Source organism: Phocoena phocoena, chromosome 12 (assembly GCF_963924675.1).
Source record: "Phocoena phocoena chromosome 12, mPhoPho1.1, whole genome shotgun sequence".
Classification (NCBI taxonomy): Eukaryota; Metazoa; Chordata; class Mammalia; order Artiodactyla; family Phocoenidae; genus Phocoena; species Phocoena phocoena.
This window is the reverse complement of record NC_089230.1, coordinates 13,450,844-13,522,932: the sequence shown is the minus strand read 5'-3', so window position 1 is coordinate 13,522,932 and position 72,089 is coordinate 13,450,844.

Below are 72,089 nucleotides of genomic sequence, written 5' to 3'. Positions count from 1 at the left end.
TCTGGGCACTTGACATGGATAAACATTTAACCCTCATAACACATCAAGAAGTCTATCCTTTTCATGATACCATGAGCAAACAGAGGTAGAGAGAAGTTAAATAACTGCTCCAAGGTTGCACAACTAAGTAGCAGAGGAGACAGTCACATTCCAGCAGGATGACCACAGAGCCTGCATTCTTAACCATGATCCTGTGTTGTCCCCCTAATATTAGGGAGATAGGGAAGGCTGGAGGAAAAGTACAGAAGCATGGCTTGTATATCTTGAGGGAACACAGAACTTCTGGGACAAAATAACAATGGTATATTGGTATACTATAAGGACGGATTCTACTTACTTCATCTTCCTGTTAAGCTTCTCCCACCCACAATAAGAACTTGATCTTCAAAGATTGATACAAAGTATCCATCTAAGTAAGTTGCCTATTTTCTCTCGATTTAGTTACTTTGTATTTCGTTAAAACCTTTCCCCAGGAACTTGAGGGGGATATCTATTCCTACATTTTTGTCAACCACTGGGATACTGTTTATAATTCTTTCCCTTCTAGTTCCTCCTGGGGTATAAACCAAAATGTAATAGAGCTAGATAAGAATTCATGAAGGCTTTTGTAAAACATAAACACATGTTAGTATGGATGTATGGCTCCATCTATATTATCTCCATGACCGAAACCACAACTTTGTTTTCACCCTATGATGCAAAATGATTTTCATCTTAAACATGGAGATTGTATTATTGATGGTGTGGGGCCAAGGCTAAGGCTTATAGACTTGATCACAACAGTCACACTTTAAGTAACTGCCATGGAGTAAGCCTAGGTTTGGAATAGAAAGTTACTGGAGGTAGATAAAAAGAAGTAGTTTTACTTATTCCACAACAAGCAAAGACTCAGCTTCTACCTTTGTACCAATCTAGGGGGTCAAAAATTCATATGAAAATAACTGCATTCTAGTCCCACTGGAATAAAAAAATGAAATTCACAAGCTAAATAATTCCCACAGTGCTTCCCGTTAGTTTAAAAGTTTGGAAAGACATCTGTACAGGAGCTACATGAACAAGAACCCAGAGCAGCTAGTAAGCACGGCCCAGAGAAAGTCAGGGGCTCATCTGTAAAACAGCCCAGGAAACGGGGAAGTGTCATCTCAAAATGATAGAATTTAGCCACCTCAAACGACATACTACACATCGTCACTGAAAATCGCAACACAAAGACAACCGTATGCCTATAAATGTAGTTTGGACACTAATGAACCAAGGTAGTCAGCAGTCAAGCTGGGAAAAGCCATGTGAACATGAAACCAAGACAAGATGTCAGCATTTCACTGAGTCTCGAAATTAAAATCAGTGTTTTTAGAAAAATTAGGAATAGAGAGGAGTGAGAAAAATAATGAATAATAAGAGGAAAACTAAATTAAGAAAACTGTACTCGGCACAGACTGCTAAAACGTTCAGTTAGAATAAAAAGCTGCCTTTTGTGCAGATTTTCCACAAGAAAACAGAGACTGATCAAAGGTACACGGGAACGCCAACGTAAGAAAGTGTTGACCTAGTTATTTTCTTAGCGGAAAGTATAAATCTAAAACCCCACAGATAATGTAAAAATGGTAGTTAGTACAGCAAAATCATATAATGGCCACAGAATGTGTAACTGACATACAGAAGTATGATTTAAACAAAAACACCCTATTAAAAATGGCATGCAGGGCTTCCCTGGTGGCGCAGTGGTTGAGAGTCCGCCTGCCGATGCAGGGGACGCGGGTTCGTGCCCTGGGCCAGGAAGATCCCACATGCCGCGGAGCAGCTGGGCCCATGAGCCATGGCCGCTGGGCCTGCGCCTCCAGAGCCTGTGCTCCGCAACGGGAGAGGCCACAACACTGAGAGGCCCGTGTACCGCCAAAAATAAAAAAAAAAATGTCATGCAAAAAATGCACATGCATTGTAGAACAATATATAGAGAAAAATTATAAGGAAAAACAATTACTTATATGATCTTACCCAGTGACTATAAAGTTATATTCTTCCAAACACTTTTTCTGTGTGAATTTGTGCGATGGAGTTCTAGGCACATAGGTACAGGAGAGCATGATTGCCTAAGGGTTCTGAACATAAGCTCTAAAGCCAGACTGCCTGGTTTCAAATCCTGGCTAAACTGGGAACACGTTAATAAAAGCCTTCTTTGGGGTTGCTTTAGGGTTGTCGTGAGGTTTAAATAAGATAAACCCATATGAAGCACTTACAACAGTCTCGCATAAGTTTCAATAAATATAGTGTGAGAGACAGAAGGAAAATGAGACCACAGATAAAATCGTATTATACTCTAACTTTTTCTACTTAATTTATCTTGATGTCAATAAATATTAACAGATTCTTGGTTATCCTTACATTTTTAATATAATGTTTATTGATATAATAATGTAATATTTATATATGCTCACACCCTCTTACATATGCAGAGCACTTCTGGGATGAAAAGTGTTACATATACTTCTGCCTCTTCACATTACAGCAATACAAATCTTCCTCATTTTTAAAACAGATGCATAATATTTCATCATATGGATACATTTTAGTATTTATAAGGAACTCCCAATAGCAAAATTAGAATTTTTATATTTTTATAAATATATATATAAATACACATATATATGGATGTTTATATATGTGTATTTATATATAAATTAGGATATAGATACATATATATACATATAGCCAAAAATGCTGCAATCAACAATTTTGTAATATAGCTTTGCATACAAGGGCAGGTACAATACAGCCAAGGGATAAAATCCTAGAAACAAAATTGCTGACTGGATGTTTATATGCGTCTTTACTTAGATGCCTAAATGCAGATGTTTTCTTATGGCCTTTGTCCATTTTCTACTGGCTGATTTTCTTGTACTGATTTATAAAGACCTTTGTGATTACAAAATCACACAGCTTTTGTTATATATCTGACCTATTCTTCTCCCATCTTTTCATTTGCTTTTTGTACAGTTACACACTTTGTTATGCAGATATTATTACATACTCAAATGTACAAATGAATCCCCTTTTGGTTCTGAGTTTTTGACAAGAAAGGATTTCCCCAGGACTAGATTATAAAAGAAAAAATTAAACCTCTATAATATCTTTTAATTATGTGGTTTCATGCTTTAAAATGTGAGTTAAACCATGTGAAGTTGCCAGGAATCAAGTGATGTTAGCCTACAAAATGTCAGTTTCAAACAAATGTATTTAAACCTTTGGTCTACTTGAAATTGTGTGTGTCTGTGTGTGTGTGTGCGCGCGCACACCCGCGCTTGTGCATGCGTGAGGTGTGAAGACATGAGGAGATAAGTCAGCTGGTTCCCTCCCTGTTCCCCATGGTTACATCCAATTGTCTCCAAATGATTTAATGAGTATCGATCTCTTACATATATGAGCCTATTTTGGACTATATATTCTGCTCCAGGATATATCTGTCTAAATTACTGTGGTTGTTAAATATATTTCAATATCTGGTAGAACTAGTCTTCCCTCATGACTCGATTCTTTCTCAAATTTTTTTCTGGATATTAACATAATGTGTATTTTTTAACGAACATCATTTTGATTAATTCAAATTTTAAAAAAATTATTGCTAATATCTTTCTGGAGAGTGCAATTTGGGGTTAATTTAAGAAGATCTGACACCTTTACAGTTGAGTTTTCCTGTCCAAGAAAGGGTGTATATTTAATTTAGTCAAATTCTCTTTTACATATTCCTCAAAAGGGTGTTCAAATTTTTGCTTATACAATTCTTCCACATTTAAAACCTACTGCCTATTGAATTTTGTTACTGTTCTTAACAGTTTCCAATTGCCTTTGTGTTTTCCAGTCATCCATTCATATTAATGCAACTTATGATGTCTGCCGTAACAATTCAAATATTTATCTTTGTTAATTCTTGTTTGATTAAATTGGCTGGTATGTGACTGCTGACTAAAACTTACTAGGCCTGATGCTGGCTATACACACACTATGAAGATATTTTAAAAATCAGAATTAAGTGCCAATTTTGTATAACTTATTTTGCATTTGGATGAGTATTTGGTTTTTCTTCGAGTTATTACTAAAATAAATTATATTAATAACATTCATAATACTGAATCATCCCTAAATTCCTACAGAAACCCCATTTGATGGCATATTATTATTTCAATGAACAGCTAAGCTCTAGTTATTATAGGTCAAAGAGAATTAAAGTATCTTTATGGTTTTTTCTTTAACCTGATTCTCTGATGTGCTTCAGTGAAGAAACAGGTCTGAATAAGAATGTTCTCCACATCTACAATGGCTTGCCACGCTCAGGGAATCTTTGTAAAGAATTATTTCAGGACCATGATGCTTCCTTTCTGAGAAGCCCATGCCTTGCTTGAGCTCTGATTAAGTGTGTGCTGGTTCTCAATGTCCTTCTCAATGATCCAAATGTCACTATTATTTGGCAGACAATTTTTTGGCGGGGGTGGGGGGAGTTGGGGGTTGGATTTTGACTAGCATTTTCAAGTTTACTAAAGTTAAATTTTTTTCCATTATTTTTACGTTCTTTTTTATTGTTTTTGTTAAGTCCCAGGGAGAGATATAAAATAAAACATATCCTTCCTCACGGTCTTTTACCAGAACACCTAACTAGGTGTATTTAATGGAACAGCTGTATTTAATTAGATATTTAGGTAGTTCCAGATTTTCACTGGGATAGATATCATTGAAAAGAAGGAGCATTTCAACAAACCAGGATTAGAGAAAATCCAGTTCAGTTACACCAGATAATTACTTGCGGAAAAGTAGAGGATGCCTGTAGAATAATGAAAAGGGTGCCAACTAGTGCTACTTTTAAGGGGTACGCTACTTCAGGCAGAAAGGAGCATAAAAGAAACAATCTCTTGGGCAAGTTCCTCTTACTTAATATCATCTCTTTTTTTTCCTTCCCACATCCTCTCTCATACAGGCAATATTGCTGTGAGAGATTAGAATGCCTCTCTCACTCGATGTGTAAGATGCTAAGATACCAGGGTTCCATTAGTAATCACAGAAATGTTTTTTAGGTCAGACTTATTGTCTGGCAGAAACTCCTTTTATGCCACATGGAGCTCAACTACCTTAAATTATGATTATGAGGATATTACATCAACTTAAGAGTTAGGTGGATGGTCACCCTGAATGAAAGAGGCAAGTAGGTACAAACCCCTACCTTGGGTTTGTATGTGCTGTTTTGTTTAGGAATACTGGTATCAACATTTTATTGTTCACCTATCTTAAAGACAAATGCCATAGAATTTTTTAAATGTTCCACTTTTATCCTTTATGTTGAACCTATAGACAATGAATCTATTTGGCTTTCAAGACTCTGTAACTCGAACCACCCATCTACTGCATTAGATACAGATGCCTCAAACCAAACTGAGTGCTAAAGGTAGACAGTAGAGAATCAAACATCAGTGTCAACAACAAAAATCACAGAAACTTTTAAATAACTGCTATGCTGAGGCTCTGTGCTAGGAAATAAAAACAATGAAATGTATGATATGATCTATGCCTCGAAGAGTCTTACACCGTACTGGATTAAGATCCCTTCCATACAGATGACAATTTACAATGTGTAAAATATTCTAAAATTGAAATGATCTGTGATATAGTATCACACAGAAAGGCAGGAAGTATTCTACAGGTTCTTTTGTCCAAATTGTTTTATGGCTTCACTCCCTGAGTAGATATAAATTGGACAGCCAATAAGAGGCTTGACCAGTGGTTGACTGGGTTCTGGTACAAGGAAGGTCAAGAAGCTTCTAGTACAAGGAAGGAAGATACATCCTCTCCGAGGGCCATTATGGATGCCGGTGATGACGGAGGAGGGAGGGGTGGGTTACAGCAGAGAGACCAGATTACCAGCGGAGCTCTTTGAAAACACACATGCCTAGGCTTCCTCCTCTTGCAGTTCTGGCAAACTTTAGGGGCATCAGGGGGAGGCGTGCAGGCGTGCTGTAAAGAAGCTCCCTCCCTGCTCTGCATCCATATAGGCCTGGGGCAGGGGTGGGTAGGGGGTACTGTCCGGAAAAGATTCATCCAGTTGGCCCCCCGGGAGGGCGCACAGCACTAAGAGCATCTTCCAAGACAGCCGTCTTATCCCTCTACAGCCACGTAGTAAGCAGAGTTACTCAGCTAGTACACGGCAAAAGCAAAACTGGGAAAGCCCAGAGTTTTAAATGTTTCCATTTCAATCCTTCCTTTTAAAAGAGATTGGGAGTATCTGATACCCGTTGCACGAGATTATTGAAGAAATATGTAATAAGGCTACGGTCTAGTAATAGTTTTGGTTATCTGAAAAAAGTCTACTAGTAATCTCAGAAAATCATTTCCTATCAGGAAATTTAATATGAATCTACTTGATTTTAAGTTCTTATCTTCTGTGAGCTTTAAATAAAATCCAATTAATGTGAAAATTTTTCATCCTCTTACCAGAAAATTAATCACAAAAATGAGTTTGGGTAATAGAATGGATCTAAACAGACAGAAGTGTGCATTATAATTTGAAAGGTACAAAAACAGAACTGAATGGGAACCTTCTGTCCGAGAAGCCTGCAGTCAATTCACACTGCCATTAATATCTGACAACTTTTGAGTCAAGCAAGAATCATATTACCAATCCCGAGGGATGTCAGGGGACAGCAAAGGGCCATGTGATAATCTAGTGTGGTTTTCTTAACTAAACATGAAATAGTTAGTTATTCACCTAGAATATTAATTCAAAATGAAATAAAGGATTTAGCAAATCTTAGTTGAATCAATTACTTTTTCTCATACACAGTCTTTCATATTTCACCAGTTTGTTTGTTTTTGCTAGTTTGAACCTATAGTCTTAATATATAAAAGTATATTTCACTTAACAGGGGAATCAGAACTAATAAAATAAATTTTATTTATTTTTTATCACCAATAACTTTGTAAATTGTGTTCATCTTATAAAATAATCACCTGAAGATACAACAAACAAGATCTCAGATTACAAGAACACTTTTAAGAAATTGATGGGGCAAAAATCCATCAATTCCAAATAGGTCATAGCATATTACCTATTCCTACCTGTTAAATAGTTTCATACAGTGTCAAAAAAGACAAAAATAATTAATTATTCTTATAATAATTACAAGTGTAGTTTCTCTTGACCACAAAAAATTACAAAACCCGAAAAACCATAAGCCTCCTATATGTACTGAAATCATTACTTTTTTAAAAAAATAAATCCTGTATGGTTTCCTGTCACCAGCTGCAAAATAACAGTCATACCTTTGTCAATATGGTCCTGGCTTTCCTAAGTTGCTTGTCATTGACCTGCAGGATGCATCCTTCTCTCTAGCTAAACTAAATTATTACATATCCCCTGACTTATCTTAAGGTTTCCCACCTCTACCTGTTTTTGAGATGTGGATATGCCACCCCTCCATGAACAATCTCACTCACTCATCCTTTGAAACTCATCTCACATTGTTCATGAAGAATGTCAAGGTCTTCCACCTGATCATGCCCTCCCCACCTCCATACAGATCTAGAGGCAAGAGAACTTATCAGTGCCCCTCTTCAGGATCATCCATCATATTTTGCCTTATACAATTATTTTTACGTGATTTAAAAAAATTTTATTGATGTATAGTTGACTTACAATGTTGTGTTACTTTCTGCTGTAGAGCAAAGTGACTCTGTTATACACATACATACATTCTTTTTCATATTCTTTTCTATTATGCTTTATCCCAGGATGTTGAATATAGTTCCCTGGGCTATACGTTAGGACCTCGTTGTTTATCGATTCTATATGTAATAGTTTGTATAATTCTTTGGGTTATCTTTTCCACAGAGCCATCAACCTCTTTGAGTCAGGGATTGAGTTTTTCCCATCTTAGCACCTTCCACAGAGGCTTGAATAGTGTCAGACCCAGAGAAGGTGCTCAACAAAAGAATATAATGAAATATTTTAGAAAATAAAACATCTGACTAGTATAGTACCATGAAGCACATACCATAATAAAAAATATAATATAATGAAATGTATTAAGAAATGACACATCTTAAAGAACCACAGAAAGAGGAAAACATCCAAGGTGCTCCAAGCCTGTGATCCAAGTTCATTGCCAAGTACCCAGGTCAAGTCTAAGAGAGACTCTGAAGTCAGACAAACTTTGACTTTAATGTCAAAGCTGCCACTTTCAAACCAGGTGACTTTGGACAATACCCAGAGTTTCTGGGCCTTTATTTCCTCATTTACTAAGCAGAGATTAGAGACGTCTGCTTACAGGGTTGGGAAAAATTATACACGACCACTGTGTGAGCATCTGGATGTGTTCTCAGCACATACATAACATGGGGTCCCACAAACAAGGGATCAGGAGGTCAGGAGAGGACAACAGTGCTGGCTCCTCTAAACCAAACTCTCCACCGAGAAGCACCCACTCACCTTCTCATTAACTTCTTTTTAGCAATACTTTAGATCAGAAATACACTCATTTCCTCCCCACCGCCACGCCCCACCTCGCCCAGGCTGTTCAATTCCTGTACATTTGGATTCTGGACAGACTTAAGTGACTGAATAGGAGAGTCATTTTTAGGAAGAGCTGAAGTTCCACAGAGGAAAGCCGGTTATGCCATTGTATGTGGGACCTGGGCCACTGGAAAGGAATGGTTGTCAGACTGGCGAAGGGATCTGAAGGCATATTATACGAAAAGTGGATGGGGGATGGGAGTGTTGGCCTGTAAAAGAGAAGTGCCAAGGATACCAGGGTCACCTTATGTCCAGCAGAAGCCAGACAACCTTTGCGTGGCCCAATGGGTAAAACTAGGACATCCGAATGAAGTTACAAGAAGATAGATTTCTGTTTGGTACACATGAAGAATTTGTGTTTGACTCTGGTCTGTCCAAAGATGCAATGTACTGCCTTACAGGCAGGGATGTTGGTCTGAGAAGAGGTCAGATTCTTCTTTTTTAAAAAAAATTTTTATAAATTTATTTATTTATCTATTTTTGGCTGTGTTTGGGTCTTCGTCGTGGTACGCAGCCTTCTCATTGCCCTGGCTTCTCTTGTCGCAGAGCACGGGTTCTAGGCGTGCAGGCTTCAGTAGTTGTGGCACGCAGCATCAATAGTTGTGGCTCGCGGGTTCTAGAGTGCAGGCTCAGTAGTTGTGGTGCACGGGCTTAGTTGTTCCGTGGCATGTGGGATCTCCCCGGACCAGGGCTCGAACCCATGTCCCCTGCATTGCACCAGGGACGTCCAAGGTCAGATTATTCTATCTTTAGGATGTATTTTAAACTTGATATCCAATAAATTTATGAAAACTTTAGGAAACTTCTCTGTGTCTGATGGTGCACAAGATTTAATTTATAGCAAGCAATGCAAACGATTATATATGGAATAGACAGACAGTAAGGTCCTACTGTATGGCACAGAGAACTATATTCAGTATCCTGTGATAAACCATAATGGAAGAGAATATGAAAAAGAGTGTGTGTGCGTGTGTGTAAAACTGAATCACTCTGCTATACGCAACACTGTAAATCAACTATACTTCAACAAAATTAATTTTTAAAATTCTAGCAACAAATGACTATAAAAATGTATAGTCATTTATTTTAAATTATTAAATTTTACAGTAAATTTGTTGAAAAATCTCTAAAAACATTCACTAAATAAATACCCCCCTTTAATGTCATGTCTCCCTCCAGCTACCATCAATGTCCCTACTCTCTTGTACTGAAAAACTCTTCCAAGGAATTTCTAATACGTCAACCTCCACTTGCTTATTTCCCAGTCTCCCTCAAGCCTAATCCAATCAGACTTTTATTCAATAAAAACGCTCCTGTCAGTGCCACACCTCCACCTTACCAAATCCCACCCTGAATTCCCAGGTCTCAGAGTACATGACCTCTCAGCCCACAGGCATTGCTAGGTACCCCATTATCCTTGAAACTCTGTCAGACTTGGATTCCAGGTCACTCTTCTCTTGCTTGTTTTTTTCCTTACTTTCCTTTCCAGTCTCCACTGTTGTCTCCTCTCTTTTTGCTGAACTTCAACTATTGAAGACAACCAAGTGAGCAGTAATCACTTCCTTCTCCATTGACATTCCACCTTCAGGAGATCTCATCCAGTAAAATGTCACCTACGTGCTCCTGGATCGTAAACGTCTATCCCCAGCCTTGAATTCTCCCCTGAGCGTCAGCCTGTTTGGTAAAACTGCTTTACAGACATCTCCACTGGATCTCATAACATCTCACTGTGAACAGTTCTAAAGCACTGCACTTGATTCCATGCTTCATCTTCTTTTTTTTTTCTAATTATTATTTATTACTATTGAACAAGGCTATCTGCTGTGCACCAATCCAGTTCGCTGCTATGTATAAAACTGACATGCTCCTGGCCCTGACAGATCAATACCTTCTACTGCAGACTATATATAGAAATGACTTTTGTCCTTTATCTGTCCCCACTCCCCATTTTCACAATGGGAGATGTTTAGAGTAGGATAGAATTTTCAGTTTTTTGGGGTTTTTTTTTAGATATAACAATTCTTTTCTTTTCTTCTTCTTTCTTTTCTTTTTTTTTTTTTTCCAGGACCAGGGATTGAACCCCGGCCCTCGGCAGTGAAAGCACCAAGTTCTAACCACTGGACCACCAGGGAATTCCCCATTCCTCATCTTCTAAACCCCAGGTATAGTGGACACATTTGTTCCACGGTGCTTTATGTTTGTTGTTTACATGGCCTAGAACCTCCTCCCCATTTCAAGGCTCCATCCTTCTTGTTCAGGTCTCTGATCAAATGTTATCTCTTACACATGCCTTTGCTGACAACCCTATTTCAAGCAGTGCTGTAGTAGTTTATTAAATGGTTAGTGAGTGAATAAATGAACAATCACTGATCTCTTTTTTATCATAATACTGAAAAATGCTGCCACTAGCTATATCAAATTGCCTTGCCAGAAATTCTATATTCTTTTCTGAATTTGGAAATACTGGAACAGATATCTGTTAACAGAGCTGTTGTGGGAAAATGTACTTGGCTCTACATCTGCCCCTAGAGGGAACTCTGGAAACTTTATAAAGGGGGTGTGATAGCAGCAGCTAACACAGAGTCCAGCCTTCAACAAAGCCTGAGACTTCAAGGCCACAGTTGCCTCACCTAAAAGATGCCACTGTAGGGTCTATGCTGTTTACAGTCCCACCAGTTGTTTCAAACACACTATGTCCTAAGTAACTAATTGGGGATGTTGGCCTTATACCTGTACATAGGAATAAGATGAAGGCTGAGCTGGCGGCTTGAATCAAGACCATTGAAGGAGGTGGAGGGCTGAGGTTGACCTTCTTTACTACTCCTTGCACCTCTCTCTCAAAAGGGTGTATCCGGAGCAAACGATGATCTTAAAACAAAAAAAGACAGAAAGGATGGCCCCCTCTGATCCGTGGGGGAAGTTCGCTAGAACTTCCCTAGAGAAGAATGAATTGTCTGTATATACCTAAAGGTCAACTTGGCATGATGAGATGTTTTTCAATGATTTTCTTATTTAAAAAATCTTACAGTATTGTTTTAACTCGATCCTCCTTCTATAATACTTATTTCTTTAAGACTTCCACTATATATGGTGACTGGAAGTATTAACTGTTTAGCTCAACTCAAGGCAAATGTTATATGGAAGCAGAGTGGAAGAAAAGGGTACTGGAAGCGTTATTTTTATAGGACTGTTTCACTTACATCATCTGAACTATGGGCTGCATAAAACAAAGCTTTTAAAAGTTAATTGGAAAAGAGATCTTCATTCCTATTATCTTCCCTTCCTGTTGAATTTAACAACCTTAAGTTGGCATTACAGACTAACTTACTGGAGTACTGGTTTATTTCATAAAGGACTGGTTCTCTATAAACGCACAGAGAAAAGCACAGCAAAAACTGTTCGACCTCTGTGCCAGGAACGTGAGTGCTTTCATATGTCCGGGGGAAATGTGGATGTCAAATTGGTAGATAAAATAAAGTCCAATAAAACCATTCTTACCAACTTCTTAAATCACAGATATTTATTTAACGACATGAATGGTTTTTCTTAAATTGAATGTGAAATGGCGGATCTTTGTTTTCATGCATTGTTCTGGGTGATATTTTAGTAAACCAACAGACATCTGAGTTTTCTGCCACATGATCTTCTCCCATTAAGCATATGTAGGCAAAGGTGTCCTTATATATTAAACAGACGAGCATCTTACAGTCACTAAAACACCCTAAAGCGTTTTCCTCTTGGCCTCAAACTTACCACCTTATGAAATGTATGTGGCTTAGCAAGTGCAAGATAAATACCTGCTGAACTGGATTTGGTTCACCAGCCCAGATACCTGTGACTCTAAAGACCATATTATTGACTATCATCCAATTGCAGAGTGCACGTCTAATGAGAAAATAGCCACAGGTGACGAATTCTTTCTTTGGTTGTAAATATTATGAATATATTCATAAGAAAAAAAATCAAAATACATGCTTGAATATGTAGTACACATTACATTACAGTCAAATGAAAAGTTTTTCTCCTTTCGAAAAACTCCCTTTTTCTTTCATAGTCCCCATGGCAACTATGGTATTGTTATCATTTACTTTTTATATGATGATGATTATTTTATACGTATATTTATTTCTTCTTTTTTTTCTGAGACTAGGAATTGATCCGTGAACTCCCTCTAATTTAGTAGCAGAATCAATGAGTTGATGAAGCGGAGCAAACACACTTCCCTTTTATTACACTAAACAAGGTAAGAAAGAGAAAATATTTCCCGGTGTTTAGGGAGAAAAGAGCTTGGGCTTAGAAGCTCAAATTCAGGAACTGAATATACACATTAGAATATTAAAATCATTCTTTTTTAAAGAATTAAATTAACTCACATTTGCCAATTTTTTTTTCACAAGTCCCCATGGTCTCTTAGCAATATCTCCCAAAATAAATATGGTTTCAGCTTCAGGATTTTCAAAATAACATCACGTGGACATAGTATACTCTTAATTTTCAACATTAAAAGAAAGCTTACCATTTGCAGAACACAAGAGGAAGGGGCAATGTGGCAATTACTCATGACTGTTGAGTAATTGAGTAATCCAGTAATTAAGTAATCCAGCCTCTAAGAGTCTGGATAAATCTGCTCTTTTTATGCAGAAAAAGAATTAGGTAGATGGAGCATCAGTAATATATACACATACACTCAGTATTTGATCTGTATCTGACAGATAAAGATCACTGACCAAAGAGAGTATTTTATGACAAAAGTGTTATTTTTCATCAAGCTGCTCTTCCTTGCTAATAACCCAGATGTTTTGTTGCTGTTCATGAGTGTGACAGAGAGAAGCAGAAGTAAATTCAAGTGATGTCATTCTCTTTTGCAAGAGATCAGAGGTCTTTTCTATGTCTTCCACAATATTCAAAAAACAAAATGAGAACAAACATAGGAATTTGATTTTCAACCTTCATAGGAGATAAATAAGCAACGCGGTCCAGGGAAGTTTACTGTCCCTTTAATAATTTCAATAATGAAAATTCACAGGAGAGAAAAACTATCATTTTGAATTTATTTAAAGCACTAAGTATAGGCTCCTGTGAGTGTCTCAAATCATCGTAAATTTTAGACTGGAGACCCCACTGGCTGATAAATGCTCTACAAGCCTGCCAAGGAAAACATCACTGTGGCTCACTCTAATAAGTGCTGGGAATACAGAGGAAGGATTTTTTTTTTTTTTTTTTTTGCAATCCTATCGGTATCTTCTTATCTGATAGCAATAGGTTATCACACACCCACATCTTTGCAGAACTCCTGCCACTTCCCTCTCTTGACATGCTGTGCAATCCCACATAAGTGACACTTTCAGATCAATGAACTAAAAAAACTGTGGTTCCTAAAGAAATGTCATGCAGGACTTTTATTACGTTGAATATGAAATGGTGGCTCTCGTTTAAATGCACCCCTCTGGGAGGCTCCACATATGTTAGTAAACCAACAGACATTTGAGTTTTGAACATGTTTGCCCATTAAGCATATGGAGGTAAACCTATTTTTAAGCATCAAATAGACATGCATCTTGGAATTAGTGCTCTAGACATTATCCACCACGACCAGATTCATCAGTGTTTTTCAATTACTTTACAGATAAAGATGAATGAACTACAGAAAAGTTGCTGGGCACGGTCAATTCCTTTGGTAAGAATCTACTCATCAAAGAATTGATCATTTACATCACTACATTTCTACTGCTGGTCTGTAGTAAGAATTAAAATTCATTGGTTGGGTTCACTTGAGTCAAGTGTATCCAGGGACATCATTTTATTTATACCACTAGGTCTTCTATGACTTACTTATCCTAAGAAAGCAATGGCAAGCATTAAATTGTATATTTGCCCTCTAGCCTTGAAGGTTAGACACAAGCACTCAAGTCAGCAGGTGAGTATTAATAGCTGGAATGATACCTGGTAGGTTAAAAGTGAAAGATAAGGTAAGTGGAGACACAAGAACTACCTGAATGATGAAGAGCACTACTTGAGTTGAACCTCAAAATAACGTGGGACTTGAAAAGATTTAGTCAATTATGAGAAATGTCTCTCTCTTAGTAGCAACAAGGGCCAGTAAAGCCCAGCAATATTAGTTGGGACTGACCAATATATTAAGTGTAGTAGCAGTTGACAAGCCCTGAAACTTGACGGATAGTAACAAAGACGAACAGGTGAACAATAAGAGGACAGCTCTGATGTGGCAAAACCTGAGAAGAGGTGACAAAGCAAGACAACAGATGGCGAGAGGCTACAAGGAGCAGATGCTACCACGCAGGTGACAAGGGACTGACAGTCCAAAGGAATCTCGCCTTTGCATAGCTTTCTTTTAGGCACAGGACAATAAAATGTATCATCCAAACAAGATTTTTATTTAAGTGGCGAGTAAATCGTAATAATTGTGTTTTTTTAAGAAGTTTCCTAATTTAAAAAACCAACAAAAAACACCCAAAACAGAAACCTCTTTTAGGTGTCCTCTTCTCTATGTTCTATGGAAAGTAAGAGGCAGAATTTTAGGATTGGTTATGAGCAGGTAGAAGCTATGGTAACTTTTCTCCCTTGTGGTAGAAGTGTTTGTGACCTGGCAGATAGTTAAAAAAAAAAAAGAAGCAAATGGATCTGTGAAAATCTGCCTCCGTATTTTCCTTCCAACTACTGACAAACTTTTAGCTCCATCTTCTGCGATCAGTCTCCTCTTTCTTCTTGGCTTTGACCTCAGGCAGTCTCAATTCTCCTTGATGTTCAGAGAAATGGGGAGATGGGACGGACTTGGAATCACTGGAGCAAAGTTTTCCTCTAGATGGCTCTTTATTTCATGAGGGAAAAACGTAATCTATGAAGTTCTTGGACATTCTGGATATGAATCCATGTACCGTGAAATTAAAAAGCTCTCACGTAAATGTAGCTATGCTAACAACAATATTTCAATAAGGAACTAAATGTCCAGTGAGGGTAGGAACAAATAATTTTCCTCTTTTCTTGACGGAAACCATGCTTTCGTTTTCCGATGTATTTATACTGTCCTAAAGTTGAAAACCTAAAATTAGATAATTTGGGAAGATCACCTTCCAAATTTAAGAAGGCACCAAAGAGAACTTGGGAATGAGAAAAACATTGTTGGTGTGAGGTGAGGAAGCCTCCTTCTCCACTAAGCTAGGGAGCACTTATTTATACCAAAAGCAGGAACGTTCGTAGATGTTCAACAGGGAGTTAAAGGCTTAAAAATAGGAAGAAGAGAAGCATTTGCTGACAGTCAAGAGATGGAATTTATGGATGATGGTGCTAGTTGTCAAGACCATGAACAACAGAGATCTCTGAACACTCTGATTGGTTCAGTATGGCAGAGTAGAAGGACTCACTCCGTCTTGCGAGAGCACCAGAATCACAACTAACTGCTGAACGTTCATCGACAGGAAGACACTGGAACTCACCAAGAAGATACTCACATCCAAAGACAAAGGAGAAGCCACAATGAGACGGTAAGATGGGCTCAATCACAATAAAATCAAATCCCATAACTGCTGAGTGGGTGACACACAAACTGGAGAAGTCTACCCACTGGAGTGAAGGCTCTGAGCCCCATGTCAGGCCTCCCAACCTGGGGTTCTGGCAACGGGAGGAGGAATTCCCAGAGAATCAGACTTTGAAGGCTAGCAGGATTTGACTGCAGGACTTCTACAAGACTACGGGAAACAGAGACTCCACTCTTGGAGGGCACACACAAAGTAGTGTGCATATCGGGACCGCAGGGGAAGGAGCAGTGACCCCAAAGGAGACTGAACCAGACCTACCTGCTACTGTGGGAGGGTTTCCAGCAGATGCGGGGGGAGCCAGGGGGGCTGTGGCTCATTGCAGGGACAAGGACACTGCCAGCAGAAGTTCTGGGAAGTACTCCTTGGAGTAAGCCGTCCTGGAGTCCGCCATTATAACCATCAAAGAGCCTGAAGGGTCCAGTGCCGGGTCACCTCAAGCCAAACAACCAACAGGGAGGGAACTCACACCCACCCGTCAGCAGACAAGCAGATTATAGTTTTACTGAGCTCTGCCCACCAGAGTAAAACCCAGGTCTACCCACCACCAGTCCCTCCCATCAGGAAGCTTGCACAAGCCTCTTAGATAGCCTCATCCACCAGAGGGCAGACAGCAGAAGCAAGAAGAACTACAATCCTGCATCCAGTAGAATGAAAACCACACTCACAGAAAGATAAACAAGATGAAAAGGCAGAGGGCTATGTACCAAATGAAGGAACAAGATAAAACCCCAGAAAAACAACTAAATGAAGTGGAGATAGGCAACCTTCCAGAAAAAGAATTCAGAATAATGATAGTGAAGGTGATCCTGGACCTCGGAAAAAGAATGGAGGCAAAGATCGAGAAGGTGCAAGAAATGTTTAATAAAGATCTAGAAGATTTAAGGAAAAAATAAACAGAGATGAACAATACAATAACTGAAATGAAAAATACACTAGAAGGAATCAATAGCAGAATAACTGAGGCAGAAGAACGGATAAGTAACCTGGAAGACAGAAAGGTGGAATTCACTGCTGCAGAACAGAATAAAGAAAAAAGAATGAAAAGAAATGCAGACAGCCTAAGAGACCTCTGGGACAACATGAAATACACCCCTATATTCGCATTACAGGGGTCTCAGAAGGAGAAGAGAGAGAGAAAGGACCAGAGAAAATATCTGAAGAGATTAGAGTCAAAAACTTCCCTAACATGGGAAAGGAAATAGCCACTCAACTCCAGGAAGCACAGAGAGTCTCATACAGGATAAACCCAAGGAGAAACACACTGACACATAGTAATCAAATTGGCAAATATTAAAGACAAAGAAAAATTATTGAAAGCAGCAAGGGAAAAACAACAAATAACATACAAGGGAACTCCCATAAGGTTTAACAGCTGATTTCTCAGCAGAAACTCTACAGGCCAGAAGGGAGTGCCATGATATACTTAAAGTGATGAAAGGGAAGAACATACAAACAAGATTACTCTACCGGGCAAGGATCTCATTCAGATTCGATGGAGAAATCAAAAGCTTTACAGACAAGCAAAAGCTAAGAGAATTCAGCACCACCAAACCAGCTCTACAACAAATGCTAAAGGAACTTCTCTAAGTGGGAAACACAAGAGAAGAAAAGGACCTACAAAACCAAAACAATTAAGAAAATGGTAATAGGAACATACATACCAATAATCACCTTAAATGTGAATGGATTAAATGCTCCAACCAAAAGACACAGGCTCGCTGAATGGATACAAGAACAAGATCCATATACGTGCTGTCTACAAGAGCCCCACTTCAGACCTAGAGACACATAAAGACTGAAAGTAAGGGGATGGAAAAAGATATTCCATGCAAATGGAAATCAAAAGAAAGCTGGAGTAGCAATATTCATATCCGATAAAATAGACTTTAAAATAAAGAATGCTACAAGAGACAAGGAGGGACACTATATAATGATCAAGGGATCAATCCAAGAAGAAGATATAACGATTATAAATATATATACACCCAACATTGGAGCACCTCAATATATAAGGCAAATGCTAACAGCTATAAAAGAGGAAATCGACAGTAACACAATAATAGTGAGGGACTTTAACACCTCACTTACACCAATGGACAGATCATCCAGACAGAAAATTAATAAGGAAGCACAAGCTTTAAATGACACAACAGACCAGACAGATTTAATTGATATTTATAGGACATTCCATTTAAAAACAGCAGATTACACTTTCTTCTCAAGGGCGCACAGAACATTCTCCAGGGTAGATCACATCTCAGGTCATAAATGAAGCCTTGGTAAATTTAAGAAAATTGAAATCATATCAAGCATCTTTTCTGACCACAACACTGTGAGATTAGAAATAAATTACAGGGAAAAAAACGTAAAAAGCACAAACACATGGAGGCTAAACAATATGTCACTAAATAACCAAGAGATCACTGAAGAAATCAAATTACCTAGAGACAAATGATTATGAGAACACGATGATCCAAAACCTTTGGGATGCAGCAAAAGCAGTTCTAAGAGGGAAGTTTATAGCAATACAAACCTACCTCAAGAAACAAGAAAAACCTCAAATAAACAATCTAGCCTTACACCTAAAGGAACTAGAGAAAGAAGAACAAACAAAACACAAAGTTAGCAGAAGGAAAGAAATCATAAAGATCAGAGCAGAAATAAATGAAATAGAAACAAAGAAAACAATAGTAAAGATCAATAAAACTAAAACCTGGTTCTTGGAGGAGACAAAACTGATAAACCTTTAGCCAGACTCATCAAGAAAAAGAGGGAGAGGACTCAAATCAATAAAATTAGAAATGAAAACGGAGACATTACAATGGACACCACAGAAATTCAAAGCATCCTAAGAGACTACTGCAAGCAACTCTATGCCAATAAAATGGAGAACCTGGAAGAAATGGGCAAATCCTTAGAAAGGTATAACCTTCCAAGACTGAACCAGGAAGAAATAGAAAATATGAACAGACCAATCACAAGTAATGAAATTGAAACTGCGATTAAAAATCCTCCAACAAGTGAAAGTCTGGGACCAGATGGTTTCACAGGCGAATTCTATCCAACATGTAAAGAAGAGCTAACACCCATCCTTCTCAAACTCTTCCACAACATTGCAGAGGAAGGAACACCCCCAAACTCCCTCTACGAGGCCACCATCACCCTAACACCAAAACCAGACAAAGATACTACAAAAAAAGAAAATTACAGACAAATATCACTCATGAATATAGATGCAAAAATCCTCAACAAAATACTAGCAAACAGAATCTAACAACATATTAAAAGGATCATACACCATGATCAAGTGGGATTTATCCTAGGTATACAAGAATTCTTCAATATATGCAAATCAATGTGATATATCATATTAACAAATTGAAGAATAAAAACCATATGATCATCTCGACTGATGCAGGAAAAGCTTCTGACAAAATTCAACACCCATTTATGATAAAAACGCTCCAGAAGGTGGGCCTAGAGGGAAACTACCTCAACATAAAAAAGGCCATATATGACAAACCCACAGCAAACATCATTCTCAATAGTGAAAAACTGAAAGCATTTTCTCTAAGATCAGGAACAAGACAAGGAGGTCCACTCTCACCACTATTATTCAACACAGTTTTGGATGTCCTAGCCATGGCAATCAGAGAAGAAAAAGAAATAAAAGGAATACAAATTGGGAAAGAAGAAGTAAAACTGTCACTGTTTGCAGATGACATGATACTATACATAGAGAATCCTAAAGAGGTCACCAGAAAACTATTAGAGCTAATCGATGAATTTGGTAACGTTGCAGGATACAAAATTAATGCACACAAATCTCTTGTATTCCTATACACTAACAATGAAAGGTCAGAAAGAGAAATTAAGGAACAATCCCATTCACCATTGCAACAACAAGAATAAAATACCTAGGCATAAACCTACCTAAGGAGGCAAAAGACCTGTACTCAGAAAACTATAAGACACTGATGAAAGAAATCAAAGATGTCACAAACAGATTGAGAGATATACCATGTTCTTGGATTGGAAGAATCAATATTGTGAAAATGACTATACTACCCAAAGCAATCTACAGATTCAATGCAATCCCTCTCAAACTACTAACAACATCTTTTATAGAACTAGAACAAAAAAGCTTAAAATTTGTATGGAGACACAAAAGACCCTGAATAGCGAAAGCAATCTTGAGGGAAAAAAATGGAGCTGGAGGAATCAGACTCCCTAACTTCAGACTATACTACAAAGCTACAGTAATCAAGACAATATGGTACTGACACAAAAACAGAAATATAGATCAATGGAACAGTATAGAAAGCCCAGAGATAAACCCACACACCTATGGTCAACTAATCTATGACAAAGGAGGCAAGGATATATACTGGAGAAAAGACAGTCTCTTCAATAAGTGGTGCTGGGAAAACTGAACAGATACATGTAAAACAATGAAATTAGCATACACAAAAATAAACTCAGAATGTATTAAAGTCCTTAATGTAAGACCGGACACTATAAAACTCTTAGAGGAAAACATAAGAAGAAGAGTCTTTGACATAAATCACAGCAAGATCTTTTTTTGACCCACTTCCTACAGTAATGGAAATAAAAACAAAAATAAACAAATGGAACCTAATGAAACTTAAAGCAAAGGAAACTATAAACAAGACAAAAAGACAACCCTCAGAATGGGAGAAAACATTTGCAAACAAATCAACAGACAAAGGATTAATCTCCAAAATATATAAAGAACAGCTCAATATTAAAAGAACCCAATCAAAAAATGGGCAGAAAACCTAAATAGACAATTCTCCAAAGAAGACATATAGGTCATCAAGAGGCACATGAAAACCTTCTCAACATCACTAACTGTTAGAGAAATGCAAATCAAAACTACAATGAGGTATCACCTCACACTGGTCAGAATGGGCATCATCAGAAAATCTACAAACAACAAATTGGGAGATTGGGATTGACATATATACACTAATATGTATAAAATGGATAACTAATGACAGCCTTCTGTATAAAAAAATAAATAAAATTAAAAAAAAAAAGAAAATCTACAAATGCTGGAGAGGGTGTGGAGAAAAGGGAACCCTCTTGCACTGTTGGTGGGAATGTAAATTGATACAATCACTATGGAGAACAGTATGGAGGTTCCTTAAAAAACGAAAAATAGAATTACCATATGATCCAACAATCCCACTACTGGGTATATACCCAGAGAAAACCATAATTCAAAAAGACACATGCACCCCAATGTTCATTTGCAGCACTATTTACAATAGCCAGGTCACGGAAGCAACCTAAATGCCCAATGGCAGATAAATGGATAAAGAAGTTGTGGTACATATATACAATGGAATATTACTCAGCCATAAAAAGGAACGAAGTTGGCTGATTTGTAGAGATGTGGATGGACCTAGAGACTGTCATCCAGAGTGAAGTAAGTCAGAAAGAGAAAAACAAATATCATATATTAACGCATATATGCAGAATCCAGAAAAATGGTACAGTTGAACCAGTTTGCAGGGCAGAAATAGAGACACAGATGTAGAGAACAAACTTATGGACACCAAGGGGGGAAAGTGGCGGGGGGTGTGGTGTGGTGAATTGGGAGATTGGGATTGACATATATACACTAATATGTATAAAATGGATAACTAATAAGAAGTTGCTGTATAAAAAAGTAAAGAAAATTCTAAAATTCAAAAAAAAATTTCCCTTTAATAAATAAATTAATTAATTAATTTAACTTAATTCAAAAAATAAAAAAGACCGCGAACAACAGTAGACCTAGCTGGGCACAGGGTTAATTGAAGAAACTGAGGCTCACCTAATTGGGTATTCAACCTTAACTTGGGCTAATCAATACATTTGAGATAAACCAAAGAAGAGGCAGCAATAGGTTAAGGTCAACTTTCAACCACCAGTGCCACTGAGAAGCAAACGGTAGGGGTAAATGAAGCAGATGAACGATACCAGCCTAAGTCAGATGAGAAAACCACAGCACGATAAGGATATAAATGCTTTCCTTTCCTGAAGGACAAAGGATCCTGGCAGGATACAGCCCTGCTGAATAGCTAAAGTGTAAAAATGAAGTTCAGGCCATGGGCAGAGGGCACCTTGGACACCCGCAGACAAGACTACAAATCATGATATGAAATGATTTGAGAGCCACTAGACTAGCAACAGTTCCAACAGAAATGAAATCTAAACAGCACTGAGAGAAATGGTTCATACGATGAGGTCTAAGCATTGGGCAATGTGAGACTATTTAAACGAAGAGTGAGGGTGAGGGGTATGTGTTCCCTACTGATTCCATCCTGAGTCCTTTACAATCAGTCACAGGCTGCATGTAGAAGGCTACACAGGCTTTCGAAATTCATCCCCAGTGTCCCCCAGTCACTTTGTTTATCCAGATGTTCCTTGTCCTGGGTTGTCTCGCCCCTTGATGTCCACTCATTTTATGCTCCTTCAATGGATGCCAAAGTCTGGCGCTCAGCAACCTGGAGATAAGACGCTGTGCATCTTCTCCACCCTCCACTCCTCCAGCCATCCTGAGCTCTTCATCCCTCAGCTGGAGACAAACTTGGACATTGCACGAAGTGAAGAAGGAAGGTGATGTTAATTAGTACTTTCCACTGGGTATCACTTACTCGCTTCATTTGCAAACAAATTGCATTGGGTTGTGTGTATTTTTGTTATTTTCAATCCTTTCTGGAACAAGTAGAATATAAATAAAAATTTCTCATGATCTGAAACCAGACCCAGAGGTGCTTTATTTTTTAGTTAATACCTGTCGAGTTTTAAGTAGTTACTATTCAGAGAGAGACAGAGACAGAGAGAAGTCAGGGAGGCAGGGAGGGAGAGACTAAGAGACTGAGTGAGTCCTACCAAAAGAGCTAACCTGGGGGGACAGGCACCCGCTCTGTGACCACTAACCTTGAGCTGAGGAATAAAATAGGAGTAACTGTGAGACAGGGCAGAATGTAGAAGCAGGAGCAGGGGCCAGCCAGGGAAGAGCATCTGTGTATTTCACACTAAGGGAACTGCTCTGCAGGTGAAATAATCACTGGCAGGAATACAAGGCAAGATGGTAGCATCTTGGCCCCTATTATTTTCCTGACTTCTCGCAACTTCTCCCTCCCACTCACAGCATCAAACTGAGAGCTGAGCCAGTGGTCTGGGTGATTCAAGGAAAAGGAAAATAAAACTCCAGTCCCTCAACTGCCTACACATTATTACATCAGGGTTGGAGATTTTTTGTCCTGCATTCTTGATTTCAAGATTATATTCTGCAATATGAGGACTAAATTCAGTGTAATTATAACACAGGTAGTATATTATTTTGCAAAAATGTTTGTGTCATTTTGAATAAAATGCTACTGATGGTGCTGCCCATCACTGAATGGGAATCAGTCTGTTCATAGGAAAGGAAGCATCAGCTCCTGACATAAATCTCCTTTCAGAAGTTCCCATTTAAATCAGATGCAGATACCAGGAGAGCTACTCTCCTTCTGGATTAGGTAGTTTGACTATATCTGGAGAAAATGTGTGGGAACTTCATGAGAAAATATTCCACAGTAATGGGGAACATACCAACTTATATTCAAACTTTTAAGTCACTGATAATTAGATGTTCACCATCTTATTCTTTTGAAAACTTGCTCACTAAAATGATTATACAACTGATTCTTAAAAAGTATAAACTATATCACATTTAGTCTGTTTCTTAATGTAAAATCTAATACAGAAAGAAGAGCATCCTACGTCAAAAGATTATTAATCTTACTTATAATAGTGAAAAGTGAGTCCCAAAAGAGGATTAAACCAACTATGGTGCATATCTAAAATGGAATATTATTTAGCCATTCAATGTCAATGTAGATTTATATTTATTGACGTGTGAAGAAGTGCACTATATACTGCTCCATTAGAAAAAAACTACAGAGAATAAAAGAACCAAGGATTACAAACAGGAATGTGGACTCGTAGCAAAACGAAACAAGAAAACAAACAGAAGAAAAAGGGCGGGAAGAGGGGGCGTCGGAGGGATAGAAGGGGAAGGGAAGCGAGAGCGAGGAAAGGGAAGGAGGGAGGTTTTTTTTTCTTCTTCCCATTTCTTTAAAAATCCCACACAAGAAAACACACACACACACACACAACCAACGTTTGTTCCCGAGTAGAAACATAAATAGGGCAGAATCGAACACTCTGTTCTTCTCTCTTCCAAAGTTAAAAAAAAAAAGTAAAAAGAGAAAACGCAGGGCTTGAGCCTGCGCCCCCTCGGAGCCTCCTTCGGCGGCAGTGTGTACAAAGGGGCGGCCAGGACGTGCGGGTTTGTGCTACACTGGGTGGCCGCGCGCCCGGGACAGAGGCAGCGCGAGGGCAGGGGGGGTGGGGGTCATGCGCTCGCCCCCCGGCAGCAGGGGGTCCAGCTTTTCTCCTCTATAGGTGTGTGCACTGAAAAACACGTAGAAGGATATCCACCAAAATACTTAGATACGTCTGTCTGTCATCTGTCATCTATTCACCTACCTCAGTGAATTGGAGACATTATCACTTTGTTGTTTATACTTTTCTATAATGGTTGAATTTTAAGAAACATACTATTTGTATAATCTGAGAAAATTAAGCTATCTAAATTTTGGGAAACAATTTAGAAACCTGTCTAATACGTATTTTGGTTAATCTCACTGATAAAATGCTAAAAACAATTACTATAGTTTATGAAGAATATTTTTGCTTTAAGTATAGCAATCTTACTAGCTTTCCATTTGGACTTCTTTCTTTCAGCCCATGTGGCTAAAAAAGTAATAAAAATCTCTGTATTTTCTAGACATCTATCTTCAATTATTAAATAGCCAACGAGCAATGGAGACGTTTTTGAAAAATGGACTCATGTTTCCTCTCTCAAACCAGAAACAAAAGCTACTTGGCATTTCAAAGCACTGATGGTTCTTGAAATGTAAAGGGAGTGTCTAATGCTCTGCGTTGATAATCTGAACTACATAGAAGCTATTTTGGATAACAGGAAATAGTTATCTTTATCAAACACATAAAAGCTGTCATTAATGTATAGCTGGTTATGAAGCAACTCTGCCAGGAAGAAATGCATTACAGCACTTGAGTCCAGTGGTTAGCACTTCAGCCTGATTCAACTTTTCCCTTATAAAACTCCCTTTCTGAAACGTCAACAACTGAGCCAATTAAAACCAACGTCAGGTTGGAACCGCACATAGCCTTCTGGGTAGAAAGGCTTTCTTTATAGTTTGGAGCATAGGAACAATTTTGTTTTTCTAAACACAGACGTTTAAAGATACTTTTATAGTTGCGATCAAGGATTGGGGCTTTTAGTAATTTAAAAATTATTTTAAATTACTCTTGCAGCTATATGTGTTCATTAGAGTAATGCCTGGTTTTAAATAAAATGGGCAGAGTATGCCATTCAACTAGTTCATACCTTCCCCAAACCAAAGTTAAAACACGAAGTTCAGGAAAGTAATAATTAACAATTACTATTCCTAAAAGTCTTGGACACAGAACAAAAGCCAACTTCTCCTGGTATAATGAACAATAGTAAAAATCTGTGGCATAAATGCACCGTGGATGCACCATGGGGAAGGAAGCAAGTGTCTTTCATCCCTCCGTCCTCCCAGTCCGTGGCTTGGCAGTGCTTAGAGAAAAGGAGCCACAGTTTGCTGTCCACAACCCAAAGGCCCATCTGGAGTGTGGCGAGAAGGGGAGTTCATTGGCAATTCTGTCAGACTGTGGCCTGGTTCCCAAAAGCTGGCATGAGAATTAACATGAGGAAGGGCCGGTGCCCGAGGCAGAGAATCTGCACAGTGGTAGCCAGGGAGGCTCCTGGGGCCATGTCTGGCGTCCGACCAGGAGGAATGTCAACCTACTTCCAAAGCATCCTCTGCCCCCTGTCCAGAGTGACCCGTGGCAAAATTCTTCAATTGTGGTTACAAACTGGTTACTAGCTTTGAAGTCCCGTAAGGAACAGGACACGACTGTCAGTTTCAGAGTAAGATCCTCTATGCTTAACAGTATCTGGAACATAGGAGGTGTTCAATTTATAATTATTGTAGGAATGGAATATCTGCTGAATGGCCACTCATTACTGTATTTCACAAACAAAAGATCACACAAATGCAAAGAAACTAGTCAATTGCATGGCAAAGCTTTCAGAAGAAAAAGCGTCCTTGAGAATAACATTATTTTTTAAGCTACAGCCTATAGTTAATAATTTCTAGTTCAAGTGACTACAGCAAATAAGTAGTCTCTACAGAGAAATTTTTGCAATAGCCCTATTGAAGCAAGTTAAAAAGTCAAGTGATGAGCTCTCTCTCTCCCCCTATCTCCCTCTCTTCCTCTCTTCCTCTCTCTCTCTCTCTCTCTCTCTCTCTTTCTCTCTCTCTCTCTCTCTCTCTCTCTCTCTCTCTCTCTCTCTCTCTCTTCAAAGGCACACTGCAGAGGAGGTGACTTTACTAACCTAATATCCATTCAACAATTGTTCAGTGAACATTTACCATATTTTGCAAAGTTGAGACAGATGTTGGCTATGCCCTCAACAGCTCCAGCTATTTGTAAAAAGTGCTCTAATTAGAGGTAAATACAAAGTGTACGTTTTTATGTGAACTAAGCACATACTAAATATCAACCTTGCTTTTCAACTCAGAACAAAGCTGAAAAGGCAATGCTTATTCATGAGCCATATAATTTTATCATGAGGAGAAAATTCCATAATTCTGGAGAAAGTCAGATAATCTAAGGTCCTCGTCTGATTTTGCCTTAACTAAATGCATGACTTTGTAAAAGTTGTTTAATCTTCAGGAATTTCAATTACTCATCTTTAAAAATCAGAGTTAGACAAGATCTTTTACGAGTTTTCCCTCAAAAATGATAAGATTCTATAAGCCTTTCAGGACGCTTAGATTTCAATCACTGAGTGTTACCTAGGGAATCTAAAAAATGCAGATTTTTATGGGTAATGTTAAACAGACAACGTGATATTTTTAATATAACTGGCCATCTTCCAAATATTTATAGATACTTGATGGAGTTTTATGTGACCACTGCTATCATCATATTAAACTCAAAAAGTATGTCCAAGACTCAATGGTGTCATGAAACTGTTCTTTTTAAAAGTACAAAGTATCAAAACAAAAAAATATACAAGGCTTTAAAATACATCAGAACTACCACTCCTTCTTTGTCTGATTATTGTGGTGGTAAGTTATTATTTTGAAAAGGTGCCATTTTATCACAAAGGTGAGACATGTATTTCATAGAAAACAGACATTATAAAACCAAACAGAAAATGTTAAAGAGTGCTATTTGTAAATGGGCAGAAGACCTAAATAGACACTTCTCCAAAGGAGACATACAGATGGCCAGTTGGCAAATGAAAAGATGCTCAACATCACTATTATTAGAGAAATGCAAATCAAAACTAAAATGAGGTACCACCTCACACTGGTCAGAATGGCCATCATCAGAAAGCCTACAGATAAATAAATGCTGGAGAAGTGTGAAGAAAAAGGAACCCTCCTACACTGTTGGTGGGAATGAATTGGTACAGCCACTATGGAAAACAGTATGGAGGTTCCTCAAAAAACTAAAACTAGAGCTACCATATGATCCAGCAATCCCACTCTTGGGCATATATCTGGACAAAACTATAATTTGAAAAGATACATGCATCCCTATATTGTAAATAGCAGCACTATTTACAATAGCCAAGACGTGGAAACAACTGAAATGTCCATCAATAGATGAATGGATAAAGAACATGTGGGGGGGTGAGTGTGTGTGTGTATGTGTATATATATATATATATATATATATATATATATATATATAAAATGGAATACAACCCAGCCATAAAAAAAGAATGAAATAATGCTATTTGCAGCAACATGGATGTACCTAGAGATTATCATACTAAGTGAAGTAAGTCAGAGAAAGACAAATACCATACGATATCACTTATATGTGGAATCTAAACTCTGACACAAATGAACTTATCTACGAAAGCGAAACTGACTCACAGATATAGAGAACAGACCTGTGGTTGCCAAGGGGCGGGGGGGAGGGATGGATTAGGAGTCTGGGATTACCAGATGCAAACTATTATGTACAGAATGGATAAACAACAAGGTCCTACTATATAGCACAGGGAACTAAATTAATTATCCTATAATTAACCATAATGGAAAAGAATAAAAAAAGAGTGCTATTTGTACCCACATTTCCAGTTTGATTTAACTATGCTTTATATTAGTTCATTAAATTCATTAATTATGCATAGGTGTCTACCTAGCATAATTATGAAAATAGAAAAGTATCATAACATTAGAACATGAAATGATCTCAGAATATTTGACACTCACTGTATGAGACCCATGAACTTGGCAATGCTTTCACAACTAAATGTTTTCATGCCTTTTGACTTGTAAACACAAAAGCCAGGCACTCTTTAGGGATTTTTCACAACTTTACTGAATAAGATGAAGTCAAGACACAAGAAATTTCCACCAAATCTTTTTATATGGCCTGTATCACGTTTCTTACAAATTTGACTATAGTGCTACTAATCGTAGAACAGAGATATTAAAGGGATATAATTAACGTGAACACATCTAGAAATAAGAAAATAATTCCTAGTTTCTCATCGTGATTATTCAGTACAACCTAAACGTTTTTGGTAGAAAACTGGATATTAAAATAATTAATAATCAATATGATCTTTCCTTTTGATGAAATGTATAAGCAAGCTTCAATTCGCTAAGTGGCCATGAATCAATTTTTTGATAAGTTATTTTGAAACCTAGAAAGATAAGATTGTAAGTGATGGGAAGCCTCCCAGGCCCCAGTATATTTAACCCATAGACCAGTTGATTGATTGTGCTCAAGTGCTCAAGGACTAGCTTTGTGTTCCAGTCAAGGAAGGGTTGAGATGAGGTGAGAGAGACAGTCCTCCTCTTCTACAAGACCGTTCCAGATACAATTTTGAGATAGCTAAGGGCTCTCTTTGATGTTTGGCTTCCTCTCCTCTTCACCCTCTTCCACCTCTTAATTTTGCTTTTGCGGTGGCCCTCAGGGTCCGAAGTTCTCCAAAGTCTGATCTCCTACCAGTGCTGGTCTCATGGGTGTGTAACTTGGGTACTGTATGGGGCCCTGCACCCAGCTGGGCCCTATATCCAGATTGGCCCTACACATGGCTCAGTGTTCTGCCACATATTAACTGTTTTAATACCTGTTGAACAAGGGCCCACTCTTTTATTTGTACTAAGCCCCAATAAAAAATTCCATAGCTATTCTTGTCTCCCATCCATAATGATCCAGTTGATCATTAGCAACTATGCAAAAGAATAATCTTGAAGGAATATGCACTAATGTATGAAAAGCAAGTTACCCCTCAATTTTCTCAGAGGTTGGACTTCCTCATGTATCTACTTATGACCTTGGCTTATCATTTCACTGCTCAAGAACTCTGTCACTTCATCTTCAAAATAAGAACATCAAATTATAAACGATAAGTCACTTCCAAACTAAACAACCACACCAGTTCTATAAAACTGGGACCTGGGCTTTTAAGAATAAGGTGTTTTCAACTCAGGCAGAGTAAAAGATTACATGAAAATAATTCAGATCATTAAATGGTCTGCTAGCCTGGTCAATTTACTTAATTACATCTGTGTGTTTTGTGGAAATTTCATGTATTCATTCATTTATTCATCAAACATATACTTACACATCATATCTATCACCCAGTTTATAAATTCCTTGTTAATTATCATGTCACTCCAGTTGACTACAGCCCCACAAGGAGAGAAACCCCATATATCATATTCACATCTGTAGTCAGAGGACTTGGACACAGCAGATGCTCAAAAAATATTTATTAAATGCAGGCATGCACAACTGGATGAACTGAGTACCTACTACCTGTCAAGTTTTGTGCTCAGTACTGGATATCCAAAGTTGACTAAGACAAGACCCCTACCCCCAAGGTTCAAATATTCTAATGGGACACAGAGGGAAAGAAACAAACCATGACAGACTGATATAATCAATACTTTAACAGAAGCATACTGACAGTAGAGGACAAAGGAGGAGTCATTTCACTTTGGCTGGTGGCATGGGGAGAGTGGAGACAATGTGTTATCTGAGTCTTAAAGCCTGAGTCAAGTCTAGGTAAAGAAAAAGAAAAAGGGGAGAGAGACACAGAGAGAAAGAGAACATGCAAACACATGGAAGTGAGATGGAAATTAGCTTGAGGAAAACCAGAAGTGGTTCAGGGTGGTGGAAACAACACCATTTATGGAGGGTGATCAGAAACAAAGACAGGAAGTTAAAAGGAGCCACATAGGAAGATCCATTTCAAATAATGAATTTATCTTAAAGGTTATGATGAGTCACTGTAGGCTTTGAAACGGGGGGAAAGACCCAACTGGAGTTGTATTTTGAACAATCTCTTTCATTATAATATCAAGGGTACTGTTTAGCTCCCGGGTTTCTGGGTAAGAATTCCACATTTTTCTCTTCTATATTAGAGCAATGAATGCTCATTTCAACCACAAGTGGATAAAAATCTGTGAGAACTCTCAGAAAAGTAAAGGAGCTGAAAAATGTGACCATGAGTATGTAATTAGTGTAATTCTTGGCAACATGAACACCATGGTCCATAAAATAATAAGAAAATCAGCAACAATAACAAAAAAACCCACAAGATAAGTCCTGGAAATTTCAAAATTTCCTTCTGTCTTCTTTCTTCTGACCACAGAGGCTGCAGCTCTCGGTCTCATATGTGGGGTTCTCCTCATCCTCCCGCCCCTGATGTTGGATGTTCTAGTTCTCAAACCTCTTTTCTATCTATTCTTTTTCTTTTTGCTTTTTTTTTTTTGCGGTACGTGGGCCTCTCACTGTTGTGGCCTCTCCCATTGCCAAGCACCGGCTCCAGACGTGCAGGCTCCTGGCCCAAATCAGTAAACAAGTCATCAGTATAATAAAGAATAAATAGATAAAAGGGATTTAAAATGCCATGTGAACAATGTTGGTGACACGTGAGGAGAAAGGAAGCAAAAGAATGGAGAACAGCTGTATAATTCAAGGTAAATAATTTTTTTAAAACATGGGTGGGGACCAGTGTTTACTAAACATGAAAGATTAATATCAGCAGAGGAAGGAATTGTTTGTTTTTAATCCAAGAGGTCATTGTGAACAATGAGGAAACAAAAAGAACATAGGTTACCATAGAAACTATTTAAAAAATACTAAAGCAAACTTCACTACATCCAAGGAATTTAAAATCTTACATAAACCATTTCACCTTGACTCTGTTTGAGGCAGTTGTCAATTCCTCCTTCTCCCATTTTCATTCATTTATTTGAGTAAAACAAACAGAAAATTATGATTTGCCTGTCCTCAGAATTATGGCAAAGCGGCATATATTCTTACACGATAACTTCTAACTAAATGAGTACATGATTAACTGAATCCTATGACTGATAATTGCTTAATTACAAAATGTCATGCAAAGATCAGGAACTATGTATTTAGGTGTGAATACCACATAAAAAATGTGTCAATATTCTCATTAACTCCAATTAGAAGGAAAATATAAGAGAAAAATAATAACCTGGGGTGTGAATTGTTTCTATAAGGCTTTTAAGATATATCAGGAATATATCACATGACATTTAAAGTCTAGCACTTTTTCCCTTTATCGGTATCTATTACCTAAATTATACATTCATGAAACTCTAAAGTTCACGGGCACCTGTGTGGCCTTCATTTTCTTACAGAGGCCAACCCAGGTTTGACTCAACACAGGCAGAGTTAAATAACTACCAGCACAATGACGGAAAGAGTCCCCCCAAATGCAAACGTCGTTTTCCCAAATTCAGTTACAGCATTTTGGGGAATGGTACCTACCACCCCAGTCTCAATGGAGGGGCAATTCCAAGGTCGTCACAATGATTCAGATAATCCAAACACCTTGAATGTTATAGTTTCATTATGTCCTAGAGGAGCTAACTCAACAATGACCAAAGCAGTGAAAAGAGATGACACCGACTCCATAAAGACTTTCTCCAAAACAGGAGAGGAATGCTCTTAGTTTTGTTATGTGGAACGAGTCTAGAAAGATAAAGTCAAGGGGTGCAAGTGGAGAGTTATGAGGGAAGGAGGTGCACTGAGATGCCAGAGTCACACACAGGTGTCCGAACTGGCATCAGTGGACGCACCATCCTCACGAGGACAATCCTTCAGTTCATAGCATGGTCCCCAACTCCACAAGGATGGAGAACTGATTAGGGCCTGAGTGAGAGCTATTTTATCCTTAGGATGCATTATTGATTGGGCTCAACATCAATACAGAATTTTATTTATATAATTAATTCTTAAGGAATTGCTCTTATCCAATTAACTTCCAAGAACCCTGAAACTCTTTATGGGCAACGCACAGGACCATTCTTTTCTTCTTCCAGAAATGATTTTGAAACTATATGCATCAACTCAGGCCTGTTATTTATATATAAAAAACACATAATCTTTTTATGTGCTATAAACATTGAAATCTGCACACGTAAAGAGCATTAACAGCATCAACACAATTGATCACTCCGTCCTTGAACTTTCTCCTTTGGCTGCCAGGGAAGCCTTCTGTCTTCTTTCTTCTGACCACAGAGGCTGCAGCTCTCAGTCTCATATGTGGGGTTCTCCTCATCCTCCCGCCCCTGATGTTGGATGTTCTAGTTCTCAAACCTCTTTTCTATCTTTTTTTTTTTTTTTTTTTGGCAGTACGCAGGCCTCTCACTCTTGTGGCCTCTCCCGCTGCGGCGCACAGGCTCCGGATGTGCAGGCTCAGCGGCCACGGCTCATGGGCCCAGCCGCTCCGTGGCATGTGGGATCTTCCCGGACCGGGGAACGAACCCAAGTCCGCTGCATCGGCAGGCGGACTCTCAACCACTGCGCCACCAGGGAAGCCCTCTATCTATTCTTATTCCCTGGGTGGTGTCAACCCATCCCACAGCTTTAAATACTCTCTATGTGCTTATGATTTCCAAATGTTTTTTTCCAGCTGTATCTTCTCCCTTGATCTCTACAATCCCAGACACTCAATTACTCTCTTAGATGTCCACCAGGCATCTAAAATGTAACATGTCCCCCAGAGCTCTTGATTTTCCTTCTCAACCTTATTCCCAACAGTCTTATATATTTCCTCATTTCCAAATGAAAAATGAAGGGGCCAACTCTCACTCCTCTCTCTCACACACCATAGCCAATCCATCAGCAAAATCTTTTGGCTTTACTTTCGAAATATATCTAGATTTTTACCACTTCTGTCTCTATCCACTGTTTAATATCTAGTCGAAGCCACTCTTATCTCTCTTCTGAGTTATCAAAGTTGACCCTCCTAGTCTCCCTGCTTCCACCGCTGAAAATCAGTCTGATATTAAGTATTTATATTATATTCACTCAACAATACTTATGAATTGTCCATACTAGGAAATGCACTGTGCTACTCAATGTATAGGGCGCTGACATGCGTTTGACCCAATTTCTACCTTCAAGGTAGTTGACATAATTTTAGCATTTGTAAACTTTTGTGAATTTTGATTTAGCAGTTTTCTTTTTCTATTTGAGAGCCAATATTTTTACAGGCCTTTAAAAATCCTGAAGGCTTCAGGCACTTTCTCCATAATGCACAGTGGATAAAAGGCTCTGCAAAAGGAAAAGCCTGGAGGATAGGGCATTATACAAATGTAAATGCTTTAACACATTTAATAGTAATATGAACATGTAATGTATGTTTAGGAAGGAAAAGTGTGTTTAAAGCACGACAGTTACAAAAACGACACACACATCTGAGGGGTCAATACAGTCACCCATTCAGACTGGACAGGCGTCCTTAAAATGATTTTATGGTCAAAACCCAATTTTGATTAAAATTCAGTTAAAGATTTTTTTTAAAGAAAGCAAATAAAGTAGAAGCCAATTTAACTGGCTTCTTCCTTTGTTTGTTTTTTTTGCGGTACGCGGGCCTCTCACTGTTGTGGCCTCTCCCGTTGCGGAGCACAGGCTCCGGACACGCAGGCTCAGCGGCCATGGCTCACGGGCCCAGCCGCTCCGCAGCATGTGGGATCTTCCCAGACCGGGGCACGAACCTGTGTCCCCTGCATTGGCAGGCGGACTCTCAACCACTGCACCACCAGGGAAGCCCCTCTTCCTTTGTTTTAACGTATGTTTTGACTAATCTCATCTTCGATTCCTTAATTTAGGGATCATGATTTATCTACTTGTTCATCAAATATTTATTGAACTATGATGTTCCAAAACATCATTGTTTTTGCTGAGTTTTGTGTTATATTTAAATTTGAGATGCTGTCATATAATGTCCATTATAGGAAGAAAGAGATTAAACCAAAAGGAGAATTTCAGCCTAAATATGATAAATGGATCTTTGACACTACTCTGTAGTTTAATAAGAAGATTCATTAAGTCAAAGCAACAAAACTTAATCTTTAAAGCGCTATAAAAAATCAGAATCTCCACAAGATGGCAAATTTTTCCTACCAATGCTTATTTGATGTTAAGCTAAAAGAAAATTAAGTCTTCATTAGTTATAGTTGTTTGTTCTACTTTTCAGTAAGCTTTTTTGTTAGTCTGAAGGTTTTGTGGGTTTTTTACAGTAAAATAGATTTATAGGAAATACTATATTTAACCAAAAAAGTTCAATGTTGATCATAAAAACAATTTTAGGGGAAGGCCATGATTATTTTTTTTGAACAGTTAGCAAATTTCATAGATATATCTCCAAGAGTAAATGTTTACTCCTTTCCTCATTTGTCTCTCTTTGATTTTATTCACAAGGTTTAAAAATCAAAGTTTAACCTTGTAGTCAACAATCCTTCTTTTTTACTAAGTTGATCTCTATGTGACACACTAGCCTGCCCATTTGAGTCTTCTCTGGCATTTACCACTTGCTCTGTAAGGTTGCATGGATGCCACCCCGCCTTGAAATAATCAACACTGATACTTTAATTTAAAAATCCTGGGCTTCCCTGGTGGCGCAGTGGTTGAGAGTCCGCCTGCCGATGCAGGGGACGCGAGTTCGTGCCCGGGTCCGGGAAGATCCCACATGCCGCGGAGCGGCTGGGCCCGTGAGCCATGGCCGCTGAGCCTGTGCGTCCGGAGCCTGTGCTCCGCAACGGGAGAGGCCACGACAGTGAGAGGCCCGCGTACCGCAAAAAAAAAAAAAAAAAAAAATTTTAAAATGCCCTGTATTATGCCAGTGTCTAATATTTGCTTTTATTTAAATATTAAATTGCTTATATTTAAATGGATAAAAGTTACAGAAACATTCATTCTTCTTAAGAGCAAACAAAACTCTTCATTGCAGTCTGTCCACTCATCCATAATTCGGGAGCCCAGCCTAAAACATTATGCCCGAACAAGTACAAATACTGGCAAAGGTGACATATTGAACTGCTACAGTAGCAGCTAAATTATGTAGCAATCTATGTGTGTGCCTTAATTTCACAGCACTGGAAGTAAAAACTAAAAGCAGAAAAACAGTCAGCAATTATGGTTGTAAACTAAATAAGCAAGAGAGGAAAGCCAAGTTACCATTATTCAATGTTACATGCTTTTTATTAGTTATACATGGAGCTGATATGACAATAAAACCCTAGAGTGGGGGAAAAACATTAGTTGTGTGGATTATCTATCCAGGCAAAGAGAAGAGGATTCTAGAAGAATGTTCTTATATATTTGAACTTTGAAAATAGCAACTCTGGTTCTATTTAAGTTAATAAAAATTTCCTGTTCCTCAAATAAATTCCCTCACTTGTCTTAATTATCTGGGTAATAATAGCAGCCCTCCGTTTATCAGGACCTTGGTCCCTGGTTTGGAGGTTCTAGCAGACAAGAAAAGTTACTCAATACCCCTGGCAGAAGACAGGTCTCCTCTGGCCGGCTGACTCTTGTTTGGGTTCAAAGCCATCAGTAGGATGCACAGTGAGAGCTGAGATGAAGAGGAGGCCTTGCCAGCTGAATCGGCAAAATTAACCCAGCAGATCAATATGTTAACAGACAAATCCACAGATCACCTTTCCTTCCAGCCCTGTCATTTGGCTTTCACTGTTGCAGGCTAGACGTGTTGCATCTTGTACAGACCTTACATTTTGTTGTCACCAATTACCTATTTTATGACATAATTGATGCTAAAAGTAGTGATAAGTATCTAGGGCTCAGGAATTTTCTCTCCTTCTGAATTGTAAGGTTTATTGTCCTAAATTTGTCAAGTACCCTTAGGACATGTTATAACTTTTTCTTATACTAGAGAGGAAAAAAATTATACAGTTAAGTATAGTCCCTTCATTATGTAATACAGTTACTTGCTTTATACAATACAGAATATAAAAAACACGGTTAACATTCCTCCCCAAATCTGCATGACTAGCCCAATTTGCAACAAACTGTCAGGCCTGTGCCTTCTCATCCAGTTTTCTTCCATGACAATCGGAACAGCTGACCATATGACAGTATTTATAGTTTTTAAAGCACCTTTTGTCCGTTATGTCACTGAGCTTGACAACAATCCTGAGAGGGCTGAGCAGGGTGAAAACAGTCCACATTTTGCAGGTGGGGTCCCTAAACACATAGATGCTAAATTAGGACATTTACCGTCACAGGCCTAGGGTGCGGGGAGGGTGGGACTCCAGGGCTTTCCCCCACTCCACCCACCTCTCAAGCAAAACCATCTGTACATCCACGAAAACAAACAAATGAACAAAGCACTGAGCCATCAGCACCCTTCTGTCTCCTCTCACCCCTAAGCATCGCCTTAATAAAAAAATCTTTATTGATGTATAGTTGCTATGCAATATCTTATGTTATTTCAGGTATGTAATACAACGATTCACAGTTTTTAAAGGTTATACTCTGTCTATAGTTATCATAAAATATTGGCTATGTTCCCTGTGTTGTACAATATATCCTCGTAGCTTATTTATTTTATACATAGCAGTTTGTACCACTTACTCCCCTACCCCTATATTCCCCTCCCCACTTCCCTCTCCCCACTGGTAACCCCTAATTTGTTCTCCATATCTGTGAGTCTGCTTCTTTTTTGTTATATTCACTAGTTTGTTGTATTTTTTAGATTCCACATATAAGCAATATCCTACAGTATTTGTCTTTCTCTCTCTGACTTATTTCACTTAGCATAATGTCCTCCGAGCCCATCCACGCTGCTACACTACAAAAAAATAAAATAAAATAAAACATTGAGGCATCAGTACCCTTCCCTCTCCTCTCACCTCTAACCACTACTTTAATAAAAGAATTTTCACTCAAACCAAAATAAGTATAAAGAGTAGAGTGCTGGTACGACCATAATCTGATTCTAAATTAAGTGTTTCAAACTTACTTTCTACACCTTTCCTTTGTTGTCAATATGTATCTCGTCCACAGAATTTTCACATTTAGTCATTCAAAGGAAAATCTGCTTCATTACCTAAGCATCTTCCCACACTTTCGCAAAGAACCCTAAGTTTCCATTCCATCATTTTGAAGCTGAGGTTACTGGGGCACAAAATGGTTCAGTCATTTGTACCCAGGCAAACGGCAAAGACGGATAAGACAGAGTAAAGAACTCCACGTTCAGTGTTCCATCCACCCAAGTAAAGATGTACAACTTAAACTGGAGATCCTTGGCAATGGGGAGACCCAGTCAAAGGTTTTTCAGCCTATGGAGGAGGTTTATGCCCACACATTCAGCAAGGATCTGGTCTTTTATCTAACCAGGTTCTTTCCAGCGTGACGAGTGGGATTTTTCCACAATCGTTGGGAAACACACGCTGCTTGCACTGAAGCATCACAAATCAGCCCAGGCAGATGAACATGGGTGGGGGTCACGTGACCGCAGGAGCTTCAGTCAAATTGGTGGTCTCCGGTCAGACAAAGAAAAACACCCATTCCCACTGATAGCCTGATTTTCTATGAATCGGAGCATGTTCCGGGTCATGAACAGCCAGAGGTGAGAGTCTGGTCTGTATTTGAAAGTGAAAAGCGCCTAACCGGAAATGACTGCTTGTGTGCGTATTAAAAGCATTAGAAGCCCGGAAAGTGGGGCTGTGACAGACTAACATGACGGCTGCGGTGCAAAGCCACATGCTTAAAAGCCAAGCTACAGTATGACGCTCAAGCTCGCTTGACAAAGCCCAGAGCCAAACACGGCTAAGTATGGCCAGCTTTGTATCCTGAAAATAGCCATTTGAAGCCTGAGAGAAGTAAGAGGAGGACTGGGACAAAAGAAGCATTCTTTTCATGTAGGTGTGGATGATGATTTATTTTTTCTGGTTCAAGGAATACACGTATTCAAGTGTGTATTTTAAAGCCTATTTTAATATTTTTCTAGTTCAGATGGAAGTCATACTGTACACAGCCTTTGATTTTAGGAGCCAGAACAAAGTAAAAATCAACTACTCACTTAAAAAGGAAAGGAAGGACAAGGTTCTGGGAATTAACCCAGTCACAAGCCATTCCAATCTTTCTGTTAATGCAAAATCCATTCATAAATTGGCCAAAGTGTTATTAACTTCCAAAAACTCCTTTGAAAATTATGAGTTTCAATTTCAAATGAAAGAACTTGAACCACTCACACTGAAGAATTCATCTATGAGCTGCCATAACATTTCCCTGTTAACTCTCTTGTGTAAAACCATTTGGTGCTGGAGAAAGAACACAGGTGAAGGACGGGGTTCCAGTCCACACAGGGCCACGAGCCATTAGTCTCGTCAGGTCATGACACCCCTCTGGGCCTTTTGGCCTCTTTTTGCTTAAAGACTTTCTAGATGTCCATGAGCTTTCTCGCTGGGATAACTAAACCACTGGTTTACTTATCTGACTGTGGCATATAGTTATTTGTCCACCATTTTCATGATATCCTTATCAAGGCCTTGTCATGGTGCTGTATCGTCATTTTTTATTGAAAGACAGTTTGCCGATGACTCAGTTCTCAGCCAGACACTGAACTGAATAGCCATTAAGGTCACGCTAATGCAGACACGAAACCAAAAAAGGAGCTTTGTCTTTTTTCTACTTAAAGAAGACAGCATCTTAAAATAGCACGGACTAGTTTGAAAACACTAGGATAAAAGCCATCACGGTGCTATTCCTTGCTGCAGCTTCATAAAATTGAACAAAAACGCAAGCAAACTGAAGAGAATCTGAGGTAAGCTGGCATGTAAAATTTAAAGCATATGAGAAAACAAAACAAAAAACCCTTGACATTTCTGCCCCTTACCTTGCAGCCTTTGCATCACGTTGGCGATGTCCCGAGAAGACCGCGAGGCTGTCCTGGAGGCTGCCATGGTCCCACCTTGGCGTGGAACCACCACTGGAGACTCTTTGCCTGACGTAGTGCAGCCCTAGGTCCCTCCAGAAAACATACTTGAACTTCTCCGGTTCTATCGAGTCATGGACAAATCCCAGGCACTCACAGCAGTCAGCGAAGAGATCTCCCAGAAATCCAACCACTTCTTTTTCCTTCTTTTGCTTTAAGACTGTCCTCTTAAATGAACTCAGGAACCTGAAAACCAAACAGAAAAGGTTCAATATTTTTAAAACATCTATATAGGTCACCTGAGTGCAAAAAGTAGAGCTGTCTTTATTCAATTTGAAGAGATGATTCATCTCTTATTTCTGAAGTGAAATAACTAATGTAAAAATACTTATAAACTATAAACTTTATAAACTATAAAGGCAACTATGAGGAATTCTCATGGTACTTGATAAACACATAATCAAAACATACACAGTAAAATTGGTTGCTAAAAGGAGAAATGTTCATTTTTTTCCATGTTTTCTATTTAAACTAGACCTTTTTCATCGATCTATGAAAGTGAAAGTACTTGTATTCAAAACGCCGGTTCTATTTCCTAATATTCACAGGTTCTCTTATCTGGGCTATTTCAGCCTGCTTTGCACACCTATTTTGCTCTGTTGTGTTTGTACACTTTTTAGGAATGAGATCAGATCTTAGCTCCTAAAATTTGATGAACTGAAACAGGATAAATATAAAACTATTTCATTCTAGAAATTCAAATTTCAAATCTTGTCATTTTAGAAGACAAATGGGTTTGATCTAGCTTTTCCCTCCCCATAGAAAGATTCTAAAGTAAGTTGGAAGGCTGGGGTGGGATGGGGGGCTAACAGGGAGGACATTTTCCTTCCAACCTCTTTCCTTCCTGTATTCTCTGCTTCGATCAAGTTTAATTCATCATGCTGGATAGGGGGAGGTAAAAAAGAGATAAGAGAGTAGCTGATGAAATCTTGACATGGAGACATGTACTTTGAACATGAATTTCCTAATCCTAGGGTTAGCCGAAGAGGAGGCCTTGCCACGAACAGGACAACTGATGACAGAAAGAAGAGGAGGGTGAAAAATGTACCCAGAGAAAAGAAATTTAACCAAGACACCAAACCAAGGGGGCTTATGTGAGCATGCTACTTTTACAATTCAAACTCATCTCTGGGCTATGATGATGGAGGTGAAGAAAAGAAACAGGGTGGGGGCAGGGGAGGACAGCAAAAGCAAGACGGTAAAGAAAACAACGCATCTATGTGTGTGGTCCACCTTCATCTATGGGATGGTCCAACTTCAGCAAGAAAATAAGAGGTGTCTATGAGTGCGATCAAACATTATAACGTGAACGTGTGGTCATAAAACTTGTATTATTTGTGAAGAATTGGTTAAGTAACACAGTGTAATTACAGATTACAACTGATTTTTTAAATGGCATTAACACTAGTATATACTGGTATCTAGTTAGATTCTACGAATAAGCTGATAACATCTTTTTAGACCACTACCTCAAAAAGGATGTAAAACATGCACACTGTTGCTGCCCTGCACATTTCTCGGGCCAGAAAGGGTGTACCGGTCACTTAGCAAGTTACGGGTAGGTGGTGCAGTGAATAGCACTGACTGGTAAGAAGGCAAAGACAGACTTCTCCTGGCAACTTGCAAAGATACAGAAAGCAGGACCCAATACTTGGCAGCTTCTAGGCTAGAGAGGTACCTCTCAGTGGGTGGTTCCCCCAGGGACTCTCAGAGGAGAAATAATTACTAATGGCTGGCCCTCATGCCTCAAGGCCTGCAGCCCTACTGGAGCTGTACACCCGTTAGCAGCCTTCATGTCCTGGGGAAAAACATTCCACCAGCCCACATACCAAAGCTACCTTAATTTGAAGACTGATCGACAGTGAGAAGTGCCTAAGGGATCTTACAAATGGCTCCCCTAGGGCTTCCCTGGTGGCGCAGTGATTGAGAGTCCGCCTGCCGATGTAGGGTACACGGGTTCGTGCCCCGGTCCGGGAAGATCCCACATGCCGCGGAGTGGCTGGGCCCGTGAGCCATGGCCGCTGAGCCTGCGCGTCCGGAGCCTGTGCTCCGCAACGAGAGAGGCCACAACAGTGAGAGGCCTGTGTACCGCAAAAAAAAAAAAAAAGAAGATGCATGCCAGGCAGGATGGATAGCTTGAGCAAAGGCATGGACATAAGAAACAGCATGATTTGTATGTAGAACTGCCAACAGTCAGTGAGGGGCTCTATCAGGTGACTTCTGGGGCTGAGGCTGGCAAAGGAGGGAGCAGCCAGATGGCTGAGCCCTGTGTGCTCTGCCCAGAAGCTGGTCCTGAGTCTCCAGGAGGCAACAGGAAACCTTGAGGGATTTTGAAGCTGGACGTGACCACGTGTGATTGAGGTTATTCTAGCTACACTTTTTTTTTTTTAAGTACATTGCTCTTTTTCTTTTTTTAATTTTATTTATTTTTGGCTGTGTTGGGTCTTCGTTGCTGCACGCGGGCTTTCTCTAGTTGTGGTGAGCAGGGGCTACACTTCGTTGCGGTGCGCCAGCTTCTCATTGCAGTGGCTTCTCCTGTTGCGGAGCACGGGCTCTAGGCGTGCAGGCTTTAGTAGTTGTGGCACACGGGCTCAGAAGCTGTGGCTTGTAAGCTGTAGAGCGTAGGCTCAGTAGCTGTGGCACATAGGCTTAGTGCCTCCCCGGCATGTGGGATCTTCCCAGACCTGGGCTCGAACCCGTGTCCTCTGCATTGACAGGCGTATTCTAAACCACTGCGCCTCCAGGGAAGCCCATTCTAGGTACATTTTTTAAGGGTGTATTTGAGGTTGACAGCTCAAAGTTCCAGGAAGATCTGTTAGGAAGGTATCTCAGGCGTCCAGGTGGAAGATGATGAGAGACTGAAACAGGATGGTGAACAGAGGGTAAAATCCAAACAAATCTTGAGGAGGCAAAACGTGCAGGACTTGGTGACTGGGGGGAGACAGGGAGTGGGGGGTGAGGTAGTCAGGGGATCGTGAATGACTCTCAGGGCTCTGACTTGAGATTCTGTGGGCCACGGTGCCATAGGCCGAGCTCAGTAGTAGAGGAGCTGTGCAGGTCACTATTTCCCCAAACTCTGCAGTTCATACCCTCACATCCTTGCTGAACAGCATCTTAATTACCCCTCCACACGCTCAGCTGAGCAAATCCAAAGGCTCGCTGGACCCAGCCCAGGACCCACACTCTGCGCGAAGCCCCCGCTCACAGAGCAGCACACTTTGAGCAACTCCCTCCATTCCTCCAGCACCAACAAGCCACACTACGCAAAGACCTGTCTTATAATCCTTAGCAGTTCGTCTTATCTCCCTCTAATGCGACCGCGAACATTCCGCAGGCATAGAGATTATATGCTGTTTTGACATCCCACCCACTGATATTAACTAGATCCCCGAACACATCCTAGCCCCCAGTACGTATTTTTGTTTTCTTGAATCACTTTCACTCCCACTCCTTTGCCGGAGTGAGTCACATAAGTGTCTAATTTTACATTTAATTATTGTTTTCCTCTATTCCTCACTAAAGTATGAACGTGTAGTTTTCTACAGGACTACCCTCAGAAAACTCCTTCCTCCCCACCGCAAAAGACGTTGATGCAACATCCTTCCCTTTTTAGACATAAGATTAAATATTTTGCTTTTACCATTCATGTACACACATATTTCCTATTTTGTGAAATTATGATATCCTTGCTTTCTACTGATACTTAAATTTAAAGGGCCATGTGATTCGATAAAAATTTCAAATTAATCAGACAAAGATAATAAAAGGAGATTTTTACAAGATATGTGTTCTGGATGTAGGAAGATGTGAGTTTAGACTTAGCTCTGCTCTGACTAGCTGGATGATCTTGAGCTGGTTCTGTGTATGGAGGTGCTCAACAACCACCTGACATGGGATCGTGGTAACGGGAAATGCACAGACTCTGGACCAAAAGAGACATGGAGCTGAGTCTTAATTCTGCCTCTTCCTGTCCATGTGGGCATGACCTACAGAACTAGGACATGAGAGGAATGTCCAGCACCATCAATGATCTCAAGAGTCCCAGGCTAATTAAGAGTTTTTAATCAGGTGCAGGATATTGGGCGGGGGGGGGGGGGGGGGGGGGGGTGGGCGCAGAGGAAGAGAGGGTGAGGGATGGGAAGGGAGACTTAGGGAGACACTGATGGGTTGTGTGCCAATTAACAGTCCTTGCACCATCTTCTAATCATTTCCAGGGAAGGAACTAAGATTATAAAGCAGCTAATTATATCCACCACACCTAGCAGAGAGGTAAGATTCCTGTATTTATTATGTCATACAGCAAATGTATTGAGAAACCACGTGTAAAGGACACCGGTACTGAGTAAATAGCAGTGAACAAGACAGATAAGCCCCTCTTAGAGTTTATGTACCAGAGCAGGGGATGATACAAACAATATTACAATAAAGTAGGTTGCGTATTGTAATGGAGAAATCCAAGGTACTGTGGGAGCAAAGAGAATACCCAACCACTACCATCTGCTTACCATGCGGGATGCAGAGGGAATTTAGAGTATCTGCTATCTGGGATTCTCCTATCTGAACAATGTACTCTTCTTAACACCAACACCTGTGAAAAGCACGGGAATGAATCATCACAACTTGACTTTTCCAGTCTCTAAGCAGAATGGACAACTGGCTGCTAAAGCAGTTTCCTATTTGTTCTATTAAAAAGGAATACAGGGGGCTTCCCTGGTGGCGCAGTGGTTGAGAGTCCGCCTGCCGATGCAGGGGACAGGGGTTCGTGCCCTGGTCCGGGAAGATCCCACATGCCGCGGAGCAGCTGGGCCCGTGAGCCATGGCCCCTGAGCCTGCGCATCCGGAGCCTGTGCTCCGCAACGGGAGAGGCCACCACGGTGAGAGGCCCACGTACCGCAAAAAAAAAAAAAAGAAAAAAGCTACTGAATACATCTCAACCCCCCTTCTATCTAAGTCCTTTGCTGGAGCGAGTCACATAAGTGTCTAATTTTACATTTAATTATTGTTTTTCTCTATTCATCTTTTAGTAATGGTACTAATTAATGAATGCTAAGATGGCTAAATGGTGGGGAGGAAGAGGGACATCCTGCAGTTAATACAAAAATATTACTGATGCCTGTGTACCAGCTATCAGTGAACAGTGCTGCTAATCATTCACTCATGAATTTTACAGGGTAACAAATAAAAATTGGTCCTTTCCCTGGAAGAACGAAAATATGTAGTACTCAAAAGATGAAGTGCAGAGCTGATCAGCATGACAGATACTATGTCATGATTGAACATTTTTTTGTAAGCCTGAAGTATAAATCTTGCCCAAAGATACCTGCTACCTTCCTCCCGTGCTTTACTAGAGTCTATATTGCCCTTCGTGCCAAACATGAGTTCTCACTGGTTTAGACCACAAGGAAGGACACATTTAACACATTTCAGAGAAGGAGATATGCAGACTTCCTCAAAGGGGAGGCTTGGGTCCTGCACGCCTGTCTTCAGACCACAGGGTGTGACTGCTATATCTAGCGCTGGTGCCATCTGCCCTGGGGAGAAATTGCTACCAACCTTGCCCAGTCATGGGTTTCTTACATCCGGTTTCAGTGACACCTCCCTTCATCTCCAAGTAGCTGTGTGGGCTGCATAATTATCAGCGAGCAGGTCCTACTGTAGCACCCTCCCCACTTAACACAAGCAATTCTTGAACATTTTTCAACGATAAACTACCTTTTCTCAATCTTTACTCCTCTGCACAGAAGAATCAAGTGGAAAAAAATTCTTACGTGGGGGACGAGGACAGAAATAAACCAGTTTGTGAAAAAAATCATTAGTTAAGACAGACAAAAGTGAGGCTATAATGTAATAACTGAGCAATATTATTATCTGAGTCAGTCTGAAGATGTGTCTTTATCTTCAGCCTGAAATATATTAAGTTAGTGTTGATCTGGCACGTTTTGTTCTAAAATTGCCAGAAAGTAATAAACAGACTCAAAAATGCAAGAAAAAAACAGATGTCTTTTTTATTACACTGTTCTGGTGATGTCAGGAACTTTTTATCCATCCTATTAATCTTTTTCATCATGGAGAACAGCAAGCCTCTCAAAGAACAATCCTCATGACTCATGGCTAAATCAGCATTTTACGCAGATGTGGGTCATATTAATAATCTTTGCTTAATTGAAAAGTATTATATTTCTCATACACAAGTCTAGCTCCTGAATACAAACGCTTTCCTTGGAAAAACAGCTCTCAGATGAAGACAAAAATAGATACCCATTAAAGAAGAGAGAGAGAAAAAAAAAAAAACATTCATTTTGAACTCTCTTAACATTTACAGAAAATTTTCAGATGCATACAGGTTTTCTACCCCAAACTGAGAAGCTCTGAAATGGACATTCTGGGATGCTAAGACCGGTTTCACAGTTGGTGTCTTTTTCTCCCCAGGGTTGAACCTGACTCTATTTGTGGAAGAGGGCCTGAACTGCAGCCTCCAAGCTCTGTTATCCGAGGCAGCCCGCTGAACCCCGTTTCCCAGCCGGCTTTCTTTCCTTGATGGCTAATAGCTGCTTTATTTTGCATATTTTCCTGCCCTTTGCCATACACCTGCCGCTCTGTGAACCACCATTTCACAGAACTCCCTCCGGCAGTGATGCAAAATCTGTCTGAAACGTATCTTTCTGGAGAGGAGATGAAAGTTATCTTGCCCTCTAGCGTAGGGTCCGCCTGCCAGAAATCGCAGGGCGACAGCTGGAGTAGAGTCTGAAGCCCCGGCCTCCGCTGTTCCTCAAGCCCCGGGCCGTGCTACCCATTTCCCCTCCCCCAGCCCTTCCTAAAATAGTCGGCAGCGGAGGAAGGGAGGCTCCTGGAATTTGTTCAGCGCCCTACATCTCCCATCTGATAGTAGCAACTGTCTCGACCATCGCAATAAGAGGGTGGCTGCCTTTTTCTTCTGCATCACTGGACCCCAGAAGAAGTGCCACAAGCGGAAGTGACAACTCAGAGGGGGGATATTAATAGGGGTATCTACGCATGAGATGCAAGGAGAACGCTCCCCACCTCCGTCTCTCCTCATCCTTGAGTATCACACACGTACACACACCACCGCCACCATCACCATCCTCTCCCTCCCATTAAGCACGCACGACCCCGAGCACGCACATACAAACTTGCTTACAATTTGTCTGCAATTTGTGCTGCTTGCACCCATATTCTCTCTCTCCTTCCTCTCTCCCTCTCTCCTTCCCTTTACCTTCTCTCTCTCTCGGGCTCGTTCTGGTTCCAGGTAGCGCAGCGAGCGCAGCGGCAGTGCCGGTGCGCGCTCTGGGCCGGCCGCGGTGGCGGGGGCCGGGGCGCGGCTGCAGGGCAGCGGGGCGCCGGGCGGCCCTGGTGACCGAGTACAACACGCCGGGCCGGCTCCCCGCCGGCGGCGGATCCGCGGCCGCGCTCCCGGGCCCGCTCGCACACTCACTCACTCACTCCTGCGCCCAGCTGCTCGGCGGCTCTGCCCTCCCTCTGCAAGCGGTCCTCCTTCCGGGTGCACCCTGGGGGTTCAGGCCTCCTCCCACTCCCCCGCCCCCGCACTAAAGCTCCCTTCGGGAAGGTTGGCTAGGCGGGTTCAGCCCCCAGGCAGGTTCCCGGCGCGACCCGTGCGCCGCCACGCCCCTCCCCGCGCCCGGCGCCCGGCGCCCGGCTCCAGGATGCGCTGGTCCCTGGCAGAGCCAGGGGCGGGCGCCCGAGCCTCTCTCACCCGCTTCCCTACCTCCCGGAGAAGCACGGCCTCCGGCGTCTCTCCGCAGCTGCAAAGCCTTTCCGTGAGCCTCCCTCTCCGGGAGCCTTTCCACGGGGTCCACCTCCCGGAGGTCGAGGAGGAGAGAAATGGCCGAGAGCGCTGGGAAGGGGATTCGCTGCCTTGGCTTGCTAACTTTGCCTGAGGTTTCCACTGCCCTGCTGACCTTCCTGAGCAGAACCTATCTTGAAAGGCTGGGGAGGTTCCCTGATGGTCCCGGGAAGGAAGTGGTGCGGTTCAATGAGGACATTCCTCTGGCTCCTTTCAAATCAACTTTCAAAAAGATCCTAACGGCTGACCTTTTGGCTGTCAAATCAGTAGCATATCATTTTAGGGAGACTGGTCAGACTGTAGATTTTTGTTCATGGGTTTATAAGGCTTGAATTTCCCGAGAAGACACCTGACATCTGAATCGTATTTATTCTTGGTTATTCGTTAAGATGACCCTGGAGAACTACCTTCAGGTTCTTCCCTCACGCTCTCCCTGAGGCTTTCATCACAAGTCCTTCTCATGGTGTAGAGGAGAGTCTGGGGTTGCCTAGTAGCCTTAGGAAGAATTTATCTTGTGGTTTTATGGTTTCCAAGCAAAGTCAAACATAGTCTCTCTTCACCAACAACGAAGCCCAAGTCCAACAGGATTGTGGCAACTCAAATAATCGAAGCTATGTTGCAAGAATCTTAAAAATAATAATTACCTTCTCGAATTTTCTATCTGAAAATTGTTTTTCCTCTTCTCTACATTTGCAGAATGGAAGGATGGGGCTTTAAAGTGGATGAAGTTTTTCTTTGCCTCCTGCCTTTCCCTCCTCACTTGCTGCCAACACTCCACTGATTAGTTTTGCATTTCCTTCAAATTCTCTCCCTTTTGGATTCCATCAAAATAATATCTGACATGAATCTGGTAAACTCACCTGATGTGTTACCTTTCCTTGTGTTTACATATCTCAGAGACCAAAGAATGAATCTCTAAGTACAGCACTGGTTGCACCAGGGAGTCTTGCCTGGAGAGGGGATGTTGGGGATCACTCTCAACATATCCTGCCTCTGCCTCAGGGTGACACTCACCGTGGATGCCCAGAGCTCCTTGTGGAGATAACCGGCCAGAGCCTAGTGGTGCCAGTTAGCTCCCTCTGCCTGGGTGGGACCAGACTGAGATCCAAGCTGCAGGCCTGCCACTCAGGAGGAGAGGATCTGACTGAGTTCTTCCCCTCTGCCTGTGCTTTCATCTAAGCAACTCAACCCACCGACTGAAACTTCCTCATTAGATTTAGCTGCTCTTCTCCCAGGCACAGGCAGGCAGAAGCCTAGGGCTGCCTGGCTGGCCCTGGTTGCCTGATGAACTGAATGTCCACTCTCAGCTCAATTTTATCCTCCGCAGGACTACGCACATCATCAACTTTTGGAACAGGCTTGTCTTTTTTTTTCTTTTTCTTTCTCCATAAACCCCAGGGAAGTGTGTTGTAGCTTCATTTATTCAACAACTACCGTTTGAACACCTACCATATACTGAATATTGTCCTAACCATTGGAGCCACAGTGGTAAGTAAAAGTGGACCTGGTTCCTACCTTCACAGAGCTTCCAGTATAATCAGGAAGAGAGACACTCATCAAAGAGCCACACAAATTATTATAAAACCTCAGCCTCCAAGAGAAGGAAAAAAAAAATGAGAGCCTTCAGTGAAAGGAATTAATTTAGTTTAGAGATCAGGAAGACTTTGCTAAGGAAGTGACCTTTGAACTGTGATCTGCAGGAAAGGCAACATTAACTAGGAGAAAGACAGGTAGGCTGGGGTCTGGAACAGCGCTCCAGACAGGGGGCACAGTGTGCAAAGGATCAGTAGAGGAAAAGTAGATGGTGCATTTGAGGAAGTGAAGACCAATGTGGCTGCAGAAGAGAAAGCAAGGGAGGGGACAGGAGCTACACCAGGAAATGGGCCCCTTGAGACCCCAAATGAAGGGAACGGTAGATTGTGCAGGTCTTAAAAACCAGCCCGAAGAGACGGGTCTTTACATAAGGCCTTTACAGTGTTCTCAGTAAGTGGTGTAGTATGATTACATTTATGTCTTGAAAATTTCCCTTAGGCTACAGTGTGGAAAACAGATCAGAAGTAGGGCCAAAATGGGTAAAGGTAGACCAGTTAGGAAGTTGCTACAGTAATCTTTTAGAAAGATCATAGGCCTAATTATTAGAGTGATGGTGATGGGAAAGTGCATGGATTTGAGGGATGTTTAATAGATAAAGTGTATGGGACATAAGGTCATGGGTGGCAGAAGGAAGTCAAAATAGTATAGTGGTTAAAGTCTTGGGTTTTGAAGCGAGGAAGGGCTATGCTTGAGTCTCAGCTCCATCATTAACTATCTGTGTGATTTTTAGCTAGTTATTTAACCTCTCACAAGTTCAGATTTCACAAACCTGTAATCAGGTTGATAACAGCATATCTCACTCATAGGGCTGTTTTGGGGACTAAATGAGCAAGTACTTCATCCTTCAGAGCCTGGCATGTGGTCAGGAAACACAATATAATTAGCATCATTATTATAGTTATTATTACTATTATTCTCGATGTTTCTGAAGTTGGCACATAAAGGGACTACCGACTCTACTTTGCAACAGGCTGATTGGGCTAGAGCACCAGTTTCTGAGAGCAGCAAAATATAACCAGGGGGCCATCACAGGTTGAGAGACAGCGGTCTGGGGAGCAACCTGATTTCCTCCTCCATGGAGCCCAAGGTCTGTTCTCCTCATCTGTCTACTCTTCATACCCTCCGAGTTTACACAGTATCCTATTCCTATACACCACGGCATCTGGGCCCCCAATACCTCCTCCCTGAGTTAATAGGAAGTGGCAGAGAACAGCAAAAAATGCCAGTTGATTTTAGTTCAGCGTTATCCCAATGGCTGCATCATTGTGTTCTATGTATTTGTAAAATAAGTCACAGTGCCCATATGAAATCAGCAAATAATCCGTTATATGTCTATCCTTTCTGTTTTATATAATTGTGTTAACACCATGGCAGAGATTTACCACATTTAAAGATATGTTGTCGATTCATCAAAAGCAGCAGCCCAGAGTCTTACAGAGGTGCATCTTTATGGGGATGAGCCCACGTGCAATTCAACAAGCATGTCTCTTCTTCCACCCCTCTCCATAAGTCTTAAGTCCCTTCAAAACAAACCTCTATGCACAGGGCAGGGAAACTAAACAAAATGGCTGTTATGTTTCCAAGGTAAAGGGGCTTTGTATCGTCATGGTCTGGACGCAGTCAGTAGTGGTCTGGTTGGGTTAGGCAGCCCCTTACTTGGTAATTGCCTCTGCTGGAGTTCTCACAGTCTGCTAACGAGAGAGGAAAGACAGACAGGGAAGGAGGGGCTTACCTCTCCTGGCCAGGAAAGTTCAGGAGGATTTGGGGTCCAAAGAACTAGGATTCAACCAAATCCTCCAAAATGCCCCTTTTGCAATTCTCAATAAGGACCATGACTTTCACATGAGAGGTTCAGCAAGGCTCTGAATTCATCTTACATTATAAATGTGCAACCTGCAACAACACACCTTAGGTCTGATTTTTGGCTCTGTCAACATTGTAGCTGCAAGGGTAAGAGTCCTAGAAGCTGGCTGGGTCTCTGACCATGCCTTGATCCAAGATGGTAAAGTTTCTGAACTTGTCATTTTCTTTTCTTTATGGTCTTCATTGTCAGAAGTAGCTGACACACATCATAGTTCTTCTAGTTCTCTTTCCTACTGTAAGATTCCACAGCAATAGCCAAATTGGTCTCCTAAATTCTTGTCTTCAGTAGGCCCTTAATTTAAGGGGTTAATTTCTTCTCCACTACTTTCCAATACTCTTTGGAATTCTATTTTGCATTGGAATCATCATCACTGTATGTGAACCTAGGCAGGTCAACTAACCAACTTGAGATTCTCATCTTTGAAGGTCTGGACCCAGGCATGGCATGAAATATTGTGTCATCTAGGATTCATTAAAGAAAAATCAAGACAACTTGAGGATGTGAAAGAAGGATTTAGGTGTTCAAAGTTTTTGATAAGGCTAGAGAGGTGACCGTTAGTATGGCTGCTTTTAGCTGTCATTGCACCTGCCATTGCAGGTGCAGTTCAGAACTCAGCAACTCACTGCTGCCACCTAGAGGTCAAGATGCTGCCGCAAATGGTGAGCAGCATCACAGCTGCCTCTGCGCTGACTCCCGGTGATGGAGCTTGGTATCAGCCACTGTAGAAGTACTGTCATTTCTGCTGGAGGGACAATTTCTCTATGTCCCATTTGCCTTCCAAATCTCATGTGAGAGCATTGGCAGAATGCACATTTCATCCACCCTACCCCGCCCCACCCCCAGGAAAGAGCCTGGGAAAGGTAATCCTCAGACTTCCAGCCCCTGAGATACAGGGAGAGAGAGCGTAGCACGGATTGTTAGTGAAGATTGTTTGCCAATGAACGGTATACAGTACAGACACAGACTTGGGAAGAAAAGCAAGCATGTATTCAAATTAAAACTCATAGTAACTCCAGTTTAAAACATTAGGTCTTTTTAATCTATTTTAACTCTCATATTGATATTATTTTAGAATTTTACATGTTAGGATTTTAAGACTATTTTTTAAAAGAACACACACACAAAACTAGCATTGCCGATGAATTTTAAGATGACATCATTGACTACCCAGTGTAGTCTTCTTGTCACTTTCTCCCTATGGTTCCCTCAGGAGCTGTTTTTAGACCACTATTGTCTCTCCCCTACTTTAACCATCCACTCCCATGATCATGGTCTTGGTCTTGTCATTATTAATAATAACAATTATTTGATACTGATAATCTCAGTCGTTAACGCTCCACTCTTCACCTCCTCTTTTGTTTCCAGCCCACTTATTCTTTTGCTTCAATTCCAATAATCCCTCAGCTGAATAGAACCTTATAGCCATTGATAAACCACTGCCAGCCTTTATGTTGCCTTTGTATTAGAGAGGGAGCCTTCCTCAAGATGCTTCCACTCCTTCTTTTGGAGACTATTATAATAGACCATTTCTGAAGAAGTAAAACTGTCACTCTTTGCAGATGACATGATGTAACTGAAAGTGGTGTCTGGCTGCTCGATGCTCAAAAGCCAATAAAGAGGCAGGGTTGGTGGAAAGGAAAGTTTGCTTTATTCTGCATGCCGACAACGGTGGGGGGAGGGCAGACACCTGCCCAAAGGCTGACTCCCCCTGAATGACAATCAGTGGGCAAGAGCTTTTGTAGGTGGAGGGAGGGGGCTACGTGCAGAAGCAGCACAGTCAGCTCTGACAGTCATCTTGAGATTAACCATGAGGTGCTCTGATCAGCATCATCTTGATTGTTTTAAGTACAGTTACTCTTCAGTTCCAGGGTCGGTTTGTTCTCATTTCCTTGAGGCCAGTTCTTGGAACTGTGACAGCTTACGTCATGGCTACAGTCTGGTCATCATGTAGTTAACTTCTTCCACCTGGCGGGGGTTTCAGTATTTATAAGACAGCTCACAGGATACGGCTCAGAATATTATCTATAGCCCTTGAAAAGGAACTAAAGGTCCTTGACTATGCTTAATGACTAAATTATTATTATTTGGTCTCCTTTGACTGTTTTCCTTTGTTTCTGTATTTTCTCATTTCTCTGATTAAACTTATTCTTTGGCTAAAGTTTTTCCACAGACAAAAGGCAGGCTGAGGACGTGGGGTAATAGACCGCTAGGGCCCTGCTCCATTTCAATGATACTATATATAGAAAATCCTAAAGACACCACCAAAAAAAACTGTTAGAACCCGTCAATGAATTCAGTAAAGTTGCAGATACAAAATTAATCATCAGAAATCTGTTGTTTTTCTATACACTAACAATGAACTATTAGAAAGAGAAATTAAGAAAACAATCCCATTTGCAATTGCACCAAAAAGAATAAATACCTAGGAATAAATCTAACCAAGAAAATAAAAGACCTGTACTCAGAAAACTCTACGACATTGATAAAAGAAATTGAAGATGAAAAAAACAGATGGAAAGATATACTGTGTTCATGGATTGGAAGACTTAATATTGTTAAAATAACCATACTACCCAAGGCAATCTACAGATTCAGTGCCATCCCTGTCAAAATACCAATGGCATTTTTCACAGAACTAGAACAAGTAATCCTAAAATTTGCATGAAACAACAAGAGATCCAGAATAGCCAAAACAATCTTGAAAAAGAAGAGCAAAGCTGGAGATATCACACTCCCTGATTTCAAACTATACTACAAAGCTACAGTAATAAAACAGGATGGTACTAGCACAAAAACAGACCATAGGTCAATGGGACAGAATAGAGAGCCCAGAAATAAACCCACACTTATATTGTCAATTAATCTATGACAAAAGAGACAAGGATATACAATTTGGGGAAAGACTCTTCAATAAATGGTTTGAGGAAAACTGGACAGCTACATGCCAAAGAATCAAACTGGACTACTTTTTCACACCATATACAAAAATAAACTCAAAATGTGTTAAAGACTTAAACGTAAGACCTGAAACCATAAAACTCCTAGTAGAAAACAAAAGCAGTAAGCTCTTTGACATTGGCCTTAGCAGTATTTGGAGGGATATATCTCCTCAGGCAAGAGAAACAAAAGCAAAAATAAAATGGGACTACATCAAACTGAAAAGCTTTTGCACAGTGAAGGAAACTATCGACAAAACAAAAAGGTCATCTACTGAATGGGAGAAGATATTTGCAGCATTATTTACAAGAGCCAAGATATGGAAGCAACCTAAGTGTCTGTGAATGGTTTAATGGATAAAGAAGATGTGGTATATATATACACAATTACTGGCCATAAAAAAGAATGAAATCCTGCTATTCACAACAACATGAATGGACCTAGAGGGTATTATGCTAAGTGAAATAAGTCAGACAAAGAAAGAAAATTACTGTATGGTTTCACTTATATGTGGGATCTAAAAAACAAAACAAATGAACAAACATAACAAAACAGAACAGACTCATAGATACAGGGAACAAATAAGTGTTTGCCAGAGGAAAGAGAGTTTAGGGGATGAATGAAATAAGTGAGGGAGATTAAGAGGTACAACCTTCCAGTTACAAAATAAATGAGTTACAAGGATGAAATGTATAGCATGGGGAATATGGTCAATTTTATTGTAATATCATAGTGTGGGATATAGGGTAACTAGATATATCAAGGTGATCATCTTTAATGCATAGAAATATTGAATCACTATGTTGTGTACCTGGAACTAACATAGTATTGTAGGTCAATTGTACTTCAATTTTAAAAATATGTAGACACTGGGAAGAAATGCATCAAAATTCTAATTATGGTTATATGTGGGGAGCAGGGATTATGGGTGATTGTTATTTTTTTTTACTTTATTTTTTATGTATTTCTAGTTATCTGAAATGAACATGTATTGCTTGAAAAATTAGAAAGAAAACAACAAATGTCATAAAAGGCCTTTTTTTTGATAAAACAAGAGTTCCATCCACCAAATAATTATTGTAATAAATATACAAATCAAACTTCAAATATGAAAGGGACCCACTTAGAAGGGGCACCCTTAGGTGTATATAGTGCATAGCCTACATCAGTCACCTAGGGCAGTTCTGTGACTATTGATCCTACCAGTTTTTCATTGTCCACCACCCCTTTTATATTTACGCCTCTTAAAATGATTTAGATTTCATATTTACTTTAAAATTCACCTCCTTGCATTTATCCTTAACTACCTTTCCTCTCACTTTCTCCTACTCACTTGACTAAACCACATACCTTGTTAAATTCAACTCTGCCTACTTGGTGCATGCACTCACAGTGCATGGGTGGAGAAAAATCCAATCATGCTAGCTGTTCTTTGCATTTACGATCACTAAATCAAACGCCCCTGAATACTCTGCATCTCTGATCAATACACTCTCCCACTTTCCTGCACAAATTTCATACATTTCCCTGGTTCCACAAACTTCCAACATCCTTCCCCCAACTAAATTTTCAACTGCCAACTTTTCTTCCTATTTCTCCTGCATATCTTAAGCAATCAAGAAAATTTCCATAAGCTTCCACTAACATCTGTACTGTTTGCATCAGTGCCTTATGTAATATTCAAACTTGTCTGCTTTTGCTACAAAAGAGCTCTTCAAGCTCCTAGCTAAGGCTAATTCCTCCACTTATTTACTCAATCCATCCTTCCTGCCAACAGTATTTTCCTCTCTTCCCAGAATCATTTATTTCTTTTCTCTTTACTAGTTTATTCCCAACAGTATGGGAACATGCTGCTATTTACCTCATACTAAAAAAAAAAAAAAAAAAATTTCTCTTGATCACCATCTGAGAACCAAATACCACCCATTTCTTTCCTTATTTTCGAGCCAACTTCTTGAAAGTGTTGGCTGTACTCACTGTTGGCCATTTTTCTCCTCCCACTTGCTTCTAAGCTCACAGCACCTATCTTGTCTGGGTTACCAGTGACTTCTGTGCTAAATTAAATGGTGGTCTTTGTCCTTATCTTGACCTATTAGAACTACTTGACAAATTTTATTTTTCCTCTCTTCGTTTTTTTTTTGTTTGTTTGTTTTGGTTTTTGTTTTTGCGGTACGCGGGCCTCTCACTGTTGTGGCCTCTCCCGTTGCGGAGCACAGGCTCCGGACGCGCAGGCTCAGCGGCCATGGCTCACGGACCCAGCCACTCCGCGGCATGTGGGATCCTCCCGGACCGGGGCACGAACCCACGTCCCCTGCATCGGCAAGCGGACTCTCAACCACTGCACCACCAGGGAAGCCCTTCTCTCCTCTTTAAAGTGTTTTGTCACTTGCCTTCTGAACCCACCACACACATGCTTCCCTTGCTTTAATGCTTCTTCTGACTACTCCTTGGCTTCTTGGTATTCTTTTTTTTCTTTTGGGGGGAACTGTGCAGCTGTGGGATCTTAGTTCCCTGACCAGGGATCAAACCCGGGCCCTCAGCAGGGAAAGCCCAGAGTCCTAAACACTGGATCACCAGGGAATTCCTCTTCTTGGTCTTCTCTGCTACTTCCTTCTCACCTCCTCAACCTCTAGTCTTTGGAAGACCACAAGCTCCAACTTTGGAGCTTTTCTGTTTTCCAGCTGCACTAATTCCTAGGTAATCTTACTCGATTTCATAGTGTTAAATATTATGTATATACTATGAACTCCCGAACTGAAATCTTTAGCTCAGACCTCTCTCCTGAACTCCAGACTTGAATATCCAATCGTCTACTTAAGCTATCCACTGGTTCTAAAGTTTAAAACGTATCCCAGGGCTTCCCTGGTGGTGCGGTGGTTGAGAGTCCACCTGCCGATGCAGGGGATGTGGGTTCGTGCCCTGGGCCGGGAGAATCCCACATGCCGCGGAGCGGCTGGGCCCGTGAGCCATGGCCGCTGAGCCTGCGTGCTCCGCAACGGGAGAGGCCGCAACAGTGAGAGGCCCGCATACCGCAAAAACAAACAAACACACAAAAAACAAACAAAAAAAACGTATCCCAAATAAAATATGTCCAAAATGAAATTTGCCATTTTTCCTTTCTAACCTGACCCTCTTTCTGCCTTCCTCACATTAGTTAATGATAACTCCATCCTTCTCAGTTAGTTGCTCAAGCTAAAGCCTTGGTGTCACACTTAATTCTTTTTCTCATTTCTCACCTTCTGTCAATTAACAAATTATGTCAATTCCTTCTTTAAAGTATATCTATAGAATGTCCTTGTTCTTAGTAAATAAGGCCTGAAATATGTAATAGTACTAGAGCATGGCGTACCCAACATACTCTCAAATGGTTCAGAAAAAATAATATGATGAAAGATAAAGAAGAATATTCATAGGAAGTAAATGAGGCAAAATGTAAACAATCGATGAGTCTGCTTGAAAAGTATATGGGAGGTCTATGTAATACTCTTGAAGTTTTCTCTAGGTTACAAAAAATGTACCTAAAATCCATTATTCATCAGCTCCACTGCTACTACCTGGACCATCACCTCTTAACTTCAGGCTAATCTCAATATAACAGCCAGATAAAGCTTATTACAGCACGAATCAGGTACTTCCACACCTTTGCTCAAAATCCCCCAATAGCGTTCCATCTTACTTAGAATGAAGACTGAAGTGCAGTTATGATCTATAAGGTCCTATGTGATTTGCCCCTAAGACCCTGTTAGCCCTCTAGTCTCAACTACAACTCTTCCCTTCACTCCCTGCCCGGCAGCCACATGCACTTAACTCCTTGATGCTCCTGAAGGGGACTAGGCAAGTTGCTGCCCCAGGGCCCTTTCAGGTAACATTCCTTCTGCTGAGAAATTCTACTCTGAAAAGTATTCACAGGGCTTACTCCCTAACATTTATTCAGGTCTTTTATCAAATATCACCTTCTAAGTCTTTCTTGGATGCCCTATATTATATTTTTAAATCCCCTCCACTCTACTTCAAAATTTCTATCCTTCTTTCCACTTTATTTTTTTCCTCCAGCACTTAACACCAACATTGTATATGTGTTTACTTACTAATCTAGTTTTTCTATCTACCCCTAGAATGTAAGCTCCACAAAGGCAGATATTTTTGTCTGTTTGTTAACTCTTATATTCCTAGCATTTAAAACAGATGTATAGAATGTACTCAATAAACATTTGTTGAATAAACTAATGAATAATTTATCAATCTCACTATACCTTATGAAATTCTACAAATCATCAATTATACTGTTACATTATTATCAAACCCACTAGAAAGTGGTTACCCAAATCTCCAGGGTTTCTGGATCCTCAGTGGGCCATTAACTCAGGATAATCCCATGCTTCATGATGTAAAGGGGTAGAAAATGATGTTTTTCTTTCTTTTCAACTCTTCTATCTTTTCTTTTTGGTTCACAATTTTGCAACTACTCCAAACACTTCTGTCACTGCTTTTGGCTCTGTTTGGATATATAGTTTTATGCCTGACGTGGCTCCTGATAAGTAGACATCTCTGAATCCCCTGATAAATTCACTTCGACTTTTTACTCTTGTCCTATTTCCCTTGGGTTTGTGTCGCAGTCTCGGCACATTGGAGTCTTTCCTTTCTTCTTTGTCTTATATTAAAATTATCTATCCTTTCTCTGTCCTTATTTATCTCTTTTTCAGAAGGTATTAACATTTTCTGGATACTTTAAAAATTAATTTCATAGGCCGCCTGCATTCTGCCTCACTTTGGATAATGACTTTCCTAAATACTGTTTTGAATTGACCCTTTGTTTACAAAATAACTGTGCCAGTAATGACATCAGGTTGTAGATGGGTTTGCAGTGGGAAGAGATCATGTGGATTGAAGAACTTAATTGGATTCCTACAAAGAGTGTTCCAGACTGGCTGAATGAGCTCAGTGGAACACAGTTTTATTGGCCCCTTGGAAATACTCCAAGAAGCCTCTGAGAAAGGAAAACAGATAGTTATTTGTGAATTTCTTCTTCCTGGTTTATTTCACTACCCATACCTATTTCCAGCTGAAAAATTTGTGAGAAATCATCAAAATCAAGTTTATATGTGACCATGTTTCAGTTCAGAATCATTATGATACAAGCAGCAGAAAAGCCAACTGAAACTGGCAAAACTCATAAAGAAGATTTATTAGCTTGTGAAAGTTGGAAAAGTAGTTTTCAGGATTCACCCAAAGTTTCCATCAAGGGTTTGGTTTCTTTCTTTTCCTCTCTTCTGCTGCTCACGTGTTGGCTTCACTCTAAGGCTGATTGCCCTAGTGGTTGTAGACTAGCTACCTACGTCTTGGTTCACTGATTAGAAAAGAAAGTACTTATGCCTAGAAGTTCAACGCAAGGGTTCTAAAACTTACCCCAGATGGACTAGCTTAGGTTATGTGCCCAACATCCTCATCTTAACCAACTTCTGTGGCCAAGAAGAATAAAATGTCTTCATTTAGCCAAGCAGGACCCATCCTGGGTATTAAACTTGACAAAATATTTTCCCAAAGCCAATGGTCTACATGAACAAACTATAGATATCTGTATTCGTCAGAGTCCCCAAAAGAATCAGAAGTCACACTCTAGATTAGGATAATTTGAAGTGAGGTGTATTTGTTTTTGCTTTTGTTTTTGTTTTATTCAAAAGGCCAAATAACAAAGGGGTGTCGCAGAACCATAAGGCCTAGCACAGGAACTTGGAGAGAGCAGCAGCAGAGCCATTACTGACCCTGGGACCAAAGGAAGAGGGGAGGGAACCTGGAAGAAGAATCTTGTGGGAGATAGTGTGTTGAAAGGAGCAGTGAGCCATTAGGAACACAGGCAACTTCAGAGGAGGTTGAGAAGGACCTAGGGGAACTAGTACTCTGATATCCTTGTCTTCTCCTGTTTCTACTCGGGCTTCCCATTGTCCAAACCTAAACAGCACTGAGGGTGCAGGAGGTCTGTTGATGTGGCCCATACTGGTCAGTCTTCCAGGGCAGGGTGCACAATGGAAAGGGGCAGAGAATAGAGGTGGGAGGACAAATGGCTCATACTCTGCACAGTATCTGAATCAAACTTTGGGTACTGTGAGGAAAGTGGAAGGGGATAATACATCCTGAGGAGACAGCCAGCCCATGTTCCCTATAGACCAGAAGTATTTTACTCACTAATCTTACTAAGGACTCCTAAGATACTTAAGGAAGCACCTGTATTCCAAAAAACAGACAAAGCCTCTTAAAAATACATACAATATCACATTATAGGCATATGAGAATTCTCTTACCCCAGTGACTAGAAGCATGGACCAACTATTTTTCTTAATTAACCATATTTATTGTCATCATATGTATCAACAACTACATCAAGAATATTAGCTAATTGATGAGACATATTGCATGACTTGTAGGAAAGATGCACATGAAAGATTATCATGTGGATGAGAGAGACCTGCTATTGCCTATCTTTCTTGAACATAAAATAAAAGGAAGTTACTTTCAGCATGAAATATTTAGATTAAATAGAGGGAGAATTGCTTGACAGTAAGATCTGTAAAAACCCAAAGTTTTTACCCCCTGAATTTTTTTGAGCAGTTTTGTGATTCCTCTGCTTATGTTCTAAGAAAAATCTGGCAACCAACAGGGCCTACAATGGACATAAAATTTAATTTTCCTCTCCAGGCGCAGAACCAGAGCCCTCAGATTCCTCTCCAGCCTTCATGTGGCATGACAGGGACACAAGCATAGAATGATAGTAAAGACCAGAAAAGGCAAGATTCAAAATCCAGGAAGATAAGCAGAGTTAGGGTTCAGAATATTCATTCATTCATTCATTCATTCAATATTTATTGAGTGCCTACTATGTATAGGCCAGGCAATGTTCTTTGTGCTAATTAAAGCAGTGAACAAAACAGGAGACATCTTTGCTTTCATGAAGTTATCTTCTACAGGGGGAAGGAGACAATATATACACAAATATAAACTATACTGGATAATGATAGATGCTATGGAGAAAAATATAAAACAGAGAAAAGATAAAAGTTGTGCCCAATAACTGGCTGAAATTTTAGTTAGGGTGGTCAGGAAAAACAGCACTGAGAATGTAACTTCTGAGAAAAGTCTTAAAGGAAGTAAATCAAGAAGTAATAACATAACTGGGAAAAGCATCCCAGGGAGAGGAGAGAGCAAGTACAAAGGCCCTGAGGTTGAAAACTTGTTCTATTTGAGGAATAGGTAGGAAGCTGGAGTAGCTGGAGTGCAGCGAGTGATGGGGAGAGCCATAGGAGATGAGCTCAGTGGTAGTGGAGGACAGATCCTTTAGTCCTGGTTAGTCATTTTGGGAACCTTGTTGTCACTCTGGTTGATAGAGGAATTCACTGGACAGTCCTGAGCATAAGAATGGCATGATGTAACTTGTATTTTAGGAAAACTCTGGCTACTGTGTTGAGAATAGCCTGAATTATCAAAGGCAAAAGCAGAAAAACAAATTAGGAGGTGCTTGCAACAGAAGAGGTGAGAGATGATTGTAGCCTGGAGCAGCATGTTGACAGTGTGGGTGGTGAGAAGTGATTAGATTCTGAATGTACTTTGAAGTGAGAGATTTTAAGATTTATTGACAGACTGGATATAGCTGACGAGAGAAATGTCATTAAGACCAACTGAGTGTTTCCAAAGGATTCCATGAAAACATGAGTTCTAACAGGTCTGAAATTGGAAGTGGGCCATTCTCCTGGAGCAATTAACAAGTGAAACTCTGGGCCAGTTGGGATGGATAGAGTAACAAAGTTTCTTAGCCCAGGATAAGATCCAGAGTGAGTTAAGGTGAGGCAAGAATGGCTGAGGAAAAGGTGATTGGCAGATCTATACCAGGTGATCAACACAGTTTAAGTCAGGGAGGCCTCAGGATGCCTAGAAACATGAATTACGATCATTTTGACTCTAGTGGACTTTGAGTATTGGGCAGCAACTTGATCATGGAACAAAGAAGCAATTCATTGGTTCTGAAAGAGATCTAGTTACAGAGAATCAAACACATCGCTAGGACACCCAGGCTGGCGCTAGAGCAACATCATAACCAATTTGATGCTTAGATATTGAGCTGTTGTCCTAATGCTCTTTGTATTGTCTCTGCTAAGCCAGGGCTGAGAATCTCAGAGGTGAGGCTGGGATCAATCCAACTGGAGAGTAAAGCAGATTACATGACCGGAAGCCAAGCAAGTTAAGATCCTGAGGCTTATTGCTCTCAAAGACTCGAGTGCTAACAAGACCTGAAGGTCAACAATAAACTACAGAAGGCATTTTTGTCCTTCTGGGGCTTCCACAGCCTCTGCTGCCTTGGCTTCTGCTCCAATGACCTTCTGGTGGTGCATTCAGTCTGGTCACTATGTATATCATGGAGGTGGCTCCCTGGGACTTCTTTGGACAGGGTTTCTCCTACTTCTGACTGTTACTGAGGTTGGAGAAAAGAAGTGCATTCCCAGATAGAGAAGCTCAGACTGTGAAAGCCATGGAAGTAAAAAATTATTTGGCATGTGTAGAAATGGTGAGGAGTCATATTCTTTTGAAACATGGGGATGGTGAAAGGTAAATCCAGGAAGAATGCCTTTAAAGACCAGGGTGAGAAATCCCTCTGGGGAGTCATTGACACTTTGGGAGGAAGAGAGTAACAGTATGAGTGCTGCAGTTTAAAAAGCATTATCAACCATCTTTGTGAAGGTGTCTTAGTCTGCTGAGGCTGCCATAACAAAACTCCACAGACTGCGTGGCTTAAACAACAGAAACACATTTTCTCATAGCTCTGGAGGCTGGAAATCCAAGATTAAGGTGTCAGCAGGGTTGGTTTCTACTAAAACCTCTTTCCTTGGCTTGCAGACAGCTGCCTTCTTGCTGTGTCTTCACATGCACACTCATCCTTGGTGTCTCCTCCTCTTCTTACAAGGACACCAGTCATATTGGATTAGGGACCCACTCTTGTGACCTCATTTAACCTTCATTACCTCTTTAAAGGTTGTATCTCCAAATAGAGTCCCATTGTTTAGGGCTTCAACATATGAATTTTGGGGAGACACAATTCAGTCCATAACAGAGGGGTATGAAAACAGAGGCAAGGATACAATTATAAGTTTCTAAGTGGGAGGAAATTGGGATCTGAACGAAGGTAATCATATGGAAAGGAAATGAAGATGGGTATGAAAGACATTTCCTAGGTAAAATCTACAATGACTGAGCAATTGATTGAATACAGAGTCCAAGAGAGAGGGGTCAATGGTAACTCACAAGTATTGAGCCTGAGTGACAAGGAGAACGATATTGTCCTTAAACAAAAATACGGCCTCTTTATATGTATATTTGCCTCTTTCACTTTGTCCTTCATTTATTTTCTGTAGAAACCACCTCCACTCCATTATCTTTCTCTACTTCCCATCTCCTCCAATTTACTACAGCAACAGAAATTCTGACTTTCTCTACAAGGTTAATCTTCCTTAAGACAATGCCAGGAAGCAAATCTTTCATGTCACTTTTACTGTACCTTTTCTGCCCCTCTTCCTACATTTTCAGGCATTGCAATTGTTTCTTTTGATTGCTTTGTTTGTTTACTAATTCATCTGTTTTTCTTGGTTAACCTTCTCCCCTTCCATCTTTGCTGTCATTTCTTATTATTGCCCTTAGAATCATTATGTCCAAGCTATTGCTTGATAGTGTACATGTAAAGAGATCATTTTAAAGGAGGGAAACATAATACAAATAAAGAAGTATTCCTTCACAAAGTATGAAATGTGCTTTTGAAACTAAATTTTCCAAAGTGCTACTGACTAACGTATGAATCGGTTAATGTAAACTCAGGAATGAGGGAAGCCAGGTAGAATATTATAAGAATGAAGGCTTAGATAAATTTGTGCACAATTGTTAGAAAATAGATTATAATGAAAATTGTATTATTTGAAGATATTTTCCTACATTTTTGAGATTTATGTAACAGCAATATTTTCCAAATACTATATCTGAATAATCTGGGGATCTTACTAAAAATATGGGGGTTTTTTTTGGACCCCCAACCTTCTACATTTTGATTTTCTAGGTCTGAGGTAAGGCATGGAAATCTGTACTTTAAATAGACTCAGGAAGTCTGGACACCTAGCCAGGTTCAGAATCAATTACAGAGAGGATAACTATACTCCAGTGGCTGACATAAGAGCCATATTGACAATGCTGGTTTTGATCTGACAAGTTTAGAAACTATTGTAATTTCTTCTTACTAAAAATGGCTGATGAGATATCCTGCTGACTTTGCTATCTGAAGTTGACAAAATGGAACAATCTATAGGCAACTCTAGGAAAGAAGTGTCATGCTAATAGAGTGAAAAATGAGATCCCTGCCACCAAACAAAAACAAAACAATAAAAATTAAAAACTGTTGCATCTGGGTAAAAATACCTTCTCATTATATTTAGAAAACTCTGATCATAGTAGACAGACAAAAGTATTTCTTAGTTTACATACTGTTTGTCAGGTCCTGAAGATAAAAAATAATAAATAAGCTTCAACTTCATTTGTAAGACAATATAACCACTTCTACCCCTATTATATAGGAATTTACAATTAGAAATTAACACCGAAAATACATCTTACAAAGAATTCTAACTTTTTTGAATTGCACAAAAATATATGCCAACCTATTAACACTTAGCAAATTAAAAATTAAGTGTGCAAATAAATATTGTTGTACTTATCGAAAGAAAATCTGCGGTGTCAAACGCCCATAAAGAGTAATTACTATGATACTGCACGTGATTCAGCCAGGATATTTGATTCCATCAAAAGTGAAAGTAACCACCTAAATCACCCTACAATCTGAAGATGCATTTATCTTCTCCTTTGTTACTGAAAGCAAAACGAAAACAAAACCCAGATCCTCAGAAGTATTACTTCCTTTTATTTTTGCCTGCCCAGAACCATCAAGTTGAAACACTTATAGCTATGTTTAATTTGTATTTATCTGTAAATAACATGCTCATATTGCTAATTCTTGATTTTGATATATTAGGCATTATCTGTTGACTTTTCACCATGGAAGACAAGCTTTTAAACCTATTCCAATACTCCTCTCTACCTCTCTTGTACACACATACACTTCCTGTCCTCCACGTTCCTAATAGATTTTAATCATAATTCTACTTTGACATATATCCAGAATTTAGGATATTATGGCCATGTGAGTGAAATTCACAGTTGAACTGTGACTATTCATCATTCCCAGTACAGTTCCTTGGTTTCCCTGGCGTTAACAATTTCCTTGTTACTTTGTTAGTGTATTTTTAATGAATTTTTCACAGTCTCAACACTCAGGTTTCCCTGTCAATAGTCGAAATCTCCTCTCAATATGCACAAATGAATCAAGTATCCCATCGTCTATTGTATCTTTGCAGGGGAATGACAAGTCAGTCATATTCCTCCAAAACCTAAAATTTTAGCCAGACTCATGTTTTTCATAAAAAGGGCCTGGAGAATAAAAGTGGGGAAAAGAAACCTTAGGAAACACAGCTACCACGACCATCAAACCTAAGTGGTTTCCCTCTGCTGACACCTCAGCTGGATAGATTTTTGCCTGCTGGGATGACCCAAACCTTCATTCTGAAGAATCTGAGCTCTTGGTGGTATTGTCTTTAATGCATTCCTGCAGTGCTCGATTTAGCACTACGAGGTAAGGGAATACACAAGGCATCCCAGTAAATCCCCTAGGTTCCAATCATAACTCTTCATGTCTCATTAAGTAATAGCAACACAATTGCCCCTGGAATTGGTGTTCAGTAGGGAAACCCTTTTCTTTCTTCCTCTTGCAGAAGCCCAAGGAGCCTGCAATGGCCAGTGGAGAGTATCAATTTCCAATTCGTTGGAATCACAACCATGTTTCCTGGTGGACTCACTCCTCTTCTAGGCCATGGGACCTTCAAATCCACAGTGTGTAAGGTTGTGAGCACTTTAAGCAAAAATTCTCCCAGTGACGATTAGATATATATAAAGTTCAAGGTATGTAACGCAGGCTGTGCAGTCACTTGTTGTGTTAGTTTCCTAGAGCTGAAGTAACAAATTACCCACAAACTGGGTGTCTTAAAACAACAGAAATTTATTCTCTCTCCATCTGGAGGCTAGAAGTTCCAAATCAAGGTGTTGCCAGGGCCATGTTCCCTGAAAACCTTTAGGGAAGAACCTGTTCCATGACTTTCTCTTAGGTTCTGGGGTTGCTGACAATCTTTGGCATTCCTTGGCTTACACATCATTCCAATTTCTACCTCTGTTGTCACATGGTATTCTCCCAGTGTGTCTGTATTTGTGTCTCTTCTCTTTTTATAAGGACATCAGTCATATTTGGTTAAGGGCCCACCGTGCTTCAGAATAACCTCATCTTAACTAATTACATCTACCATGACCCTATTCCTAAATAAGGTCATATTCCGAGGTTCCAGGAATTTTGGGAGACACTATTCCATCTCGTATACCTCTGGTTCCATGGGCAGGTGTTTAGTTTCTATGAGGACCAAGAAAATTCTTTCCTAGTCAAGAATGGTTGTTGGTAGAAGAGAGTATGACCGTACTCCCAGATCCTAAGGGTCTGCACTGCCGTTCTCTTGACTGGGGCTTTTCAGAGGTTCCACACAGAATCTGTGTCTTTCCAGATACTTCTATTACCCACTGCATCATAAGGCCCACGGGTCAGGCCGCTGCCACAGCCTGGACCTGCTTCAGAGCCTTTTCTTCCTCTGAGTCCTACTTAAAACAATCAACTTTATGGGTGGTGGTAAATGGGCTGGAGCATCTTGACCAAATGTGGTGCGGATCATCTCTAAAATCCAAGGAGACTTCTGGACGGTGAACACATGGAGGTGCTGGGAGGGTGACATTTGCCTGGAGAGGGCAGGGGAGCCCCTCACCCCATACCTTACCCGTGAGTCTCCAACATTTGGCTGAAGCGGGGCCAGTCCTGTGGGGCTGAGCCCTCACCCTGCGGGGTCTGCGCTAACCCTGGGGAAGTCAGTGCCAGCACTGATGCTGGGACACCAGCTACTGTCCATGCAGAATCCGAGAAGCTCTCCATGTGGAAACCACACCTTGGTGTCAGACGCATTGTGAGCACAGAAACAAGTGACTTTTTCAGGAGAGGCTCAGAGAACGGCACCTTTACCCACACTTATGGGGGACGTAAAGACCTCAGCCTGCACTCAGAGGAGGAGAGACACAGAGGAGAAACCATGTGAAGACGGAGGCAGAGATGGGAGGGATGTGGCCACAAGCCCAGGGATGCCCGGAGCCCCCGGAAGATGGAAGAGGCAGGAAGGACCCTCCCCTGGAGCCTCTGGAGGGAGCGGGGCCCTGAGACACCTTGATCTCAGACTTCTGGTCTCCAGGACTGGGGGAGGATAAATATCTGTTGTTTAAGCCCCCAGTTTGGGGTGTTTTGTTACAGCTGCCCCAGGACACTCACCCACTGATAATAGTCCCACATTCATTCCCATGTCCCATCTTTCCATGTGTGTAAATCCTTCCTCCAACAGCGAGAAACAAGATTCCCATCACCCTCATTAAATCCATTCATTAGCTTAAAAGAACCCCAAAATCCAAGGAGACTCAGTATTAAACAACCTGCCCCATGGTGGGCTGGGCAAGGTACAGCAACACGTCTCTTACTCTGGAAGAGATATTCTGATTGCCTCCTATCACTGGACCTCTAGAAACTTAACCTGTGCGGCAGGTTCTTGAACATCTAGAACATTTATCTGCCATCTTTGAGTAGTTAATATATATTACTAAAGAATTTAGGGTGCTTACTACTTCCTGCTCACCAAGTCTATTAAAATAATGTCAACAATGTAATGGATTGATGTGATGTTCTGTGGAATATTGAAATGATTGATGCTCCTGGACTACAGTATGATAGTAGGAGAATGGATATAATCTATTAAATGTATACTTTGGCCTCTGCCACATAAATGCGAGTTGCTTCTAATTTTCCTTGAAAATAGGAAAAATTGCCAGGCCAGGAACTTCATACCAAGTACCAAGGGCTGTTCTTATTTACTCCAGCACAGATACCATATCTGGAAATACAGCCATAATTGGTTTCACTGCTTGATTAAAGGTGTTATAATCTACTGTTATTCTTTCTAACCCATCTGGCTTTTGCTCAGCTAAAACGGATATGTTAAATAAGAATATGGTAAGAATCACTAGGCTTGCACCTCTCAAGCCTCTGATAGTGGCACTTACCTCGACAGTTACCCAGGTATGTGGCACTGCATATTGTTTCCTCTCTTGGAGGAAGGTAGAGGGTAAGGGGGAGCAATTCAATTCCAGGGGTTTCCAGTCTGCCTTTTCTTCCAGAATGGACCTTACTCCGTACATCAGGGAGCTAATTTAGAGACCAATCTTGTACTAATTGTTTCTGTTTCCCCACCAGACATTTTGGAACTAGGATAATAACTATGGGATAATGTTTGTGTGTTTAAATATGTTATTAGGAAAGGTCTTAAATGTATACAGGAGAGAGAACTACCTTATATCCATCCAATTCTAGAAGACAGACTTGGACAAGACTGTCACAGACTCCACAAGTCTCTACTGTGACAATGGACTAGGTGTTTCTGGGTCTCCCAGAAACAGGACAGAATCCTATCACTTCTTGAAGAACTGAGTATTTCCCTTTTTCCAGCAATCCTGCTACATAACCTCAGATTCTCCGAAGAAGCCTCAGGGAAAGATTCACTGTTTTCATCTATGGTCAGCTTACAAGGCCCTTCCTTAAAGAAACCCATTTGCCCCCTCAGTCTAAAGACTCAGAGTTTGCAAAGTGGTTTGGGGGTGAAAATTAATTAAGAGGCTGTGAATCCCCATGTTGGCCATTTGAATTCTGTTTCTGCCAAATACACCTAAATTTTTCTTCCTATAGAAAATTGTTCTTCCTATATGTCATTTCCCAGAAGAATTTTGAAATTGATTATCTTACAGGTATTGATGTCATGAAAGAGAAATCTGATAAAGTTGATTCTTAATTTGAATCTCTTTCGTTTGCAGGTGTTATTTTCTCTTTCAAATAGCATTTAAAATCTTTCCTTTTACCTTAATATTATGAAATTTCATAGGGCGATGTATTTAGTTGTGGCTAGATTTTTTTTTAATTGTGTTTTTCTTACAGCTGAGACATTCTCTTCTACCTTTTACTTAAAAATTTCACTTCCACCTTATCTTCGTTCTTTTGCTGGGAGAATATGTATTGAATATTAGACCTTCTAAGTGGCCCTCTGCATCTCTTACCTCAGCTCTCATTTTTTTGAAATCTCTTTTTAATATACATTCTAGAAGATTATATGACAAGTTTTGGTCTTTAATTTTTATTTCAGCAATCATAATTTTAATCTGTAAGCATTCTTTCTTATATGATGCTTTTTATAGCATTCTGGTTTTATTTATGGATGTAATAATTTCTCAAATCTCTTGCAGAATATTAATCTGGCTTCCTGAATTATCTGTCTTCTCTAAGCACAATTTTGCTTGTTTACTTGTGTTGGCTCTTCTTTTAAAAAATATTTATTTATTTTTTATTGGGGTATAGTTGCTTTAGAATGATGCTAGCTCCTGCTGCACAGCGAAGTGAACCAGCCATATGTGTGCACATATCCCCTCCCTTTAGGATTTCCCTCCCATCCAGGTCACCACAGAGCACCGAGTAGAGTTCCCCATGCCATACAGCAGGTCCTCATTAGTTATCTATTTCATACTCAGTATATGTCAATCCCAATCTCCAAATTCATCCCACCCTCCCCCTTTCCCCCCCGGTGTCCACATCTTTGTTCTCTACATTTGTGTCTCCACTTCTGTTTTGCAAATAGGTTCATCTGTACCATTTTTCCAGATTCCACACATATGCATTAATATATGATATTTGTGTTTCTCTTTCTGGCTTACTTCACTCAAACAACCCAATCAAAAAAAGGGCAGGAGATCTAAATAGACATTTCTCCAAAGAAGACATACAGATGGCTGAGAGGCACATGAAGAGATGCTCAACATCACTAATTATTAGAGAGATGCAGATTAAAACTACAATGAGGTATCACCTCACACCGGTCAGAATGGCCATGATCAAAAAATCTACAAACAATAAATGCTGGAGAGGGTGTGGAGAAAAGGGAGCCCTCTTGCACTGTTGGTGGGAATGTAAACTGATACTGCCACTATGGAGAACAGTATGGAGGTTCCTTAAAAAACTAAAAATAGAACTACCATATGATCCAGCAATCCCACTACTGGGCATATACCCTGAGAAAACCATAATTCAAAAAGACACATGCACCCCAAGGTTCATTGCAGCACTGTTTACAATAGCTAGGACATGGAAGCAACCTAAATGTCCATTGACAGATGAATGGATAAGGAAGATGTGGTACTTATTACTAAGCCATAAAAAGAACAAAATTGGGCTTCCCTGGTGGCACAGTGGTTGGGAATCCGCCTGCCAATGCAGGGGACATGGGTTCGAGCTCTGGTCCGGGAAGATCCCACATGCCGCAGAGCAGCTAAGCCCATGCGCCACAACTACTGAGTGTATGCTCTAGAGCCCGTGAGCCACAACTACTGAGCCTGCGTGCCACGACTACTGAAGCCTGTGCGCCTAGAGCCTGTGCTCCGCAACAAGAGAAGCCACCGCAATGAGAAGCCCGTGCACTGTGTCGAAGAGTAGTCCCCACTCGCCGCAATTAGAGAAAGCCCGCGTGCAGCAACAAAGACACAATGCAGCCAAAAATATAAATAAATAAATAAAAATTTATTTTTTTTTAAAAGAAAGAGGACAAGATAGTTGGTGTGAGTTTTCTTTCTATTGTATGTAAATGTCCTTTACTCTTGCTACCATTTTTCCTGATTAATCATCTGACTGGGAGTTCTGTGTGGGAAAGGGGGGCCATGTATCATCTAACAGGCACTCTTGCTGAATGATTGTCCACTTGCAAGTTGCTCAGTTACCAGACTGAGGAGAATTTTGCTCTCTTGGGCATAACCATTGACACTGAAAGCCTTAGTTTCTTTCGGAAAGTTCATTAAAATTCTTTAGGAAGAGTCATAAACTTTGCTTCTCCTCTTTTCTCCCCTCCCCACATCCCACCATATTAGTCCTAGGCAAATTGGGACGGACAGTAACCCTAGTTAGGCTACCTGTGTTGGCACGAGGTGGGATGGAGGTCTACGAGGGCCTCCTGGTATCTTTGTCCTATATACAGATCTTGTGTGTGTGTGTGTGTGTGTGTGTGTGTGTGTGTGTGTGTGTGGTACGCAGGCCTCTCACGGCTGTGGCCTCTCCCGCTGCAGAGCACAGGCTCCGGATGCGCAGGCTCAGCGGCCATGGCTCACGGGCCCAGCCGCTCCGCAGCATGTGGGATCCTCCCAGACCGGGGCACGAACCCGTGCTCTCTGCATCGGCAGGCGGACTCTCAACCACTGCGCCACCAGGGATGCCCTATATATAGCTCTTTAATGAACCTCCCCTTTTCAGCACTACTTCCCATTCCTACTCTGCTGACTTCTCTGACTTTGAGGCAGGAATCCCTATTGGGTACCTTGTTTACAGAAATCATCCACGTAGGATATTCTCTCCATTATGGCTTTCTTTGCTGATTTCATTCATTAACATACACCCTTCAGCCTTCCAGAAATGCCTTGGCGCCGCTCTTATACTAAAGATACTCTACTCTTATCTGTCTCATTTTGTGGTTATTCCTTTTTCATGCTTCTGCTTTTTTTATTTCATTGGAATGTCAGATGGATGAGAGGCAAATAAGTGTGCTACTTGCTGTCTCGAGCCAGACGCTTCTTCTCATGTGATATTAACAAGATACTATGTGTGGCTTGGTACATTTTGTCATGAAAAAATTTTAAACAAATACAAAAGTAGAGAGAACGCCCAATGACCTAATTTTAACAATCTTCAAGATTTTGCTTTATCCAAATTTTAAACATGTCTTCCTTTGATAAAGTATTTTAAGGCAAATCTTAGGTATCAAATTATTGCACCCATACATACTTCAGTACGCATCTCTTAAAAATATGGTATTTTTTTAAACACAACTGTAGTAGTGTTATCAGTGACAAAATTAACAATTCTTTGATGCATCTAATATGCAATCTGTAATTAAATATTCATAATTGGTTGTGAAATGCTTTTTTTACAGTGAATTTCTTTTCTTTTTTTTTAAACTCAGGATTCAAACAGGGTCCACGCAATGCATTTAATTATTGAATTTCTTAAGTATATTTATATCTGGAGCAATCGCCCTGCT